The sequence below is a fragment of the Phyllobates terribilis genome, unplaced genomic scaffold, assembly GCF_046119375.1.
Source record: "Phyllobates terribilis strain yellow unplaced genomic scaffold, ASM4611937v1 Scaffold_1__5_contigs__length_1240528914, whole genome shotgun sequence".
Taxonomy (NCBI): Eukaryota; Metazoa; Chordata; class Amphibia; order Anura; family Dendrobatidae; genus Phyllobates; species Phyllobates terribilis.
The window spans coordinates 946,719,928-946,776,453 of record NW_027362761.1 but is presented as its reverse complement, the minus strand read 5'-3'; the positions used below and the strand labels follow the sequence as shown (position 1 = coordinate 946,776,453).

Below are 56,526 nucleotides of genomic sequence, written 5' to 3'. Positions count from 1 at the left end.
CAGTCATCAAAGCAAAAGGTGGCTACTTTGAAGAACCTAGAATTTAAGATATATTTTCAGTTGTTTCACACTTTTTTGTTAAGTATATAATGCAACATGTGTTAATTCATAGTTTTGATGCCTTCAGTGTGAATGTACAATTTTCATAGTCATGAAAATACAGAAAAATCTTTAAATGAGGTGTGTCCAAACTTTTGGTCTGTACTAATTATATATATATATATATAATCTCTGCAGCTGTTTTATACATATCAAATCCTGGTAAGATAAAGTTGCTACTATTGTCTACGTGTGCATGTGAATATGTATATGAAAGCTGTGAATTTTTGATAACATTAAGAAAATTTTGCTACAAATAAAATAAATGGTAATCTATGGTAGATGGTTATAAGGGAACTGTACTTTCAACAAACTTTGCATAAATCCATAGTGCAGGTGAATGATCTAAGAAACTTTGTAATATATCCAGAGACTTCTGCTTCTTTCCCAACTTCTTTCTTCCATAACTTCTGAACTTGTCAGCAATTCAGAGATTTCAGACAAGAGGAACTACCAGCACAGTGATGTGTCAGGCTACACAGCCTGTTAAATTCTATGGACACGGGAGGGGTTGGGATGAGTGAGGAGCAGGTAGAGGAAACAGGCAGACAGAGACACAGTAAGATCGTGCTAACAGGTTTTATACCTCACACCAGAAAAGGATTCACATCTACATTGCTCAGAATGGAGGTATAATTTTCTGCATGCTGTTGCTTCTCTTTGTGTGATAAGTAAGGAATGACGTGTATAGGAGACATCTTAACACCTAATCTCCTCCTGCCAGTTTAGAGTAAACAGCAAATTAAGAGATAGAGCCTTTTGATATAAATGAGTAATGCAAAATATTTTGATCTTGACCGTACTTTAATAAACATAGATAGGAATTATTCATATCAGATCAATACTACAGTTAAAGGTACTGTGGTATAAGCATTTAGCCTGCATGCACTAACTCGACGGCTAGGCTGCAATGATATGATGCAGCTAATTCCAAATATTAAGTACCAAAGGCCATAGGTTTCCATCAGCATAGCTGTATAAAGGCTTGTTTTTTAGGGGAGGAGTTGTATATTAAACGGTGGCTTTAAAAATTACAATACATTACATTAAGGAAAGGAAAAAAAACTAACATTCTGTGTACTAGTACGATTACAGATGTACTTTTTTTTTTATAATGAACTACTTAAAATCAAAAACTTTTAGAGAAAAAGTTTTGTTTTAGGTTGCCGTATTCTGAAACCCAAAAATGTTTTTTTTTTTTTTCAAATGGAGCTTTTAAGGGCTTTTTTGTATGAGATGAGCTGTATTTCTTGTTGGTACCATTTAGCCAGGCATATAACTTCTTTATCGATTTTTAATAATTTATTTTTTTTTAGGGGAAATGCCAGGTGACTAAATATTTCTGAAAATTTTGTTTTTTATGACATTTGCTATGTGGGGCAGTTTAATACTATGGAATTTTACAGCCATACCATATTTAGCATACGGGTACATGGAGCAAAGTACTCTCTTAAATAACACTAAGGGGACATGAAGATGGTTTTCCTTGGTCGCTGGTACAATTCACTGCAATACTTCAGGTATTGCAGTGCATTGTTCTGTAAATATTTACCTGTTATGGCCTAGGTGGAATACTAAGGAGTTTTAGTATGGCAGACACATGGGACTTAACTGCCAGAATCGGAGGTCAGACTGCGACAGGCGGTAATCAGTTGAAGATCACAGCTGGCACCAGCCATTTATGGGAAGGCCACAGCTCACACAGCTGGCACCAGCCGCTTATGCGAAGGGCACAGCTCACACAGCTGGCACCAGCCGCTTATGCGAAGGGCACAGCTCACACAGCTGGCACCAGCCGCTTATGGGAAGGCCACAACTCACAGAGCTGGCACCAGCCGCTTATGGGAAGGGCACAGCTCACACAGCTGGCACCGGCCGCTTATGCGAAGGGCACAGCTCACACAGCTGGCACCAGCCGCTTATGCGAAGGGCACAGCTCACACAGCTGGCACCAGCCGCTTATGGGAAGGGCACAGCTCACACAGCTGGCACCAGCCGCTTATGGGAAGGGCACAGCTCACACAGCTGGCACCAGTCGCTTATGAGAAAGGCACAGCTCACACAGCTGGCACCAGCCGCTTATGAGAAGGGCACAGCTCACACAGCTGGCACCAGCCCCTAATGCTAAGGGCACAGCTCACACAGCTGGCACCAGCCCCTTATGCGAAGGGCACAGCTCACACAGCTGGCACCAGCCGTTTATGCGAAGGGCACAGCTCACACAGCTGGCACCAGCCGTTTATGCGAAGGGCACAGCTCACACAGCTGGCACCAGCCGTTTATGGGAAGGGCACAGCTCACACAGCTGGCACCAGCCGTTTATGGGAAGGGCACAGCTTACACAGCTGGCACCAGCCGTTTATGGGAAGGGCACAGCTCACACAGCTGGCACCAGCCGTTTATGGGAAGGGCACAGCTCTTGAGGCTGCTCCATGAAACTTCTGAACAAGAGCATAACATTAAAATGGCACCACACATTTGTTGACAGTATTTTCTTTGCATAAAAGAACATGACCATGCTGCTACTGAATATTAAATAGAATTTGTATATTTTTTTACTGCTATTACACCTGGTTGTTTCAATCACGGTCATGTGATTATTCAAATATACTTATGTAACCTGTAAATTTACTCCTGAGATTCTTCATAGTGGGCATAGCCACTGGCATATGTCCGGCCTATATTCAAGTGACTAAATGGTTCAGAAGCCTCATTGTCAGAGTCCCCTTCTTCATCACATTCCTCATCATCATCATCATCATCATCCTCTTCATCATCATAGTTTATGTCTGAACCACCAGAAGCGAGATTCTTCCAGTAGTTCTCATAGCCGGAAGCACCGTCGTCATCGTCATCAGCTCCGCTCTGCCTGCCAAACTTCAGTGTGCGTGCTAAAGAATATAAAAGAAACTCAATATTTTAAGAAGATTGAACATCAATTCAGTCTACAGGTACATACTGATATTTTCTGGTGGCATGTAAAAATGTGGAAAGTTTCAACCTCAGATAAGAAAAGGGGAAAAGAGGTTTATTCAGATTATTTGCAGCTACAGGGCAGCTCTTCAGCTGTGTCTGGTATGGCATGTGACATTTGTTTGATCCATAGATTTTCACTGAGCCACCCGCATTAGTTTTAAAAATGGGTCTGTGTCCACGGTCCGTGAGCATTTTCTATTCTCATCAGATTTGAGGATGAGACTCGGTCATTAAAGTCTATGAAGATCCATGAGACACGGATGAACCATTGAAGACAGACTTTGTACTTCTGAGTTGCATCACAGTGTTTAAAGATGTTTTCCCTCAAACAAACGTTCATTTAAATCAATAGATCTTGGAATAATAATCATCTCCACAACTGGATGTGTTTAAATAAAATGTTCCTGTGCGGAGATAATCTTATAAATGTGCCCCTGCTGTGTACTGTGTAATGTCTGTGTCTGACCGTATAGGAACATGGTCTGATCATACCACATCTCCTGGGCAGGGGAGGAAGCAAAAGAGTATACAGACAGGACAGCACGGGATCGCAAATGATTCTTTCTTTGAAGTAAAACATTGTTTAAAAAAAAAGGCAGGGAAATATTTTACCTCACAAAAAGAATTAGCTGCGATCACCTGTTGTAATGTCTGTATACTCTCTTTTGCTTCCTCCCCTGCCCAGGAGATGTGGTATATTGGAACTTATTATTATTCCAAAATCTATTGATTAAAATTAACTTTTATTCGTGGAAAAAAAAACCTTTAAGTAACTTCGTAACATACTAATACTTCCATAGTATCATCTGTTTTTAACTGATATATTGTTAATCATCAATAGAAAAGAAATTCAATCTACCTGCTTCAGTGAAAAAAGGAATGCGAAAAAAAACTAATGCAACAAGCATGACACCTGAGGGAAAAAAAATTGGTCCGTTTCTCTTGTATGGTAACATTCACATGGAACTGGAATCTAGCTCCTCTGTCTATGTTACCACACACTAATGGTATATCAGTTAGACTATGTGCCCATGATGCAGAAATGCTCCGGATTTTTCCTGAGCGTTTCTGCATCTCCCTGGCAGAAAAAACACATGCGGATTGTACATGCGGATTGTACATGCGGATTGTACATGCGGATTGTACATGCGGATTGTACATGCGGATTGTACATGCGTTTTTCCTGCCAGGGACATGCGGAAGTGAAACTTTCTTCACTTGCATTTCCGCATGCGGGTTGACAAGCGCTTTCCAAGTGATTTTAGCATCACTTGGAAAGTGCTTGACAACTTGGTCACACTATATAAATCCATGCAAACGGCATGGATTTTATATAGTGCGACCAAGTTAGTTAAAAATAAAAAAGATAAAAATGGTAAGAAAAAAAACAAAAAAAAACATTATACTCACCTTCCGATGGCCCCCGGTCTCCCGCGATTGTGTAAAAGGACCTTCCAGAACGTCATTTAGTCATGTGACAGGTCACGCGACCGCCGGCATCAGCGGTCACATGACTAAATGACGTCATGGCAGGTCTTTTTAGACCATAACAAGCTGCCGGAGAGCCAGCACGCATCTCTATGGAGACCGGGGGACATCAGAAGGTAAGTATAATGTATTTTTTTATTTTAAATTCTTTTTTTTTTTTTTTACAGGTTCTTTGGTACCCGGGTCTGGATGAGTCTCCTCTTCTCCAGACCCGGGTACCATCCGCACATTGAATCGCTTAATATTCACATGTGCACATGTAGTCATGCGGATATTAAGCGGTTCAATGCAAGTCAATGGCGGCACATGCGGATTATCATTGGGGAACATTGCAGACCTTCTACCAAGCGTTTTTTAAGTGTTTCTGTGGCGGAATTGCCTGTGTGGAAACGCTTAAAAAACGCATAGTGGGCACACAGCCTTATAGCCATATTTACAGTTAGGTCCAGAAATATTTGGACAATGATCAAATCTTTTTGAAGGACTCAGCAGCCCACTGTTTTTGATTTAAAATGAAACATCGAGATGCAATTGAAGTGTAGACTTTCAGGTTTAATTAAAGGGGTTGAAGAAAAATATCCTGTGTTCTTCAATTGGGTAGATGTTGTTAAGAAGTTTTTCTTCACCATGGAAAGTATTCTGCGATTATCCACCACTGTTGTCTTCCATGGACATCCAGGATTTTTTGAGTTCTTAGGCTGCGTTCACACATTGCGTATTTTTGCGCACTTTTTTGCGCGCGCTTTTTGAAAATACGCAATGTGCTTTGTGTCTGCCAGCAAAGTGAATGGGAAATTCACTTTGCCGTTCAGACACTGTGTAATTTTACGCAGCGGGAAAGCGCAGCTGCGTAAAGAATTGGCATGTCAATTCTTTACGCAGCTGCGTCCTGCGCTTTCTCTCTATTGTGCCCATTATAAGCAATGGAATTACGCAGCGGTGTTCACACACTGCGTAATTCCATCGCTTTTTTAAGGGGGGGCACGATGGATACTCACCTACCCGATGTCAGGGGAGAGGAGTCCGGTCCGGTCCGCTCCAATCCCGCGCTAGCCGATCAGCTGTTAGCTAACCGGCTTCCGGTCAGCTGATTACAAGTCGGTCAGCTGACAGTCTGCTGATCGCTTCACGGCAGATGCTGCAAGCGCAGGACGGAGCAGACGCGTCTCTCATCCATCGGGTAGGTGAGTATCCATAGTCTGTACATACACTGCTAGGGACACACACACGACACATAGACACAGACAGTACACACACGACACACAGACACAGACAGTACACATGTCACACTGAAACGAAGTGTGACATTACACATGTCACCCTTCATTTTCACACTGCGTTTTTTGCTGCGCTTTTTTACGCAGTGTGTGAATGGAGGTGCTTTTTTTACCTGCTTAAAAAAAACGCAGGTAAAAAAAAGCAGGAAAATACGCAGTATAAAAAAAAAGCAGGGAAATACGCAATGTGTGAACGCAGCCTTAAGCTCAGAACGCTTTTTTTTTTGCAGAATGTACCAAACTGTTTATTTGGCAACTCTTAACATGTCTGTCATCTCCCTGATGGATTTCTTCTATTTTCAGCTTAATAATGTTTCTCTTCCATTGAGAGTTCCTTTGACTGCATGTTGTGGGTTCACAGCAACAGCTTCCAAATGCAAATGCAACACCTGGAATCAGATTCTGACCTTTTACCTGTTTAATTCATGATGGATTATAGCAGCCCATTAAAGAGCTTGTGTGATAATTGTCCAATTACTTTTGCTCCCTTTAAAAAGAGCCACCTATATATTAAAAAGCTGTAATTTTTAGACCCTTACTGAAATTAGGATGTGAATACCCTCAAATTAAAGCCGAGAGTCTGCACTTTAAGTCCATGTTGATTATATAACTGTATATTGAATATGTTCTGGTAAACAGCTATAATGCTAAATCTTGTGTCATTATTCAAATATTTCTGGATCTAACTGTAATGCTAAGCTGGTCGATGGCAAAGTACAAAACATAAAAAAAAAAAAAAAAGATTTCCTCATTCTTAATTCTTTACAGACTCCACAAACGTTTTCCTATCTGTTACGTTTAATCAGAAAACTATTATATTCAATATCATATTCTTGTGCTCACTGTATGTTTTAGAGAATTGTAATAATGATTCCCAGAAAGGGACAGCACAACAGCAGTCTCAAAATGAAAATGGCATGGGACCATCAACATTGTTTTGGACCTTGGAGAGTTCTTGGCGGAAGGAGGGGAGCAAGCTTGCTGGAAAGCAGAAAGAAGTAGGGGAAAATCTGACCTTGTGATGAACCCACTGCAAAATAGTTTTCTAACTGAAGAAGATGGTGCAGCTCAACAGCGGCACAGTTGTGTGCAGCAGAGGTCAGGAATGCTGGATTAGGTTAGATATGGCATACCCGGTGACCCACTCCAGCCCTCCATATACTGACATAGGGCGGGGTGCTGGACCTATTAACAGTTAACCTATTACAGAAACGCTGTAGTCATTATTTTTATAGTTCCTGGATCAGTGAGGCCCAACATCTGATTTTTCAGATACCGGAAATGATCCCATAGAAAACTATTAGAGTCGTTTCTGGCATCAGAACAATTTCTGTACTACGCTGGAGGAAAAAAAAAAAACATCAGATGGCCATAAATACATGAATGAACTTACAATTTACATTTAAATGCATATGACTTTCTTACTGATGCGTATGGATTAAACGGGTTGTCCAGAACTTATATACTGATGGCTCGTCCTTATAACAGGTCATCAATAACGGATTGGTGGAAGTCCAATACCTGGCACCCTCATCAATCAGCTATTTGCAGCTCTCACTGAGGTTAGATATAAACTGTGTACAGAGCTGAAATCGCAGGACTTGGTACACTATGTAATAGCAGTTCTCGTGTACTGCGGCTCAGCTACTGTTCACTTCAATGGGAGCTGAGTTACAAAACCAGACAACAGCCGTAACAATCTATGGAGTGCTATTCCTGTTTTGAACGCCGGCCGCCACAGGAGGTGATAACAGCTGTTCGATATGGGTTTGAGGTTTTGGACCCTTAATCTGATATTGATTATTTATCCAAACAATAAGTTATCAATATATATTTCATAGACAACGCCCCTAACTTTCATGTAAAAAAATGTTCAGATCTGAAATCCAGGTCCTAAACTGATCTTTTTAATCAATCAACCAATAATGTACAAACTAATAAACAATACTAAAAGAGATATAGCTACTATGACACAGAAATGCATCAGTGTGAAGGTTGCAGTTAGGCTACTTAAAGAGGTTGTCCAGGTTTGGGATGAAGGTCTGCATTCACTGTATGTGACTGCAGACTTTTGAATCCTCAGAGTGTGAGCACTGCCGGCGGTGAGAGTGGGCAGTTACATAACCGCAGGTATGCGATGTGCATACTGCTGGCCACATTTCGACTAGACGTGGCCTCTCTTTCTTGGTGTGAATTGAGCAAGGATGAGCACTAGTGATGAGCGAGTATGTTCGGTTAACCCTTTCGCCAAGTATACTCGGCCGAGCACCGAGTATTTATAGAATGCTCGGGCTTTAAGTTTTCATTGCTCCGTGAACATGATTTGCGGCTGTTTGACAGATTTAATACATGTGAGGAATGCTGGAAAAACAGGCATTCCTCACATGTATTAAATCTGTCAAACAGCCGCAAATCATGTTCACGGAGCGACGAAAACTTAAAGCCCGAGCATTCTATAAATACTCGGTGCTCGGACGAGTATACTCGGCCAAACGGTTAATCGAACATACGCGCTCATCACTAATGAGCACGTCTAGTCGGCACGTGACTGCATGTATGCAATTCGCATACTTACAGTCACATGACCACCTGCTCTCGCCACTGGCACCAAAGAATCCGGTGAGGACTCAAAAGTCTGCAGTCACAGAGAGAGACTGCAGACTTTCATCCCAAACCAGGACAACCCCTTTAATGTTTAGACTTTATTAAGAAAAACTTACTGGACATGCTGAGATTCTTTGTTTCCTGTGTTTCATGGCCACATTTAGGGCAGGGAGGCGCCTTTCCCTTCTCAGTCTTGAACACTTTGCTCCGGGCATGATCATCACAGAAACACGCCTGTCCACATTACAATGAGACATATTAATCATCAGGAGACAGTTTTAGACTAGAAGTAATTAATATTTCATCCACATTTAAATATTGTTCTGATATTCTGAGAATTTAAAGGGGTTACCTCGCAATGCCTGCCAATATGCCCAATTCATGGCATATGAACTCCCCTAGAGGTGGGGAGAGGTCTCCCCTCCTATGAGTCAGTGTGGAGAATTGGTAATAAAAAATGTATAACCACAGAAAAAGCCAATCACTTCCGAAACGTAATTTTATACAAGACAATAGATTTAACTGATGGAGTGTGCCCCTTTTTTTTCTTTATAAGTAAACTGGATCTGTGAATGTTAATTTTAATCTAATGTTCTTAATAGCATTATTTCCTGGTTACTAAAGTAAAAACAAAAACAGATGAGAAGCAAATGGATACCAAATGAGGCTCAAAACCGGTTTGTACTATGTATTCCAGCTTTCCTGTAATAAAACACGATGGGAAACATCTGACTGACAAGCAGGAAGCCGGTGCTTACCCACTGATTACATCCACATAGAAGGCAGCTGATCCGGTTTCCCACCCTTGGTTTTGCGGCTATTTTTACACTTTTGACATACACACATTAAACCTGAATTCTAAAATACAAAAAAAATCAGATTATACCTCTAGACCTATAAATATTTTTTGGAAAAGCAGAAACCAAGCACATTGTGAAAATGTCATTTTCCAATCATGCACTTTGGTGTAAAACAATAAGGTTTGGTAAAAATGCACAAAAAGTAATGTTTTTAGCTAAAAGTGCGTCCCATGTAGAGTTTCAAAGGCCCTGATTTTTGTGCATTAAGGATAGATGATCAATACTGTAATCCTGGAAAACACCGGGTTGGTGCCACATGAGCAGTAAACATACATGGAATTAAGAGCTCAGTGTCTACATGGTCACGTGTAGGTGCAGAGAGGTTTTTGCACCATCAGCTGAATCAGAAGAACTATTTGGCAATAACATATAAACAGCAACAGTAACAGTAACAACATTTACATAAATTATTCCAGGAACAGGCACCACGATCTGCTTAATGTACAAGAGGTCTTACTACGCCCTAAGGGGAAGGTGTTAAGCAGAATGATTAAGGTATGTTTCACTCAACGTTTGTAATTTCTTTTGTTTAACAATCTCATGTTTTTATATTGGAAACCAAGAAAAAACTAATGCTCTTTTGTAAAACTGATCCAAACGGATGCATATTACCCCTTTCCTGCAAATGGATGTAACTGTACATACAGATTGCAGGTAATATCCCAGAATTATGCACACAGTTACAGCTGATGGATGGCACTGGATCAGTTGTGCCTGTGCCATCTGCTGCAGGATATATGTAATACACAGCCAGCCTCCCAGGTGCTGAGACCAGACATCATGCCGATCCCAGCACTGTACCCCTCAGATGCCGATCTCAGTATCGATGGCAGCAAGTGAGAAGTTAGACAAATAATGATCGCTCGTCAGCCCAATAGCACCCCACAGCACAATCGCGCAGAGCCGATGGCTCGCTATGGCAACCGAAGGTCTAACAATGGCCTGGTGTCTGCCATATCCCTTAGCCAATCAGATCCCACCAAGGAAAGGCCTGATAGGCTGTCATTCATTTACACACTGAAAAGTTGGATAATGCACTATCCACCTTCAGCTTTGTCTATATAGTTTTCCACAGGCAGGTGCAAAACAGTCAGTTCTGGGTCCTGTTCTGCCCCCATTTATTTTGAGGACTGAGGACACACAGTGAGGTGAAATATTAGTTAGAGGCCATCCCGATTGGGTACAACTTGTCGCCGTGGGATGGCTTTCACGCTCATTTGATCAAAATTGCGTCAACTAAGTACCCTATGTTATTTACATGTACTATTACCATTTAGTTACTACAGGGTATTTTCCTTTTTGGTCTTTATGCTGGGTTCTATCCATAGGCGGATTATACTGAGGACGATCTGGGCTACCGCCTGGGGCCCCGAACCTCCAGGGGGCCCGGGGTGTCTATGGCCAGATTGTCCTCATTATATGTGTGGCGCCGCAGCACATACCGGCAGACAGTGGCGGGGGGGGGGGGGGACCCCTGTGCGCGGCCGTGTCTCCGAGCTGTGACGTCACGCAGTGCGCACCCGGCCTGCAGTGCTGCACCGGAAAAGAGCAGAAGGACTGGAGCCGAGCCGGTGGATGGTGAGAGTGTGTGTGAGTGTGTGCGTGTGTGAGTGTGAGTGTGAGTGTGAGTGTGAGTGTGTGTGTGTGTGTGTGTGTGTGTGTGTGTGTGTGTGTGTGTGCAGCTATCATTGTGTGATGTCTGTTTATATGTATTTTTGTGTTTCAAATGTGTTTATGCGTGTATGTATATGTCTGTATATGTTTGTGCGCGTGCGTGACTGCGTGCGGCCTCCTGCTGAGTATAGATGGCGCCGTGCGACTTCCTGCTGTCTCTGGGGGGGGCGCCGTGCGGCCTCCCGCTGTGTATAGATGGCGCCGTGCGGCCTCCCGCTGTGTATAGATGGCGCCGTGCGGCCTCCCGCTGTGTATAGATGGCGCCGTGTGCTCAATATTGAGTCATACAATTAATGTAAGGCTATGTGCCCACGATGCAGAAATGCTCCAGATTTTTTTTTGAGCGTTTCTGCATCTCCCTGGCAGAAAAAACGCATGTGGATTGTACATGCGTTTTTCCTGCCAGGGACTTGCTGATGTGAAGCGTTCTTCACATGCATTTCCGCATGCGGGTTGACAAGCGCTTTCCAAGCGATTTTAGCATCACTTGGAAAGTCCTTGACAACTTGGTCACACTATATAAATCCATGCAACCGGCATGGATTTATATAGTGTGACCGTAAAAGAATGGTAAAAAATAAATATATAATTACCTTCTGATGGCCTGCCGAAGTCAGCGGTCACGTGACCCGTCACATGACTAAATGACGTCACGGCAGGTCCTTTTCAGACCATCGCGAGCTGCCGGCAAGCCAGGACGCATCGGATAAAGACCATCAGAAGGTAAGTATAATATTTCTTTTTTATTTTATTCTTTTTTTTACAGATTCTATGGTACCAGGGTCCGGAGGAGAGTCTCCTCTTCTCCAAACCCGGGTACCATCTGCACATTGAAACGCATGGATTCTGCATGTACAGATGCAGTGATGCGGATTCCATGTGTTCCAATGCAAGTCAATGGCGGCAAAAGCGCCGCGCTTCTGCAAAATAATTGGTAGTGCTGCGGATTTTTCCGCAATGATATTTCCGCAGCATGTGCACAGCACATGCGGATTATCATTGGGGAACATGGCAGACCTTCTACCAAGCGTTTCTGCAGCGGAATTGCCGCTGCGGAAACGCTTAAAAAAGGCATAGTGGGCACACAGCCTAAAAAAAATTATTATAATTAATATTGTGCCAAATTAATTTCACGTGAACTATCACATGATCTATCACAGGGGATCATGTGACATGTCACGTGATACATCAGGTGTGTGTGTCAGGTGTGTGTCTTAATCCACCCCTGGTTCTATCGAACAAATGTTGTCAATGGGATCAAACGGTTGCATGTTAAAGTTCCATTGTGGTACTAGAAAACATTGTAAAAAGAAAAAAAATGTTAAGCTGTGTGCCCACGATGGGTTTTTCAAGCGTTTTCGCTGTGGAATTTTCCGCAGCGTAAACGCTTGGGAAACGCATGGTAAGCCTCCTGCCATGGTCCCCTATGCAATTCCGCACTTTCAATGCCCATGCTGCTCAAAAATCTGCAGCATGTCCATTAATTTTGCGGAAGCGCTGCGTTTTCGCCGCCATTGACTTGCATTAGAACGCGCCAATTCCGCAAGACTGCATCTGTACTTGCGTAATTGGCGCTTTCTAATGTGCGGATGGTACCCGAGTGTGGAGAAGAGAAGACTCTCCTCCACACCCAGGTACCATAGAAACTGTAAAAAAAAAAAAAAAGAATAAAATAAAAAATAAAGATTATATTCACCTTCCGACGGCCGCATGTATCCTTCAGCTGTGCTTGCCAGCAGACTGAAGGACCTGCGCTGACGTCACAGTCATGTGATGGCAGGTCTTTCAGTGCAGTGTCCCACGATCAGCTGGCAGCCAGGAAGGAGCGCAGCAACACACGCCGGGCCATCGGAAGGTAAGTATCAAGGTTTATTTTTTTATTTTTAACCATTCTAAAGGTCACACTATATAAATCCATGCTGTTTGCATGGATTTATATAGTGTGACCTAGTTGTCAAGCACTTTCCAAGTGATGCTAAAATCGCTTTGAAAGCGCTTGTCAATCTGCATGCGGAAACGCATGTGAATCCGCATGTATTACGCAGGAAAAACGCATGTACAATCCGCATGCGTTTTTTCTGCCAGGGAGATGCAGAAATGCTGCAGAAATTTTCTGCTTCATTTCTGCATCGTGGGGACATAGCCTAATAAAAAAAACAAAAACATAAATTCAGTTTTATTAATAAAAAAATGGTTTATCTGTTACAAAAAACAATCCCTCGCAAAAACATCACATATGTGAACACGCATTCCTAACAGCCTGTACTACCAAACTATATACTTTTTCATCCTACAAGGTGAATGCGGTTAAAAATAAATAAAAATTATGCCATAATTGCCATTTTTGTTAATTTTGGCTGAAAAAAAAAGAAAGAAAGAAAAAGTGATCATAAAGTAAAAAATAGTGAAAATGCAAAAAAAGCCACAGCTTGTCTCACAAAGAACAAGCTCTCACACAGCACCATCAGCTGAAAAATAAAGTTATGGTGCAGAGGTAACAAAAACATAAAATAACTATATATTTCATACTATAATGATCAATTTAACCCACAAAATAAAGATATGATGATAATTATACCAAAAGGCAATAAAACAAAACTATACAAATTTGCTATTACCATATTCATACTGACATAAATAATAAAGTTAACACTACAGTTGTGCAGAATGACGAATAGCATACAATTTTCTTAAAAAAAAAAAAAAAAAAAAAAAAAGGTCTGTCAGGAAGGCCAAGACTGGCTGTGACACCAATTGGTTAAAGTATATTCGTTTTTCGTTTAAACATATACGTTGGATCTCTTTGTAATTAAAAAAAAAAAAGGATCCTTTTTATTTTAAATGACATGGAGGGGAGTATAAGGAGATTATGTGACTTGAAAGCATGAAAAAAAAATCTGTCTTCCATAGACAGCAATGCTATAGGCAACATGGATCCGGTTTTTATGTTTTCGTAAAGAGTGGAAAAAGCACAGCAGACATTTCTTTTTTAGACAATGCAAAAAACGTAAAGAGATTGAAAAGCATACCTGGATATGCAAACCCCAATTTGACATTTTTCACACTGTATTCTATGCAAATACAAATGCGCATGCACCCATTTAAATGTTTTTTTTGTTTTTTTTTTACAGTAAAAATGGACACATCAAGGACCCTACAAAAATGTGGTGTGAAACAGGCCTAGTTCAAAGTTTCTCCCATAGACAGAATAAGGGGCCATTCAGCAGGGCCAATTGCAGGTGCTAAATGACCACTGATCGGGTATATGCAAGTCAATTGGTGGACGTTTAATAGTCTATTTGGACAGGCCATCCGCACTTCTATTCACAGAGAACAATGTGCTGCCAAGGACAATACTTCCTTTAAAAAAAAAATAAAAAATCATCTTTTCAGCCTTTTGCTTGTTCATCGCGTGATTGCTGGCCTATTTAGATGGGCCAATAATCAAGAAATAAACCTTCCTATGTTCGATCACATCACAACTATCGGCCTGTCCAAGTGGGCCTTAAAGAAGTTGTCTACTACTTTTACATTGATGCCCCATCCGTAGGATAGGGCATCAATGTCTGATCGTCCGGGGTCCGGCACCGATCAGCTGTTCTCGGTGCCGGCAACGGCTGGAAATGCTTACATGCGGAGCTTGGCTGTCCAGCTGTAGGGGCCGCCGCGGGGTACTGCACATCCGTCTCCTATTGAATTGAATAGGAGGCGGATGTATAGTACCCCACGGCAGCCACTACAGCTAGATGGAAAACTCCACAAGTAAACACTTCATCCGGCGGCCGCCGCCGAGAACAGCTGATTGCCGAGGGTGCCGGGTGTGGGACCCTGGCCCATCAGACACTGATGCCCTATTCTAAGGATGGGGCATCAATATAAAAGTAATGGACAACTTCTTTAACTGTCAATTACTGATAAGAGGAACTTTAATCTTGTGTGTTCAACTCCCAACACCTTCACTAATCAGCTAAAGAACGGGACTGAGCAATAGTAAGTTGCAATATCAGGAACCGCCATGGTACGGAGTTGTGCCAGTTAAACATTTATTGTGCGGATCCCACCTTCAATTCGCTGACTAGTGGGGTGGCAGAATTCAGACCCCTACTAATCTGATACCATTGTTTCAGAAATTCCCTTTAAGGCAATTGGGGGAGTAGTTGAGAACTAGAATCTAGTTTTCTAAACAAAATAATGCATGCATGAAGAGGAGGAATACCTTGCAGCGGAGGCATGAGTGTTGCCCTAAACGATTACAAGAAGCACCTGTCAATAAAAGAAAAAAATGTCAAACACACACATATCTACATATAGTCATCCAAGAAACAGCCGTATGATCAATTCAGGAAAATCCCATAGAAAATAAAACTTACACTTAAAGGTTTCAGCCTCCAATACTTGGCAACTAGCCTGATGTTCAAACTGGTCGTCCTCACATAGGAAGTTGTAACAGAAGGAGCAGCTGAATATCCGGCCACCTGCACAGCACAAAGTGATGAAACGTTACAGTCCTGACATAATGGACCTCTTCATATCTCATATGCAATTAGGGAGACATAACTCCAAGTCCCTGCACTTTCATCATTCCTAGTGTTATTTATGAGCAAAACCTCTACACCCTATAATACATGGTCACAACATGTTTTTCAATTTTTACTATCAATCGTGATCGCATAATGCATCTTTGTTTGCATTGATCTTCTGCAAACTGAGAGGAGAGCTCATAGCTGATCGCTGAAACTACATTTCCCAGCATGCCGAGCACAATGTGTCATAAACTTCCCCATTCCAGCTGCTCCCTCCCAAACAGTTTTCTGATGTGGATTTTTCAGCAAGAAAAAGAAATTACATTTTCTGTTTCAATTGATTCAGTAGTCAGATTTGGAGCATTTCTTCAAGCAGATACGCCTCTAGAATTGACATGTTGCTTCTGTCTCCACATGGGTAAAAACGGCTCCATGTGCACTCTAGGTACGCTTTCCCAATGAATAAATAGGAAACTGTGAAGCTGTTTGGATTTTGTAGAATCTGCTCCAAAATCCACATCAGACAACTTGTGTGAACATGCCGATTACTCTCGGCTCACGTGCGTTCTCACACATCATCGTAGGTCATATTAGGTGGCGATTGTCAGCAAGGAGCGCCATCACAAGAGCAGCCGCAAAATCTCAATAGGTGGCACTTTTTCAGTAAATTGAAAATTGTCAACCTAAAACATTTTACGATCACTGGCATACAGTAAAAACTTCTTTAATGCTAAAATACGAACAAAATTCAACGTAGACTTTATCCATGAAGCCACATTCACACAACTAGAATTTGGCCTAAAAAGGAGCTGTGTATTCTGTGCTACAGGACTGGACAGGATCCCATCAAGACAGAGCACGGAAACCCTACCCAATTAACAACTGACATATTAAATTATTAATAATCTTACCTATTCACTTAAAATGTAAAGAGCTCCTGAACAACTGCACTGAAAAGAACAGCACATACATATTTTCTTTGGCTTTTGTTTTCAGGCATTGAAATTAGATGTCATTTTTCTAAGTATCCATAGCAAGCATCAGAGACACACTACATAATATTTTTAATAATCAGGCCAACATGCACATTTATGGGCTGTACGTGACTTTTAGAAAAGGAAGCTGACTATTGTTTTTCTGGATCCGGATGTGACCCTACCCACTTACACAAGCACACAGATCAGCACACAACATTCATCTGATCCTTTTAAGTAAACACTATGGTATTATGAAGAAGGCAGCAGCTACTTGTGTGGTCTCACAGTGACAGGATATGGAGAGGTAACACACCATGGTCCCAGACTGTTCGTTCACATTCAATGCACTCGGCAGAAGCTAGTGGACAGGTGCAAGCATGGGTGCTGAGACATTTCCTGCCATGGCATACCCACGCCTCACAGAAATCACAGATTGCACCCTGCAAGGAAACATGGACAATGGAATTACCTACAAATCGCTGTTTGTTAGCTCAGTTTTACAAAGGATTGTTTTATGCATAACACATCAATAATAAATGCATCTAAAAGAATTGGATGAGGAGCCAGTTAACCTGCTCTTGGTAGGATAGCATACATTTGTAGGAGCACCGACAACCTGGCTGCTGGAAAGTAGTTCATGTCCTGTTCGCCTCTGGGATACATAGGCCATCAAATTGGTGGGGGAATCCAACTCCCAGCAACCCCAGGATAAGCTCTATACACTTTGTAGTAGCTGTACCTTAAAAAAAGGACTTGTCACGAGTTCATAAGTGACCAGTTATTGCTTTTATTTAAATTTCCGCTGATCTTGTGAGTGTTCAGCTTTTTTTCTTAAATCCACCATATGATCCAAGAGTCGTGGGTCTTATATTTAGTGCTAATTTTTATGGTCTTTTCCAAGGTGGCGAAGCATGTGATTCTCTGAGGGTATCTGTCACGATCTTCATATTACCAACATGACTGTGAAGATATTCAAGGTAATCCCCTGTCGATCACTGTGCACTGACAGGTGGGTTTTACAGAGCTCTACATATGCAAATAAGACACCACTGCAACTCAAGCAGACAGGAGGGGGCTGAGCAACACAGTGAGTGACAAAAGCCCCCACCAGCAGCAGTTGTGAAGCAGCTGCAGGCAGGTCCTTCCCCTAAGCCATGTGCTCTGTGTGTAAAATACAATAATTCAACACCGAGTTATGGGGATACGGTTCATCTCAGGGATAAACCAGCCAGATTTTCGGGAACCTGAGGGGGATGGGGAATGTAACCCTAGCTTTAAACATAGTCCAGCGCGTAAGGAAAGGGAGATACCCGGCACAGCCTTGCGGGGGCCCCCAGGGTTTGGTATCCACGCATAGCAAGGGCCCAGCTGGATACAATGATACCAGAACCAGCTCCCTAGGGCTGTCCAGTAAGGACGTATGGCCCATTTTAGTTTTGGGAGTTTGTTAGCTAAGAGAGGCCAGGGGTGGAGATCTAGGTCCAGCCCGGGGGCCGTAAGGGAAGTGACCCAGAGAGGTTAAAAGATACTACCGCCCCAGGTCCATTGTCTTTTCCTGGTGAGGTCGTGATGTCAAGTCGTGTGGGAAAAGTCCTGCAACAACAAAGAGAAGGCCAGCACACCTCCCATGTGGCAACCCTTCCCCTCAACAGCCAGATCTTCCATACAACCAGTAACTGACTCTTAATAACTGCTTTATACCTTTTGTACTCCGGCTACTGTATTTGTAACTCTGACTACTGTGTATGTATAACCCTTATGTACATAGTGTACTGTTTAGTGTGCCCCTAAGGCGATTAAATATATAATTTAACCTTGGGCTGTTCTTTTATCCCGATCCATGAACCTCACGTCTGTTGTTCAGTCCAACGAACATGCTACTGGGTGGGTTTCTAGCCCGATATAAGTCTGTTATATCTAATAGAAACTGGCGGCAGCTCTCCCAGGCCGACTAGGCTCTGCTTCACTGGAGCTAGTGAAAGAGCCTCTCAGCATGTCAGGGGGTGTGAGAGAGTGTGGTGCCACATCAGTGACTAGTGGGCCTCCTCATCTCACTCCCTGGTGCCTTCCTGTACCCGTGTGGCCAGGGGATGTATGTGCAGAACTGTATCAATCTGACCTTACGCGTCCTCGGAGGGGTTGCGGAACGTCGCAGAGGGCAGGTCCGTATCACGTGCTCCGTCTGACGTAACTGTGATGTCAGGCGGGTGGCGGGGTGTGGATCCATCATAAGTGGTGGCAACAGCGAGATTCTCGGGGTCTCCCTGCTGCCATTTCATCACAATGACCATAAACATATAGAGATAGACCTGCCAATCAAGCAGAGAGCCGCTTCTCTCTGTTTCTGGCTAATTTTTAAAGTATATTTTCTTTCAGCTGCAGCTTAAAAAATGCCCATATCTCTGGAACGATATGGCGGATTTAAACAAAAAAAAACATAACCCTCAGGGTAGCAGCGGAAATAAAATAAAAGAATTGGCCATTTTTGAGCCAGTGACAGATCCTCATTAAATGTTGCTTTGACCCATTCAATTGAACAGGATGTAGTGGCTGTGCAGAATATACAGTTGTCCTGGCATTGCAGACCCCTTTTATTAGCTGATCGGTGGCGGTTTGATTCCAGATTCCTAATAATCCATATCAATAGGGTTCAGCTATCTCTCCCGGCATCCATGTGGTTTCAAAGAGTAGAAGTCAAGTAGAGAAAGCCGCTGCCAAACGGTTCCTGTTATGGCCTATCTCCTGAAAAATGGAAGGGTCAGGAATTAAAATTCAAACTGCCCGACTCTTCTCTCCTACGAAATCATTGTCGGGGGAGACTCTGTAAGCGTCCACAGATGTGAGGCTGTTAGCTGATGCCCCCCAATTTCATCGCACTTTAGTCTAATGTGTATGAGAGCATTAAAAGTAGACACAATTTAAACAAAGCACAATAAAAGGGTAAGATGCATATCTTTAGAGGCCACAAAAACTGTTTAAGCAATTTGCAAATGAAGGAGCTCGGGGCAGCCTCAGCGGGGCCCAGAGCTCGGGGCAGCCTCAGCGGGGCCCAGAGCTCAGTGCACTGTTCTGCCCCCTGACATATCATATGGTGCCTCCCCGTTTCTTGATAGTCAGCAGTGCTCACTTGCCTAGAGTGAGCACTACCTGAACAAAATCCTCAGGCGCACAGACCTCTCTGCTGCAGCTGCTTGCTAATCTATCATGTCATTCAGTGTAGTGAGCGGAGAAGTCTATATGCGCATGGGAATTCTGCTCAGGCAGTGCTCGCGGTAGGCAAGTGAACACTGCTGTCAATCAAGAAAAAGAGGAAGTGTAATGCTAATTTGGTTCACTGAGCTCTGGGCCATGCCAATGGTGCATATTGCATATCTGATTAAACAGCGTTTTCTGGAAACTAAAGGAAAGGGTTAATACAATAAAGGAATGATTTTATAGCGGCTAAGAGGTGCACATGACTAACTTGTGTTTAGGAGGTGACAGTCTCCCTTTAAGGACAGGTCAACAATATCCTGGAAAACTCCTTTAGGACCAATAGAAGTTTTTATCATCACCAACTAAGCACTGAAGTGGTCTAATGACTCCACAGTAGAGTCTACAATTATGTGTCCACCCTCAGCTATGAATTTAGTTGAACACAAAGTCCATAATATGGATGTGTCATGAGTCACTGTGATCACTGAGTAGATTGCTGACACATTCGCTCAAATATACTTAGAATTCACATGATCTGTTTTCTGCATGAAAAAAAATATTAGTTGATTTCTGTATGTCTAGCGCCATCTTGTGGCGAATGATAATTATAACCATGGACATATAACGGACGATGCTTCCTGCAAATAAAGGTTATTCACTATTTAATTAAAATGTGTAAAATTCCCAATACGCCTTCTGTGTCAAATACTCAAGGCTTTCAAGATCCTTTGCTGGCACTTAAGAACCTTTATTGTTTTGCTCCAGTAAATAAGTGTCTGTTAAAATTATTGCTGATTGAATAGGCAGCAGCCAAATACCATTGAGGCAAATTCACATGGTGCAGTATACAGAGAGTTTCCAACCTCCAGGCACATTGTCGATATGGATCACATACAAACTGCATCATTAACTAATACCTCCAGGTGTAAATACATCAGAATAGTGGAGGCTCCTGGTTCATCATCCTAGTACATACAGTTCAGGAAAGTGCTGTGAGAAAAGTTGAAGAGGAGGGGGCTTGAATGGCATCTTGTTAAGGGGCAATGATAATATATTACCATTTTTTTTTTACTTCAACAACACATCGGCAATTGAGACCACCTTAAAATCAGACATATCCCAATTCTCCTTCCTCAAAAGAAGTGCTTTCCTAAATCCAAAACGTTTTGTTGTGTTGCATTTGTGGTTCTCAATAAAGCAGAGTATTTTCTGGACAGGAGGCACTTATTTATAAGTCCACCCCTAGCCTCAACAGAAAGTCTTTTGGCCAGTGAGTGGATTTTTCTACATCCTTGGTAACAAAAAAAAAATAGATTTTCAAAATCCATGTTCTTCAAGCACTCCTTGGATAAAGGGAAAGCTCACTGAGAATGGATTTCCGCAGTGTAGTAAACTTGTATTACATAGTTTAGCTTGGAAATCCATTTCCCAAAATCAAGAACATGTTAATATGGCTAAAAGCAGCTAGTTCAACAGCAAGAAAGAAAGAAAAAGAGTGTAAAGACCTTCATTTTCTGATGAATTTTGGTACATACCACCATTGTCATACCAGTACTATAAACACCAGGGTGCTTGATCACACAATCTGAGGATTTCATCATACATTTAGTTTTTCCTGTAAAATAAATAAAAAAGATAAAAATGTGGCTAAACTTATAAATTTGCATATCTGTGGATGTAATAACAATACGATGTGACAAGCTACAACACATATTGTGATGGAAGTCTGATACAATATTTAGGAGTTTCTGCAATGCATTGAAAAGATTGGAGCTACTTCCGGCCCTGTAGGACAATCAGCAACTTACTCTTCACATTAAGGAAAGAGAATATATCACTGCCTTAAGAGAGGTAACGTGTATAGTTCCCCCAAGAGCACCATTACTAAAGTATTCCCCCCAAAAAATTGTGGAACATTAAAAAAATTTATATCACATGGCAGACACTGAAAATGGCTCAACTTTCTTTAGGAGCACGTGATCTTGGTTTGTCTAAGAATGTGGTCAGGTTTCATTATTTCTTTACCTTGGGAGCATTGGCATGGAAAGCTTTTGCCGAATGTATCCATATGCCACTATTGTAGTGAGAAAAACTAAAAGTGACCTCATGGTTTGAGTTTGGCTAGTATGTAGCAAAAACAGCACTGTGATATATTAAAGGGAAGCTGAACGCTGATACGTACTAGGAATGTTTGACTTTGAAACGTTGCAGTGGCGTTTCAGAGAACTGATGGTTTAAAAGCTGCCAGGAACCAAGCGCATCAAAAAATAGTTGGACATGCAGGTCCCCAGCAGCCTCCCCCTCCCACCCCCATAGAGCGACAGGTCTCTGCCAGCATGCATGTATAGGGAGAGACCCTTTCCCTCCAGGGAGAGGGTGGGGAGAAGCTTTGGGGGACTCGCCTGTCAGACTAGTCTCCCATGAGGCTTGGTTCCCCGGCAGTTTTTAAACTATGTTTATCTATGAAACATTGCAACGTTTTTTAGTCACACACACATACCAGGCTGAAATCATGCAGCCAGTGTCTGACACATGGATCGGCAGCTTGTGTCTGCTGTCAGGTTCTAGGTGCTGTACTGCTATTTTTTATAACCGCTTGGAAACATCATTAATAGAAATGAGAGAACCCAAACTTTAAATGTCGCGATTTGTACCGGATACTTAGGGCATGTGCCCACGATCAGGAAATGCTGCGGGTTTGACGCTGCGTGCTTATGCAACATCAAACCCGCAGTGTCCAGATGTTACAGCATAGTGGATGGGATTTCTAGAAATCCCATGTCCACTATGCACGCATCTGAGGCTGCGGATCACCTGCAGACACTGACATGCGGAGAGTCTTTCAGGACCGCAGCATGTCAATTTCTCTTGCAGAGTTGCTAGTCTCGGCAACAGAAATTTGACCACTACAACGTATTGAATGCAGTAAATCCGCATGGTTCAGTGCACACATGTAGATTTACCAGCGTTCAATACAACACAGAGTTTTGGACGCATGAAAAAAAATATGCTGCGTCCACAGTGCTGCTACATCCAGATCGTGGGCACATAGCCTAAGTGTCCCATGCAGAACACCAAACATGGACTTCTCCATGAAGTCAGTTTTAATGTTCATAGTGAGAGAGAGAATTTTCCAGCTACAGGTTCAGATTCAAGTTAGGGTAAAGTTCTGGTACCCGAACCGAACTTTGGACTAAAGTCCGGTCAGGTACCAAAAACAGAACTTCCACGGGTCCGCTCATCCCTAGTCAATAATATTATAATTTAACTCTCCGAGCTCCTGATACTCTGTGTACAACTTACCGCACTGGGCACACATAGGTAGCTTCTGTACAGAACTGCAAAAATAGCAAAATGCTCTGTTTTTCTGCCGTCTTCACACATAAGAGAGAAAGAAAAAAAATCAGGGCTTTAAAATATTACGGACTACCTTTCTATAAAGAACAATAGGAAGAGTAGTAAAAGATTTACAGTACCTTTGGCATTTGTCACATTCCTATAAACATAAAGAGAGAAGGACGTCAGACAGGAATGAGCATTTACATGACAAACTCCCAATGCTCCTTACTTAAGTGATAGTTTATGTCCCAGGAAAATAATGGCTCCCATAGTGGAGATTAGTCCTGGATATGGTATATGCTTACTAGGCATCTATATGCACCTGTCAGAGGAGGAGATGGAAATGTGGAGCTCCCTATGCTGAATGATTCTGTGCGACAGGGTTTTATCTTCCTACACCTGCCTATGACAAGTACTCAAAGGACACATCAGCCTTTAGAGCAGGCAGGGGAGCAATAAATATGACGACTGCAAAGTATCAATTATGCTTCCAGGATGCTTCATAAAAAGCACAAAGTGACGAAACCGAACTGCGATTAAATACGTCTAGAAAAGAAGAGTTGTTCCCCCCTCAGGACAGTTTTATTACTGCGAGTGGATTTTTACAGATATAGAACAGTTTTGGTGTTGGGCCATGTTAGCCATTAAATAAGGAGAAATGCACCTAATACAGGAATACAAAGACTGTGTACAACGAGAGAAGGGAGCAGAGTCATCAGAAGATCTGACAGGCTCAGCACTTTTGCCCGCATTCGTTGGTCCCTTTGGGGATTGCGTCCGTACCCCTTCCGCAAAATGGGATTCGGGTGCATGTGTTGACGGGGTCATAGACTATAATGCTGCCAACAGAGCGAACGTGTGCTCTGACGGGCATCATTTTCGGGCGTATATGCCTACTGGAGGCGGACACCCAGACGCAGTTCACTGAGAGCGAGTGACAGAATAAATGCTGCGTTTTACAATAGTCCACAGCATGTCAACTGAGTGTTTTTGCAGCATTTTTCACCCATTCAAGTTACTAGAAACAAATACAAGTAAAAACGCAGAAAAAACAAATGTAAAAATGTGACAAAGACTCATGTGTTATACGCAACGTTTTTCCTGCCACCACTCTGGTTTTTGGTGCAGAAAAAAATTCTGTAAAAATGCAATGTGTCCTTAGTATAAAGCTAAAACATTTAGATTGTTATTCATGAGACATAAATGTAGTAGTTACAAGTTAGAAGATTAAACAGGAGAAAAAGTTGCCCCCATTGGATTGTAGAAGTCCTACAGACAACAGTTGTTAATCGCCTGCTAACCTGTCCCACCAGTCTGTTCTCTTATCCACTCAGTTAAGCCCCCGTCACACTAAGCGAGATCGCTGCTGAGTCACAAGTTTTGTGACGCAACAGCGACCTCAGCAGCGATCTCGCTACGTTTGACACTTAGCAGTGACCAGGCCCCTGCTGTGAGATCGCTGGTTGTGTCGGAATGGTCTGGACATTTCTTTGATTGTTGAGGTCCCGCTGGGTAGCATGTATCGGTGTGTTTGACACCTTACCAACGACCTTGTTGACGACTCGACACAGAAACACATAGGCGTGCATCGTTATACAGATCGTTACGGGTCGCTGCTGCGTCGTTGGGAAGATCTGACTGTTTGACATCTCACCAGCGATCACATAGCGACGCAGCAACGATCCCTGACAGGTCGTATAGTTGTCGGGATCGCTGTAGCGTCGCTTAGTGTGACGGGGCCTTTATAGGCCACAATATACCCTAATAAATAGATATATTAATATACCCTAGAATAATAAATATGCCCCAATAAGCCAAAAAACCTATTAAACGAAAAGATTAAAACATAACTCCAGAGTGTCAGACACAAATCTTTTTTCTCGCCACCAAGCAAACAATTGCTCCGGCCTGTAAGAAATATACTTCAACACATTTAGGAGTCAAAAGTGATAGTCACTGTTATACGGTAAGGGGGTCTACACTTTGCTTTACAGTAGCAAAAATGGTATGTCTACACATGCTAAAAGCATACTCGTTTTTTTATTTTTTCGTCCACATAACACCATTCATTATCATGTGACGCACTGGAAAGTGGGAAAAAAATTCCAAGTACGTTGAAAATGCAAAAAAAAGTGCAATTCCACAATTTTTTTTCTTGTTATGCCATTTACGGATTAGATTAACTTATTTTATTAATTTATTCTATATTTTGATAGACTCGACTTTTAAGAATGCAGCAATACCAAATATGTGCATTTTTTATTTTTATTTTTCTAATGGTTTTATTTTTAATAGGGTAAAAGGGGGTGATTTGAAAATGTGTTTTTTTTTTTCATACTTTTAAAATATTTTTTTTTACTGTATTTAATAGTGCCCTTAGTGGAGCGGAGATCGTCTGATCACTTCTACTATATAAATAGTTGAAATGAACTCACCACTCTGCATATATATCAGACTCCGGTTATCGGGTGGGACCAGCTTCCTCCGCTGGCCAGCAAAAACATGAGAAAAAAAAGTGGTGTAGGAAAAAGCAGGTACGAGCATTTATAAAAATTAAAAGTATTTCTTATTCGGTATCCATTAAGAAGTTTCTACATCTCTATTTTTCAGAAATCTAGACAACAAAAATTTCAACAAAGTCCAAAATCAAATCATAACAAAATCCTTATCAGACATCAAGTAACCATTCAATCATAGATGGGCCGTCATATGGTAGTGCAATTGAAAACCACAAAATACCCATTTGGCTCACAGAGACATTTTTATGGACATGGAATATCCTATATATAGACACTAATCTAATTTGATGTCTGATAAGGATATTGCTATGATATTTTCTTGGGCTTTGTTAGGGGGATTTTTTGTCGAGATTTCTGGAAAATACTGATGATACACCCCTTAGTCCATTAGCTTCTATACCAGGGATGTCAAACTCAAACACACAGAGGGCCAAAATGAAAAACTTGGACAAAGTCTCAGGCCAACCAGTAGCCCTCCAGACAGAATAGCAGGCCCCGCATAGCCCTCCAGACAGAATAAGGGGGCCCCGCATAGCCCTCCAGACAGAATAACGGGGCCCCGCATAGCCCTCCATACAGAATAACGGGGCCCCGCATAGCCCTCCATACAGAATAACGGGCCCACATAGTAGTGGTGGTTCTGGTTTCACGGGCCAATTATAACCACCCTGAGAGCCAGATTTGACATGTATGTTCTATACTGTATTTTTGTATATGTTCTTTATATACTTTCTGATTACCTATTGAGGATGTTTGGTCATTCAGATTAGTGGTAGGGCTATACAGGGGCAGTTGACGTTGAGCGGGGGCGCCATGTCGATTTAATTTAGGATGCCAATCTCCACTGCCCAGAAGGGAATTGTGAAGGGCAAAATTAGACCCCATCTCCCCTCATTTCTTTTTTTAAATCACAATTTTTGTGCAAACGTGTGTGCAATTATGTTTGTCAATTGGGTTTTTAAACTACCGTATTTAAATAAAAGATTTTTTAGTTTTTTTTTTTTATTTACATGTATAAGGGCCCCATAGGTTGATCGCTTTGGTTTTGATTAACCTGCTGCAGAAGTGCGCAGATGATTGGAAGGATTGGTGCGTGGCAGTATATCCAGGGGTATAATTAGTACTGTATAGCGGCATGCCCCTGAATTAGTTATCTAAATCAGAGGTCCCCAACCGCCGGTCCGCGGACCAGGACCGGGCCGTTGGGGTTTTTCAGCCGGTCCGCGGGGAGAGGGGGCCCCTCCAGCCTCCAGCAGGGCCGCCATCAGGGCATGACTGCCCTGACTCCAGTATGGGGCCCGGCCGGTAGGAGCCCCCTCGGAGCCCCCCTCTTGTGCGTCTCTCTCCTCATGGGGCCCCCGGCCGCATGCTAAGCGCCGGGTCCGGGACATCTTAGCGCTGCACTGCTGCGGCAGCACCTTCATGATTCCCCTGACTTCCGGTCATGTGACGGCGCCGTCACATGGCCGGAAGTCAGGAGAACCTGGTGTCAGCGATTTGGACGAGCGCCAGGATTCTGCAGGGATCGCATGGGGGTAAGTATAACCAGTTTTATTTTTTTTTAAATACAATTAACTAGGAGTGGGGGGAATGAGAGATGCACACGGGGGGGGAGGGGAGAGATGAGAGATGCACACGGGGGGGGAGGGGAGAGATGAGAGATGCACACGGGGGGGGAGGGGAGAGATGAGAGATGCACACGGGGGGGGAGGGGAGAGATGAGAGATGCACACGGGGGGGGAGGGGAGAGATGAGAGATGCACACGGGGGGGGAGGGGAGAGATGAGAGATGCACACGGGGGGGGAGGGGAGAGATGAGAGATGCACACGGGGGGGGAGGGGAGAGATGAGAGATGCACACGGGGGGGGAGGGGAGAGATGAGAGATGCACACGGGGGGGGAGGGGAGAGATGAGAGATGCACACGGGGGGGGAGGGGAGAGATGCACACGGGGGGTGGATGGGAGAGATGCACACGGGGGGTGGATGGGAGAGATGCACACGGGGGGTGGATGGGAGAGATGCACACGGGGGGTGGATGGGAGAGATGCACACGGGGGGTGGATGAGAGATGCACACGGGGGGTGGATGGGAGAGATGCACACGGGGGGTGGATGAGAGATGCACACGGGGGGTGGATGAGAGATGCACACGGGGGGTGGATGAGAGATGCACACGGGGGGTGGATGAGAGATGCACACGGGGGGTGGATGAGAGATGCACACGGGGGGTGGATGAGAGATGCACACGGGGGGTGGATGAGAGATGCACACGGGGGGTGGATGAGAGATGCACACGGGGGGTGGATGAGAGATGCACACGGGGGGTGGATGAGAGATGCACACGGGGGGTGGATGAGAGATGCACACGGGGGGTGGATGAGAGATGCACACGGGGGGTGGATGAGAGATGCACACGGGGGGTGGATGAGAGATGCACACGGGGGGTGGATGAGAGATGCACACGGGGGGTGGATGAGAGATGCACACGGGGGGTGGATGAGAGATGCACACGGGGGGTGGATGAGAGATGCACACGGGGGGTGGATGAGAGATGCACACGGGGGGTGGATGAGAGATGCACACGGGGGGTGGATGAGAGATGCACACGGGGGGTGGATGAGAGATGCACACGGGGGGTGGATGAGAGATGCACACGGGGGGTGGATGAGAGATGCACACGGGGGGTGGATGAGAGATGCACACGGGGGGTGGATGAGAGATGCACACGGGGGGTGGATGAGAGATGCACACGGGGGGTGGATGAGAGATGCACACGGGGGGTGGATGAGAGATGCACACGGGGGGTGGATGAGAGATGCACACGGGGGGTGGATGAGAGATGCACACGGGGGGTGGATGAGAGATGCACACGGGGGGTGGATGAGAGATGCACACGGGGGGTGGATGAGAGATGCACACGGGGGGTGGATGAGAGATGCACACGGGGGGTGGATGAGAGATGCACACGGGGGGTGGATGAGAGATGCACACGGGGGGTGGATGAGAGATGCACACGGGGGGTGGATGAGAGATGCACACGGGGGGTGGATGAGAGATGCACACGGGGGGTGGATGAGAGATGCACACGGGGGGTGGATGAGAGATGCACACGGGGGGTGGATGAGAGATGCACACGGGGGGTGGATGAGAGATGCACACGGGGGGTGGATGAGAGATGCACACGGGGGGTGGATGAGAGATGCACACGGGGGGTGGATGAGAGATGCACACGGGGGGTGGATGAGAGATGCACACGGGGGGTGGATGAGAGATGCACACGGGGGGTGGATGAGAGATGCACACGGGGGGTGGATGAGAGATGCACACGGGGGGTGGATGAGAGATGCACACGGGGGGTGGATGAGAGATGCACACGGGGGGTGGATGAGAGATGCACACGGGGGGTGGATGAGAGATGCACACGGGGGGTGGATGAGAGATGCACACGGGGGGTGGATGAGAGATGCACACGGGGGGTGGATGAGAGATGCACACGGGGGGTGGATGAGAGATGCACACGGGGGGTGGATGAGAGATGCACACGGGGGGTGGATGAGAGATGCACACGGGGGGTGGATGAGAGATGCACACGGGGGGTGGATGAGAGATGCACACGGGGGGTGGATGAGAGATGCACACGGGGGGTGGATGAGAGATGCACACGGGGGGTGGATGAGAGATGCACACGGGGGGTGGATGAGAGATGCACACGGGGGGTGGATGAGAGATGCACACGGGGGGTGGATGAGAGATGCACACGGGGGGTGGATGAGAGATGCACACGGGGGGTGGATGAGAGATGCACACGGGGGGTGGATGAGAGATGCACACGGGGGGTGGATGAGAGATGCACACGGGGGGTGGATGAGAGATGCACACGGGGGGTGGATGAGAGATGCACACGGGGGGTGGATGAGAGATGCACACGGGGGGTGGATGAGAGATGCACACGGGGGGTGGATGAGAGATGCACACGGGGGGTGGATGAGAGATGCACACGGGGGGTGGATGAGAGATGCACACGGGGGGTGGATGAGAGATGCACACGGGGGGTGGATGAGAGATGCACACGGGGGGTGGATGAGAGATGCACACGGGGGGTGGATGAGAGATGCACACGGGGGGTGGATGAGAGATGCACACGGGGGGTGGATGAGAGATGCACACGGGGGGTGGATGAGAGATGCACACGGGGGGTGGATGAGAGATGCACACGGGGGGTGGATGAGAGATGCACACGGGGGGTGGATGAGAGATGCACACGGGGGGTGGATGAGAGATGCACACGGGGGGTGGATGAGAGATGCACACGGGGGGTGGATGAGAGATGCACACGGGGGGTGGATGAGAGATGCACACGGGGGGTGGATGAGAGATGCACACGGGGGGTGGATGAGAGATGCACACGGGGGGTGGATGAGAGATGCACACGGGGGGTGGATGAGAGATGCACACGGGGGGTGGATGAGAGATGCACACGGGGGGTGGATGAGAGATGCACACGGGGGGTGGATGAGAGATGCACACGGGGGGTGGATGAGAGATGCACACGGGGGGTGGATGAGAGATGCACACGGGGGGTGGATGAGAGATGCACACGGGGGGTGGATGAGAGATGCACACGGGGGGTGGATGAGAGATGCACACGGGGGGTGGATGAGAGATGCACACGGGGGGTGGATGAGAGATGCACACGGGGGGTGGATGAGAGATGCACACGGGGGGTGGATGAGAGATGCACACGGGGGGTGGATGAGAGATGCACACGGGGGGTGGATGAGAGATGCACACGGGGGGTGGATGAGAGATGCACACGGGGGGTGGATGAGAGATGCACACGGGGGGTGGATGAGAGATGCACACGGGGGGTGGATGAGAGATGCACACGGGGGGTGGATGAGAGATGCACACGGGGGGTGGATGAGAGATGCACACGGGGGGTGGATGAGAGATGCACACGGGGGGTGGATGAGAGATGCACACGGGGGGTGGATGAGAGATGCACACGGGGGGTGGATGAGAGATGCACACGGGGGGTGGATGAGAGATGCACACGGGGGGTGGATGAGAGATGCACACGGGGGGTGGATGAGAGATGCACACGGGGGGTGGATGAGAGATGCACACGGGGGGTGGATGAGAGATGCACACGGGGGGTGGATGAGAGATGCACACGGGGGGTGGATGAGAGATGCACACGGGGGGTGGATGAGAGATGCACACGGGGGGTGGATGAGAGATGCACACGGGGGGTGGATGAGAGATGCACACGGGGGGTGGATGAGAGATGCACACGGGGGGTGGATGAGAGATGCACACGGGGGGTGGATGAGAGATGCACACGGGGGGTGGATGAGAGATGCACACGGGGGGTGGATGAGAGATGCACACGGGGGGTGGATGAGAGATGCACACGGGGGGTGGATGAGAGATGCACACGGGGGGTGGATGAGAGATGCACACGGGGGGTGGATGAGAGATGCACACGGGGGGTGGATGAGAGATGCACACGGGGGGTGGATGAGAGATGCACACGGGGGGTGGATGAGAGATGCACACGGGGGGTGGATGAGAGATGCACACGGGGGGTGGATGAGAGATGCACACGGGGGGTGGATGAGAGATGCACACGGGGGGTGGATGAGAGATGCACACGGGGGGTGGATGAGAGATGCACACGGGGGGTGGATGAGAGATGCACACGGGGGGTGGATGAGAGATGCACACGGGGGGTGGATGAGAGATGCACACGGGGGGTGGATGAGAGATGCACACGGGGGGTGGATGAGAGATGCACACGGGGGGTGGATGAGAGATGCACACGGGGGGTGGATGAGAGATGCACACGGGGGGTGGATGAGAGATGCACACGGGGGGTGGATGAGAGATGCACACGGGGGGTGGATGAGAGATGCACACGGGGGGTGGATGAGAGATGCACACGGGGGGTGGATGAGAGATGCACACGGGGGGTGGATGAGAGATGCACACGGGGGGTGGATGAGAGATGCACACGGGGGGTGGATGAGAGATGCACACGGGGGGTGGATGAGAGATGCACACGGGGGGTGGATGAGAGATGCACACGGGGGGTGGATGAGAGATGCACACGGGGGGTGGATGAGAGATGCACACGGGGGGTGGATGAGAGATGCACACGGGGGGTGGATGAGAGATGCACACGGGGGGTGGATGAGAGATGCACACGGGGGGTGGATGAGAGATGCACACGGGGGGTGGATGAGAGATGCACACGGGGGGTGGATGAGAGATGCACACGGGGGGTGGATGAGAGATGCACACGGGGGGTGGATGAGAGATGCACACGGGGGGTGGATGAGAGATGCACACGGGGGGTGGATGAGAGATGCACACGGGGGGTGGATGAGAGATGCACACGGGGGGTGGATGAGAGATGCACACGGGGGGTGGATGAGAGATGCACACGGGGGGTGGATGAGAGATGCACACGGGGGGTGGATGAGAGATGCACACGGGGGGTGGATGAGAGATGCACACGGGGGGTGGATGAGAGATGCACACGGGGGGTGGATGAGAGATGCACACGGGGGGTGGATGAGAGATGCACACGGGGGGTGGATGAGAGATGCACACGGGGGGTGGATGAGAGATGCACACGGGGGGTGGATGAGAGATGCACACGGGGGGTGGATGAGAGATGCACACGGGGGGTGGATGAGAGATGCACACGGGGGGTGGATGAGAGATGCACACGGGGGGTGGATGAGAGATGCACACGGGGGGTGGATGAGAGATGCACACGGGGGGTGGATGAGAGATGCACACGGGGGGTGGATGAGAGATGCACACGGGGGGTGGATGAGAGATGCACACGGGGGGTGGATGAGAGATGCACACGGGGGGTGGATGAGAGATGCACACGGGGGGTGGATGAGAGATGCACACGGGGGGTGGATGAGAGATGCACACGGGGGGTGGATGAGAGATGCACACGGGGGGTGGATGAGAGATGCACACGGGGGGTGGATGAGAGATGCACACGGGGGGTGGATGAGAGATGCACACGGGGGGTGGATGAGAGATGCACACGGGGGGTGGATGAGAGATGCACACGGGGGGTGGATGAGAGATGCACGGGGGGTGGATGAGAGATGCACGGGGGGTGGATGAGAGATGCACGGGGGGTGGATGAGAGATGCACGGGGGGTGGATGAGAGATGCACACGGGGGGTGGATGAGAGATGCACACGGGGGGTGGATGAGAGATGCACACGGGGGGTGGATGAGAGATGCACACGGGGGGTGGATGAGAGATGCACGGGGGGTGGATGAGAGATGCACGGGGGGTGGATGAGAGATGCACGGGGGGTGGATGAGAGATGCACGGGGGGTGGATGAGAGATGCACGGGGGGTGGATGAGAGATGCACGGGGGGTGGATGAGAGATGCACGGGGGGTGGATGAGAGATGCACGGGGGGTGGATGAGAGATGCACGGGGGGTGGATGAGAGATGCACGGGGGGTGGATGAGAGATGCACGGGGGGTGGATGAGAGATGCACGGGGGGTGGATGAGAGATGCACGGGGGGTGGATGAGAGATGCACGGGGGGTGGATGAGAGATGCACGGGGGGTGGATGAGAGATGCACGGGGGGTGGATGAGAGATGCACGGGGGGTGGATGAGAGATGCACGGGGGGTGGATGAGAGATGCACGGGGGTGAGCTGCACATGGGGGGGTGAGAGATGCACATGGGGGGGTTATGTTTACATAACTTTGTTGCCTTATGAAGGGCGGGGGGGGGGCCCCCAAAAATTTCTTGCACAGGGGCCCACTACAGTCTGTGTCCGCCCCTGGGATGAAGTAAATGCAGCTGAACAGCAGCTGTCAGGACAGCTGCCCTGTCCTGCTGCAGGGCGTGATGGGGCCTCAGTGATGCGGCTCCTGGCACAGCACATTATGTGGGGCTCCTGGCGGGGAGCTGGTCTACACTATATGATAAGTATGCACTAAACTCCAAATCCCTCCATTACCCCGCCCCCATATGACCAAAGCCCCGCCCACCCCACATGACCAAAGCCCCGCCCACCCCACCCCCTCCTTGCTGGGCCATGGAAAAATGATCTTGCTTCAAGCCGGTCCCTGGTGCAAAAAAGGTTGGGAACCACTGATCTAAATAACACTGGTAGGTTTCCATTGATAAGACATACTGTTCTAAGCAGTAGGAAGAAAAATCTCACATAATTTGGGACAAGTGACATTACCATTGAAGAATTACAAGGATGTTTGGCCAAGTCCACAGTTCCTCTAGCAGCTTTTTGCTGTTTCTCCCTTTCTCTACGACTCTCCGCCTTCTTACGGGCACCGGTCTTTTTTTTGGGCATTTTTCTGCGGCTGTAAGCAAAGACAGACAGATACATGATGGTTGTAAAACAGCATAATTAGGATCAGAATATATTACAGCAACATATCAGCTACAGAAATGAGTATTGCAGTAGGAACAACCTAGAACCTATGTGAATGGAGACGCAGTAAAGTATGTGCACAGTCGCTCCATCCACTCTGTATGAGACTGCTGGAGATATTTGTGTACAGCACTCTATCCAAGGCAATCACAGAAAAAATGGCCCAATGCTTAATTGAAAATTGTGAAACAATATCCCCATGCAAGCGTTCTGTGGAGGTCTCAGCAGTCAGACCCCAAATGAGCTAGTAGTTGTCACCTATTCTATGGACAAGTGGTAACTTGTTACTAAAGGAAACCCCTTTAATATAACAAAATATATCAATGAAAGCTGAGAAAATAGTTTTACAGGGGAGTCTTGTAGATGCTGTAACCACAGTACCCTGGTGGGTGGGATTAAGAAGAATATGACCCCTTAATTCCTGAAAGATAATCCAATTATCTAAATCCTGACTCAGTAAATGGAGAGTGATGCACTGTGTAATATACAGCATGTGCTCCCTCATTGCACAGAGCAGTTTTGGGGGATAGCATCCATTAGATCTTGTCAAAAGGGCATTTAATATAAGTTATTTTGTGTGTTTTTTTATCCCTAATCAGCAATAAAGGTTATAAACAACCACTTAAACTTGAGACACATACTGTTCTGCTGAGGGCATGATGGCTATTCATAATTTGGGGGCTAAAACGTTTTCCTCTAAATTAGTGTTAATGACATAATAATGATCATTAGGATATTTATGCCTTCTTTAAAGGGAATCTGGTGCCAGGTTTTTGCTACCCCATCTGAGAGCAGCATGATGTTGGGGCAGAGATCCTGATTCCAGCGATGTGTCACTGGTTTGCATGCTCTCATTTTGATAAAATCCCTGTTTTATCATCTGCAGATCTAGCAGTTCTCTAAATGCTGAGGTCTGTGTGACCGTGCCCCATCACTGATTGACAGCTTTCTGGGTGCACTGTGCACGGACCGCAAAGCACGAGATATCTGCAAATCTCACAACCCGAACTCGACAGCCTCGTATGTGCTTACGAGACTGTCAAGTGTGGGTCAAGAGACAAGTGGAAGTCCGTGATGTGTTCGGACCTCGTTTCACGGACATCTGAATAAGCCTTTATGATCTTCTCTATGGTCACAACATGCCTTAAACAGACAGGCTGACAGCACAGTAGTAGTTGTGGCAGCATTCCACTTCATTAAAACCATCACAACCCTGGGGTGACAACTATAAACCAGAGTAAGAATCCAGTACCACAACATTCCCTAAAGTGGACCTTTCAGCAGTTTCAGCATGTTAAACTGGCCAAAAAATTAAATAGGGGCTGAAGAGCCAAGTAAAACAGATTTTATTTTTTAAGTTCTCCTCCCCGTTGCGAAAATATTAGCTTTTAAAGTTTAGGTTATTATTTAAGATACGCCCAACTAGGTGTTACCAGAGTCTTGTCTCAAGGGGTAAGTACTTTTCCTCTGCATGACGCCTTCTGCTTATGATTGGCCAACAGCATACACATGAAAAAGTACATGCCCCTAGAGAAAGGAAAGAAGGATACACTCCAAGGTCAGAAGAACATGGCTTCTGCTCTGAGATGTAACGATAGATGTGTATCATTACATGTGTTACAGGAGAAAGCATGTTCTTCTGACCTTAAGAGGGGGCAGTATTATTTGGGTACTGGGAGAAGCATTACATAAACATTGTATGGCAGTATAACTTGGGTGCTGGAGGCAGCACTACATAGATATTGTATGGCAGTATTACTTGGATACTGGGGGCAGAATTACATAGACATTGTATGGCAGTAATACTTGGGTACAGGAGGCAGTGGTACAGACACTGTATGGTAGTATTGATTGGGTACTGGGGGCAGTGGTACAGAGACACTGTATGGCAGTATTGCTTGGGTACTGGGGGGCAGCACTACATAGATATTGTATGGCGTATTACTTGGATACTGGAGGCAGCACTACATAGATATTGTATGACAGTATTACTTGGATACTGGGAGCAGGATTACATAGACATTATATGGCAGTATTACTTGGATACTGGGGGCAGAATTACATAGACATTGTGTTGCAGTATTATTGAATACTGAGGGCAGTGGTACATAGACACTGTATGGCAGTATTACTTGGGTACTGGGGCCAGTGGTACATAGATACTGTATGGCAGTATAACTTGGGTACTGGAGGCAGCACTACATAGAAATTGTATGGCAGTATTACTGGAGGCAGCACTACATAGACATTGTATGGCAGTATTATTGGATACTGGGGCAGAATTACAGACATTGTGTGGCAGTATTATTGGATACAGAGGGCAGCGGTACATAGACACTGTATGGCAGTATTACTTGGGCACTGGCGGCAGCATTACATAGACACTGTATGGCAGTATTACTTGGGTACTGGGGGCAGTGGTACATAGACACTATGTCAGTATTACTTGGGTTGGGGCAGTGGTACACAGACATTGTATGACAATATTACATGGGTACTGGGGGCAGCATTACATAGATATCATATGGTGGTATTATTGGGTACAGGGGCAGTGGTACATATCCACTGTATGGCAGTATTACTTGGGTACTGGGGGCAGCATTACATAGGCACTGTATGGCAGTATTATTAGATACAGGAGGCAGTGTTACATGGACATTGTATGGCAGTATTATTGGATACAGGAGGCAGTGTTACATAGGCACTGTATGGCAGTATTACTTGGATACTGAGGGTAGCAGTACATAGACATTGTATGGCAGTGTTACACAGGCGCTTTATGGCAGTATTATGTGGCACTGGGGGCAGCAGTACACATTGTATTAAGAGGGTATAGTGCTGCAGTGTTTGTGAGGGCAGGATAATACAATGCCATGTATACTATGTCCACAGCCTGGCAGGACTCTCATACAGGAATAAACTGAAGCCCTTGAGCCTCCAGTCCTCACTTTGCTGTCAGCACATTTCTGTAAAGTTTAGGAAAACTTGCAGCAGCCCCAGTATGTGCACGGTGAGGGCGTCCTCCACAGGGAGAGTCACCACACCAGAATAAACCAATGTGACATAAGTGGCTATAATGGCAAAGTGAGCAGACGACGTGTGGCCTTCATCACGTACCTTGTGGCCCTAACACACACCGGAAGCTACGGGAGAGACGAGACTGTGCGGTGCTCAGTTCCAGCTGTGCGGCGGGTAGGTCACCTCCCACCATAACCTGTATGTTTACACTCAACCAATAGGTGAGCGTCTTTCTTATCATTCTATTACTACACACATAAAACAGGGATTGTGATTGGCTAGAATACTGGCGTGTCCATACAAGCGTGAGCTGACGTGTAAACACTAGAGCAGTAGCTCCGTGCTATTAGTGTCACAAGCGGCAGCCATGTTTCTGGAGTCTCCGTGTCATTTTACCTGGTAGTGATAAGTAAAGCCTTGGGGTTAGCCCGATACATAACTGACGGCCGTCTGATCACTTGTCTTGTCAGGCACTGGGTTACAACTATCACCAGGGGATTCATAATGGTTAGGGTTTTTTATAAGTACTATGTGGATCTACACCATTTTACCCAGTTTCTTAGTTTGGCCTTTTTTTTAATTCTTTTAACAAAAAAAAATGATTTTCCCATTTTTTATTTCTAATGATGATTAGTTTTGCACTGTGGCGGCACGGCTGATGACTGCACATTTAATGTCAGTGACTGATTTATTATTAGACATTACATTTTATGGGGGGGGGGTCTTTTTACAGGGGACATTTCTGTCTGCCATCATTACAGAGCTCTGATAAAGCCCTGCAGCATTAGCCCCTATCACTCACCCGATGGCCATGTCGTTTGCGACATGATAGTTGGGACTGATATAGCCCGTTCCATTTTCCAAACTAATTATTAAATATTGAAGTGGACCTGTCAGTGCTTTTTACATAATAATAATAATTTTTATTTCTATAGCACCAACATATTCCGCAGCACTTTACATTTTAGAGGGGACTTGTACAGACAATAAAGACATTACAGAACAACAATAATCACATAAATTAACATACCAGGAGGAGAGAGGGCCCTGCTCGCAAGCTTACAATCTATGAGGAAATAGGGAGACACAAAAGTTAAGTGGTAAAAAGTGCTTGCATTGTATGGTCCAGCCATTAGTATACTAAGTACGGTATGCACATAATGCTACATGAACCGGTCACCAGCCAGTATGTGTACACTACAGACACAGAGGGCTATTAAGTGCATGGAGGGTGTGTGAACAGATGATAAGAGCGTCTTGATTCTGAAGAAATTTTTGTATGGGCAAAACGGGGGTAGTTAGATAAGTGAGGTGGGGCGATAGGCCAGTCTAAGGCTGTGTGCCCACAAAGCATTTTCTAAGCATTTATGCTGCACTCAAAAATCCGCAGCATGTCCATTCATTTTGCGGACACGCAGCGTAATCGCCACCATTGACTTGCATTGGACCGCGTGACATCCACATCACTGCATCTGCACAAGCGGATATAACGCGGTTCAATGTGCGGATGGTACCCAGATCTGGAGGAGAGGAGACTCTCTTCCAGACCTGGGTACCATAGAAACTGTAAAAAAAATAATTTAAAATAAAAAATAAAGATTATACTTACCTTCTGATGTCCTCCCGGTGTTTTGTCCGCTCCGTCCGGTCTCTTGCATTGCTCGCACTGTTGTGAAGGACCTGCCATGACATCATTGAGTCATGTGACCTGACACATGACTGAATGACGTCACCGCAGGTCCTTCACACCACCGCGAGCCGCCCAAGACACCGGACGGAGCGGAGAAAACACCGGGAGGACATCGGAAGGTAAGTATAATCTTTATTTTTTATTTTTTTACCATTATTATTCTTTTTTTTTTTAACTAACTTGGTCACACTACTATAAATCCATGCCAGTTGCATGGATTTATATAGTGTGAACAAGTTGTCAAGCACTTTTCCAAGTGATGCTAAAATCGCTTGGAAAAGCGCTTGATAACCCGCATGCAGAAATGCATGCAAAGACGCTTGACAAACGCTTCTACCTGGCGGGAAAAACGCATGTAAAAACCGCATGCCAGGGAGAAGCGTAAAAAATATGCAGCATTTCTGTATCGTGGGCACATAGCCTAAAGAAATGCGTTTTTAGGCCACACGTAAAACTGTGGGTATTGGGAATTAATCGAATTGTCCTGGGTAGTGCATTACAAAGAAATGGCGCAGCACGAGAGAAGTCTTGGAGATGGGAATGCGAGGTTTGGATTATTGAGGATTTTAGTCTTAGGTTATTAGCAGAAAGGATTGAATGGATAGGGTGGTAAACTGAGACAAGAGAGGAGATGTAGGGCGGTGCTGAATCTTGAAGTGCTTTGTGGGTGAGAGTGATACATTTATATTGGACTCTGTAGTTGATGGGCAACCAGTACAATGACCGGCACAGGGAAGAGGCATCAGTGTAGCGTTTGGAAAGGAATATGATCCTGGCTTCTTCATCTTCTGCATTCAGCACAGATTGGAGAGGGGAGAGTTTTGTAAGAGGGAGACCAGTTAGTAGAGAGTTGCAGTAGTCCAGACGAGAATCATTAAGAGCTACAGTAAGAGTTTTTGCAGAGTCAAAGGTAAGAAAAGGTCAGATTCTAGAGATGTTTTGAGGTGTAGGTGACATGAGCGAGTGATCGGATGTGAGGAGGTGGCCTAGAATTGAATTCTGAGGAACCTCGACAGTAAGGGGAAGGGTAGAGGAAGAGGAGTCAGCAAAAGATACAGTGAAAGAGCGGTCAGAGAGATAGGAGGAGAACCAGGAGAGAACAGTGTCCTTGAGCCCGATAGAGTGGAGCATAGTGAGGAGGAGCAGGTGATCCACAGTGTCGAATGCTGCAGAGAGATCCAGGAGAATCAGCAGGGAGCAGTGACCATTAGGCTTAAGGCCCTGTCACACTTAGCGACGCTACAGCGATCCCGACAACGATACGACCTATCAGGGATCGTTGCTGCGTCGCTATGTGGTCGCTGGTGAGCTGTCAAACAGGCAGGCTCACCAACGATCAGGGGAGCTGCGACATCGTGGAAAGAATCTTTCCACGATGTCCTGCTCCTGGTTACCAGCCTGCTGAAGCAGGAGCAGGCTGGTAACCATGATAAACAGCGAGTTACTAGGGGCACACGCGCACCTAGTAACCCACTGTTTATCATGGTTACCACTCTGCTATGGTGAGCGGGAGGTTACCGCTCACCGTAGCAGAGTGGTAACCATGATAAACAGCGGGTCACTAAGTGCGCGTGCGCCCCTAGTAACCCGCTGTTTATCATGGTTATCAGCCTGATCGCTGGTCCCGCTGGTCACACACAGCGATGTGTGCTGACCAGCGGGAGGGCAAAGACCAAAAAAAGGTCCAGGACATTCTGCAGCGATCAGCGACCTCACAGCAGGGGCCTGATTGCTGCAAAGTGTCACACATAGCGACATCGCTGGTGAGGTCGCTGTTGCGTCACCAAAACCATGATACAGCAGCAATCTCGCTAGTGATCTCGCTATGTTAGCCGGGGGCTTTAGCTGTTAGTAGATGATTAGAGACAGAAAGTGAGCTAGATACAGTGCGAGAGGAAAGAAAATGCATGATGTTAGGGGATTGAGTGAAAATTTCCTGTTAGATATGGTCAATTTTTTCTTTGATTGAGGAGAGAATGAAAAGTGTTAGAGTCATTTAGGATTATTGGATAGTGAAGTGATGAGGGTGTTGAAGTAGGTTTGTTTAGAGAGGTGAAGGGCGGAGTTGTATGTTTTAAGCATAAATTTAGAATGGATGAAGTCCTCGGCCAGATTGGATTTTCTTCACAGACGTATGGCGCACCTGGAGCACGGCTGGAGAAAATGGGGTGTATAGAGATATGTGTGTTGGTGATGACTGTGAGTGGAGGCCAGACCTGTAACGATGACATCTGACCACTAGATGTCAGTGACACTCACTGTTGATCTAAATGTTATTAAGTGTTAACAAAACAATACTTGAATAATTTTATGAATGCTGCGATGCAAATAATAGACGAACTGTGCAGTGAAAATGCAATTTTGCTGCTTGAGTTATAAAATACTTTCATTGCATCATTGCTCTGCCACTCAAGCTGAGGATGGATAAAGTTTGTTTGGTGGAGAGGGGTTGGGTTGCCAGGGAGATGGAGCTGAGACGTGACGCATGTGATCTGGGAGCTCCTGGTGGATGAGAAAAGAAGGAAGGTCCGGAGTAAGTGAACCTGGTTCCCCCTTGGAGTGCAGCGGTTTCATGTTCCTGTGATTGGTGATGTCTGGGACAATAATCCTCTATTTCTGTTCGGTGAAGAGCGCGGGGAAGTGCAACAGTGGGATAACATTGAAAACAGCCTGCTATCTTGTGAAGTGTGACATGGTGCCCGCAGAGGATAAAGCACCCTATGTTTTAAACAAGGATGAGGTACCTCATGTTCTTCTTATTTTAAATTCTCCCTGACCGGTCCAATGAGTTAGTTAGGGTCAGCTAGGTGTTGAGACCAATCTAAATGACTAGTCTCTATGGGACGGTGTCAGTGAGGCACGAACTGTGTTCATCTTGTCAACGACGTTTGATAGCGCAGTGCGAAGTTCAGAAAGGCCACAGTCCGTGGTGAAGCTCCCAAGGCACCCACCTGTCTGGATTGAATTTCCCGCAGAGCATGCTAATCAAATTAATTTTCTATCATCTGTGTTCTTGTAAATGGGAATTGAATATGGTTGCTTATTTTAAATGTTTGGGATCCCAGAAAATTTATTGATTGAGAATAGTATTAAGATTGTGAGCCAGGATAAAAGACACATATTACGGCTTCCCCTTGGGAACTAGCCCTGTTTAAGTCCGGATACATTTAGGGGAGAGGGGTGGCATTATTGGCCCAAGGAAAGACATCCCCTTACTGGGACCAGGGATATGTGGCTGTTCTCCTGGTAAGAAAAATAAAACACAATTCTTTTGTATGAGTTGTTGGACTAAAAATTTGACTGTTTATTTTATTCACTTTTCTTCCCCATACAAACAGGGGCGAGTTTTATTACAATAAATCTTGTTATTGTTTTACCACGGTTTTTCTTTTGAAGCTCATCTGTCCTGTTAGTGGCATCACTGTATCAAAACGGAATCTTACCCCCGCCGTTAGTAGTCAGGGCCTTTTACATTTTTGGCGTAGTCGGCAGGATACAGTGTTCGTCATGGCACTTTGTTGAACCATCTTATGAAGTTCTATGGTTACAATATGCTGCTGCCAGATTGGATAGGGAGGTTGAAAAGCGCTATTGCCCTGTACAGAATCGCTGCTGATGTACAGGTAGAGGTGGCACTTAATGCTCTGGAGGGGGATTCCAGGAAGGCGATATTATTGAAGCCAGAGCAGAAACGTAAGACGGTGGATGACATCATAGAGGTCCTGGAAGCCTCTTTTGACCATTTAGCCGCCGCTGGACATTTAAGTGTTAAGCTGTTCGCTCGCATTCAGAGGGCTGGGGAAAGTTTGGTGCAATATGCTGTTGCACTAGAGGAGTTATATCGAGACGTCCAAAAGAAATCTTCATTGGTAGTAGAGACTATTGTAGCCTGAGATCATGCTTTGCAAGATAATTTTATGGAGGGATTACAGAATGACATGCTGCGGGGTGAACTGTCCGCACTAGTGCGGAAGAAACCTGATATACAGTAACTTATGAGGAAATACAGAAAGAGGCAATGGCTCGCAATATGGAAATGAGAGGGGATACTTCTCATAACCGTGTTCAAGTGGTAGGAAGAGGACAGGATACCCAGAACATGATGCAGGAACAAAAATTATAAAGTTGGTAGAGCTGCTGGTAGGTAAGCCTTTTTGTACCTGCTGCAAGGAAGGACGACCGACCACAAGTTGTCCGGTTTGGATAAATCCAATATATAGGGAGTGAATATAAAATACTACTTGCGCTGGTAACGTTAGGCTTTGGAAATAAAAATTTGGAGATTTGTAAAAGAATTTTTTTCCTTCTTTTAAAAAAGAATTTTTTTGGGATACACAAACTGTTTAAAACATACAGTATATTTAAAACTAATATTGCAATAAAATAAGAAAAGGCGGGGAATAAAGGATATATAAAATTCACTAGGAACGTAAGGATCTTAAGGGTAGGACCAAATGATCTTCGGCGGCCCTAGAGAGTGGATGTAGTTGGTAAATGCAGTTGATCTAGGTTAAAATTAGATGGAAAGAAAGAGGAGTTAGTAAATTTGCATGTTCTCAACCTTGACGGTAAAGGATAGGATTTACCTGAGTTAAAGTTGACTAAGGAGTGGGTTCATAAATGGTGACACTAAACTTGATAGTGGTTATGGTAAGGGATCCACGGACTATAGAGAAAAGGGATCAGTATTAATGTAACCTAGTAGGTTGCATACCTTATTATACCTGAAGAGAAAAGGTTAGCTGAGGCACATTTAGTTCAATGAGTAGGTTTGGGTATACAAGTGAGATTTTACCTGTTAGGGAAAATCGTTAGTGCCTGGAATGGGCGTGAGATGTGTACTAAGGAGGGCGTGGCCTATAGAACACTAAAAACAATGGTTATTAGATACAGATCTATTATTAAGAATAGTGGAGACAAGCTGGAGATAATAAAGTTGAGTTACCTGTGGTTCACGTAAATGTAGTTTATGTACTGGTGGAAACTTGCCGTTCCCACCGAGGAGCTTATAGTGCCGGATCGTAGCAGTCTCCTATGGTTTCTATGCTGGCACAAGCTTCTATTGTGGTGGATGTTACACCTGGTAACAGTGCACCTTCGGTGCCAGTGTTTGTGCTCTCAAATTGTAGGAGCTGTGGAGCTTTAAAACAGAGGTGTCACAATCTTTAAAAATGAATGTCTAAATTCCTGAGTTGTTCACGCGGATGGGGCTAAGCGTAAAAACTTACGGTTGTAGATTCCTTGGAGCAGATCCTGTTCAATAGTGCTGTCCTATATGGTGGTTCGTTGTGCTCTTAAGGTTCGAGCATGTGATGAGCAGGTGATAGATTTGAGGGAGAGAAGCGGGGATTATAAACAGAGTCCCGGCCAGTGACTCACTGTTTCTCCCGCAATACTCTTGGCGTCTGGCGTCGTCAGCGTGGAGGAAGCAGGTAAGGACCTGCGGTTAGCATCCTGTAATGGAGCGGCAGGACCTGTGTGACGTAGGCGCCTAAGCAAACCAAAAAACCAACATGTTTCAGGAACTACGGTTCCCTTCTTCAGGGTTGGTCTATGGATGTGGATGGGTCCCTTTTATACGTACGCCAGTTGATTGATGGTGGTGGGAGGGAACTGCACTTAGAGATTTCATTTACTTGGAATCATAGGTGTGGCTTCATGTTGTTACTGATGGTGGTTACTTGGATAAGGAATTAGTCTTCATTAAAGGCAAATAGCTCTATTTCTGAATTCAGTCCTTTGGGTTTTAATGTATCCAGGGTTAAAATCCACTTGACATTTGTTTTAAATAGTCACCCTTAGGCCATGTGCCCACGTAGCATTTTTGCGGCGTTTTTACGGCTGCGAAAACGGCGGAAAAACGCTTGCAAAACAATCTGCCATGCAAAGCAATGTGAATTCGGATGTGCTGTGCACATGATGCGCTAATTTGCGCTCCGAATTCGCATTGCGTTGCAAAACGCAGCATGACCATTTCTACCGCGATTACGCTGCAAAGTCGCGGCCATTGAGAAACATTGAAACACAGCAAACTCGCAGGCATATGTGGATTTCCTGCTTTTCAATTAAATTCAATGGCCGCAAATTTGCAGCGTAATCGCGGTGCGTGTGGTACCCGGGATGAAGAGGAGACTACAACTCCTCTTCATCCCGGCTACCACGCGGTGAAAAAAAGAAATAAAAAAGTTAAAAATAAAAAAAACCTGTATATTCACCTCTCCGGCGGCCCCCAGTCTGCTCCCGGCCACGTCCTCTCTCCTTGGCGTCCCACGGTGTACTGTCAGGACCTGCGGTGACGTCATTTAGTCACCTGATGGTCACGCGACCGCTGACGTCGGCGGTCAGGTGATGGTCGCGTGACCATCAGCTGACTAAATGACGTCACCGCAGGTCCTGACAGTACACTGCGGGACGCCGAAGAGAGAGGACGCGGCCGGGAGCAGACTGGAGGAGACCGGAGAGCAGACTGTGGGCCGCCGAAGAGGTGAGTATACAGGTTTTTTTTTATTTTTAACGTTTTAATTCTCTTTTTTTTACTATAGATGCTGCATTTAAAGCATCAGTTGTTCACACATTATAAATCCATGGCGGTTGCATGGATTTATATTGTGTGACCAACTTGTCAAGCACTTTTCCAAGTGATGCTCAAAATCGCTTGGAAAACTGCTTGAAAAAACGCATGCGAAAACGCATGTAAAAACACTGAAAAAACGCTTCTCTCTGGCAGAAAAAGCGCATGTAAATCTGCATGTAAATCTGCATGCGTTTTTTCTGCCAGAGAGAGGCAAAAACGCTCTGCATCAAATCTGCTACGTGGGCGCATAGCCTTAGGCTGTGTGCCCACGTAGCGTTTTTCAAGCGTATATGCTGCGGAATTTCCGCAGCGTAAACGCTTGAAAAATGCATGTATATCCACACCCCATGGTCCCCAATGGCATTCCGCAATGTCAATGCCCATGCTGCGGATTTTTCCGCAGCGTATATGCTGCGGTCAAAAATCCGCAGCATGTTCATTAATTTTGCGGAAGCGCAGCGGAATCAATGTGCGGATGGTACCCAAGTCTGGAGGAGAGGAGACTCTCCTCCAGACCTGGGTACCAAAGAACCTGTAAAAAAAAGAATAAAATAAAGTTTATACTTATCTTCTGATGTTTTCCCTCCGTCGCGCTGTTGTCTGAAGGACCTGCCACGTCATTGAGTCATGTGACCCACCACATGACTCAATGACGTCACCGCAGGTCCTGCACACAACAGCGTTAGCCGCTCAAGCCTCCGGACGGGGCAGAGAATGCATCAGAAGGTGAGTATAAAGTTTATTTTTTTATTTTTTACCATTGTGAACAAGTTGTCAAGCACTTTTCCAAGTGATGCTTGGAGAAGTGCTTGATAACCCGCATGCGGAAATGCATGCAAAGACGCCTCACAAACGCTTCTACCTGGCGGGAAAACCGCATGTAATATCCGCATGCGATTTTCCCGCCAGGGAGAAGCGTAAAAAATATGCTTCAGGTCCGCAACGTGGGCACATAGCCTTACGCCACTGTTTTTTTACCTTCTGCAGACCTGTTACCACAATGTCCTTTATGGAGCCTCCGTGTTTTTCTAGAAAATGTTTCAATAGTGGATGTCCATCAAATTTTTTGGAGATATTTCGTAAGTGTTTATTTATACGTACATGTAGGGGACGTTTTGTCCTGCCTACATAGAGTTTAGTGCACGGGCACTTGAGACTGTAAATAACTCCTTCGGCGGTACAAGTGATGAAATCTGTTATGGTATGAGTGACATTGCCTTCTTTAATAAATTTTTGTTTGATCGTGTGAAGTTTTTGACACACAGCACATTTATGGCATGGAAAAAAGCCTAGGAGATCTTTAGCGAAGGGCAGTCGCTCAGTGGTAGGAGTATGTGGATTGCGGATTGTAGGGGCGATTAAATTGCCTAAGTTTTGTGCTTTCTTAAAGATGAACCTGGGTTTAGGTGGGATGTAGTCACCTATGATTTTATCATCTTTTAAAGTGTTCCAGTGTTTATTGATAATTTTCTTTAAGAGGTGTGTGTTGGAATTAAACTGGGTGATAATGGGAACATTGATCTGTATCGTTGGTTTATGATTAATGATTTTTTCTTAGTGTTTGCCAAGAAGCGTTTCCCTAGGTATTGCTTGTACCTTATCTTTAGCCTTATTTAGGAATTCGAAGTTGTATCCCTTCTCTATGAATTTATTAGTGAAGTGCGCAGAGTCTTTATTAAAGTCTTCCTGTTTGGAACAGTTCCTATGTAGGCGCATATATTGGCTACGTGGAATGTTGAGCAGCCAACCACAGGTAACTCAACTTTATTATCTCCAGCTTGTCTCCACTATTCTTAATAATAGATCTGTATCTAATAACCATTGTTTTTAGTGTTCTATAGGCCACGCCCTCCTTAGTACACATCTCACGCCCATTCCAGGCACTAACGATTTTCCCTAACAGGTAAAATCTCACTTGTATACCCAAACCTACTCATTGAACTAAATGTGCCTCAGCTAACCTTTTCTCTTCAGGTATAATAAGGTATGCAACCTACTAGGTTACATTAATACTGATCCCTTTTCTCTATAGTCCGTGGATCCCTTACCATAACCACGATCAAGTTTAGTGTCACCATTTATGAACCCACTCTTTAGTCAACTTTAACTCAGGTAAATCCTATCCTTTACCGTCAAGGTTGAGAACATGCAAATTTACTAACTCCTCTTTTTTTCCATCTAATTTTAACCTAGATCAACTGCATTTACCAACTACATCCACTCCCTAGGGCCGCCGAAGATCATTTGGTCCTACCCTTAAGATCCTTACGTTCCTAGTGAATTTTATATATCCTTTATTCCCCGCCCTTTCTTATTTTATTGCAATATTAGTTTTAAATAACCGGTATGTTTTAAACCGTTTGTGTATCCCCAAAAAATTCTTTTTTAAGGCTGCGTGCACACGATGCGTTTTTCATGCGTTTATGCTGCGGAATTTCCGCAGTGGAAACGCATCAAAAACGCATGGTAATCCGCACCCCATGGTCCCCAATGGCATTCCGCAATGTCAATGCACATGCTGCGGATTTTTCCGCAGCGTTTCTGCAGCGCAAATAAATCCGCAGCATGTGCATTAATTTTGCGGAAGCGCAGCGGAAGCGCCGCCATTGACTTGCATTGAGACGCATAGAATCCGTGTCTGTACATTTGTACAAGCGGATTTTATGCGTCTCTATGTGCGGATGGTACCCAGTTCTGTAGGAGAGAAGACTCTCATCCAGACCTGGGTACCATTGTACCTGTAAAAAAAAGAATAAAATAATAAATAAAGTTTATGTTCACCTGTCCGGCGGCCCCAGCAGCGCTTCTGCTTCCAGGACCTGAGATGACATCGCGGTCATGTGACCGCAGGCTGTCTCGCGAGATGCCGGCAACCCGGAAGAAGCCAGGGCGAGCGCGACAGCACACGCGGCTGGGGATCGGGGGTAAGTATAGCTTTATTTTTTTATTTTTACGGTCACACTATATAAATCCATGCCTTTTGCATGGATTTATATAGTGTGACCTAGTTGTCAAGCACTTTCCAAGTGATGCTATCGCTTGGAAAGTGCTTGTCAGTCCGCATGCGGAAACACATGCGTTAACGCATGTGGATAAGCATGTGAATCCGCATGTATTCTGCAGGAAAAACGCATGCAGAATCTGCATGCGTTTTTTCTGCCAGGGAGATGCAGAAATGCTGCAGAAATTTTCTGCTTCATTTCTGCATCGTGGGCATATAGCCTTAAAGAAGGAAAAAAATTCTTTTACAAATCTCCAAATTTTTATTTCCAAAGCCTAACGTTACCAGCGCATGATGCAGGAACAGATGTTCAGCATGCAGAAGTCAATTGAACGGTTGGAAGAAAAGTTGACTCGAATGACAGCTTGGAAAAACCCCATTGACCGCCCGAGGTTCGGTCCGAGCATGTCGGCACCTTCACCTCCTTTAGAATATTTGCCTTGGGAGAGACGGGGGCAGGAGAGACCCCCTCGGATGGGGAATGAAGGGGCCTGTCTCAGAGGCTCAGAATATCGGAGCCAGGGCGTGAGGCGCTGCTGGAACTGCCAGGAGCCTGGACATTTGAGATGGGATTGTCCAAGGCGGGGCCCAAGAAATCCGGCGGATTCATTAAAAGGGAAGCCCTTGCTGTAGTTGGGCATACAGCGAGGCAAGGGAGAAATCCCCCATCCACTAAGTGCCCAACCGACTTGATTGCGGATAGCCCAGTGTTAGAAATAAGTCTAGAGGGGAAGGCAGTAATATGCCTGGTTGACACGGGATCAGAAGTGACCACTATGCCAGTGGGGTACTTCGAAGAACACTTTGGGCAACTGGTTAAACCAGAGTCTAGGCATCGGATTAACCTTTTGGCAGCTAATAATAAGGAGATCCCGGTGACCAGGGCCGTATTTGGAGTTTCTGCTGTCCTAGGCACTGTCAGTGGTCGTCCCCCCCCGGTCACGCCCACCCTCACCCCCCGTCAGGTCCCCCCCACGTCGTGCCCCCCTCGCATCCAATATCTTCCCCCCCGTCACGGCCGTTTCCCCAAGTTTCATGTAGCTCCCCCCCCCCATTCCATGTAGCACATATAAAAGGTTGGGGTGGGGGGGATGTGAGCGGCCCACACAGACCACAGGGCTGCAGCATTGCATATGGGGGTGGGGGGGTGGGAGCGGCCCACGCAGACCACAGGGCTGCAGCATTGCATATGGGGGTGGGGGGATGGGAGCGGCCCACACATACCACAGGGCTGCAGCATTGCATATGGGGGGGATGGGAGCGGCCCACACAGACCACAGGGCTGCAGCATTGTATATGGGGGTGGGGGGGGGTGGGAGCGGCCCACACAGACCACAGGGCTGCAGCATTGTATATGCTGCAGTGCCTGAAGCCGCCCATGTCTGGGATTCAGACCCCACTGTGTCCCTCCCTGCTGCTGCCTGCCATCATGTCTGACCAGTGACAACAGTCACAGACTAGTCAGACTCCTCAGAGTCTGAGACTAGTCAGAGACTCAGGCAGTCTGGGCTCTGTCAGGCTGGCACTGCTGCCCGCTTGCTGTACTGTCTGTGCACAGCACAGAACACAGTACCAGCGGCAGCTGCTGACTGCGCGTCTGCGCCTAAACTATGATCCCGCCGCCCGCCTCACCGCCTGCCGCCCGCCATCATCAATTATGCTGCAGAGCAGACTGTCTGCAGAAGCGGCAGCTCCTCAGCCAGCGTCATGCACCGGCACCATGGCCCTGGTGGCAGTGTCGGCGCAATGGCACATCACAACAGGACACAATTACCGGCGCTGCCTGCTGAGATGAGCCGCCGCCAGCAATGTGCTGCCCAGGCCTCCGCGGGAACTTCAAGTGCCCGGGCTCCTCTTCTTTACAGATCGCAGCAGCAGAGCAGACTAGAGAGGTGAGGTGGGTGGGCGTGACCGGAGGGCGAGAGGGTACGATCAGGGGTGGATTAAGAGTAGCAAGGGCCCCGGGCAGTCTAGAAGGCGCGCCCCCCCACACACACACACACACACACACCTGATGTATCACATGTCACATGATCCCCTGTGATAGATCATGTGATAGTTCACGTGAAATTAATTTGGCACAATATTAATTATAATAACTTTTTTTAGGCTGTGTGCCCACTATGCGTTTTTTAAGCAATTCCGCTGCAGAAACGCTTAAAAAACGCTTGGTAGAAGGTCTGCCATGTTCCCCAATGATTATCCGCATGTGCTGTGCACATGCTGCGGAAATTTCCGCTGCGGATTATCATTGTGGAAAAATCCACAGCACTACCAATTATTTTGCGGAAGCTCGGCGTTTTCGCCGCCATTGACTTGCATTGGAATGCATGTAATCCGCATCACTGCATCTGTACATGCAGAATCCATGCGTTTCAATGTGCGGATGGTACCCGGGTTTGGAGAAGAGGAGACTCCTCCAGACCCGGGTACCATAGTACCTGTTAAAAAAAAGAACTAAAATAAAAAATAAATATCATACTTACCTTCTGATGGTCCCCGGTGTCTTTATCCGATGCGTCCTGGCTTGTCGGCAGCTCACGATGGTCTGAAAAGGATCTGCCGTGACGTCATTTAGTCATATGACGGGTCACGCGACCGCGGACGTTGGCAGGCCATCAGAAGGTAATTATATTTTTATTTTTTATTTTTTACCATTCTTTTACGGTCACACTATATAAATCCATGCCGGTTGCATGGATTTATATAGTGTGACCAAGTTGTCAAGCACTTTCCAAGTGATGCCAAAATCGCTTGGAAAGCGCTTATCAACCCACATGCGGAATTGCAAGTGAAGAACGCTTCACATCCGCATGTCCCTGGCGGGAAAAACGCATGTAAAATCCGCATGCATTTTTTCTGCCAGGGAGATGCAGAAACGCTCAAAAAAAATCCGAAGCATTTCTGCATCGTGGGCACATAGCCTTACATTAATTGTATGACTCAATATTGAGCACACGTAGCCATCTATACACAGCAGGAGGCCGCACGTAGCCATCTATACACAGCAGGAGGCCGCACAGCGCCATCTATACACAGCAGGAGGCCGCACAGCGCCATCTATATACAGCAGGAGGCCGTACAGCGCCATCTATACACAGCAGGAGGCCGCACAGCGCCATCTATTCACAGCAGGAGGCCGCACAGCGCCATCTGTTCACAGCAGGAGGCCGCACAGCGCGATCTATACACAGCAGGAGGCCGCACAGCGCCATCTATACACAGCAGGAGGCCGCACAGCGCCATCTATACACAGCATGAGGCCGCACAGCGCCATCTATTAACAGCAGGAGGCCGCACAGCACCATCTATACACAGCAGGAGGTTGCACAGTGCCATCTATACACAGCAGGAGGCCGCACAGCACCATCTATACACAGCGGGAGGCCGCACAGCGCCATCTATGCACAGCGGGAGGCCGCACGGCGCCCCCCCAGAGACAGCGGGAGGCCGCACGCAGTCACGCACACACAAACATTTACAGACATATACATACACGCATAAACACATTTGAAACACAAAAATACATATAAACAGACATCACACAATGATATCTGCCTGCACACACACACACACTCAATCACACATACACTCACTCTCACACATACACACTCTCTCTCACACACACACACTCTCACAGACACACACACTCTCACAGACACTGACACACACAGACTCACCATCCACCGGCTCGGCTCCAGTCCTCTCCGGTGCAGCACTGCGTGACGTCACAGCTAGGAGACACGGCCGTGCACAGGGCCGTGTCTCCTAGCAGTGACGCGGCCGGGCCAGCACACAGGGAAATTAACTGCTGCAGTGCTGGCCCGGCCGGAGAAGAAGCAGCGGCCGTGCGCCGCTGCTGGGGGAGCAGTCCGGGGGCCCCCCCGCCACTGTCTGCCAGTATGTGCCGCAGCGCCGCACATATAATGAGGGCAATCCGGCCATAGACACCCCGGATTGCCCTCATTATAATCCGCCCATGGGCGCGATGACCGGGCGGGGGGGCGGGGCGGAGCCGCACGAACCAAAAAAAACCACAAACACGCTCAGGCGCCGCAATCCCCAAATTACGGCGCCCTAGGCACGTGCCTAAGGGCAAATACGGCCCTGCCGGTGACAGGGGTTGCCTGGATGAGTGTGAAAGTGTGTGGACAGGAACTGGGCACCAAGGGGGTGGTGCTGGTGAAAGCCCAGGCCAGACCGGACCTTCCGGTGGTCTTCGGAATGAATGTTCTGAGAGAACTTGATTCCCGGTTGTTTGAATGGGAAGGGCCTGGTTATTGGAGGAGGGCTACATCTCACAGAAAAACCAAACAGGTGTTACGGCAGATGGTGCGTACCTGTGGCATAAAAAAAGTGCTCCCAAGGGGAGAGCTGTGGGGGTAGTGTAAGTGCCTCCTGATGCGAACGCTAAGATAGCGGCGGGCCAGGAAAAGGTACTGATGATGCCTGTGGGAACAGACAGGAACTTAAATGGCATAGAGGTTGTCCTAGAGCCTGTATGTAGGGCAGAGAACCTTAGTGGGTCGCTTGTTGCTCGCACAGTGGCAATAGTGAAAGATGGGAATGTGCCTGTGAGATGTCTGAATCTTCGGGAACATGAGATAACCATATTGGCTGGGACAAGTTGGCCGAGGTTTATATTTGTAATTAAGAAATTGTTCCCCGAAATTTGTTCACTCTGGACACGAGCGGGCATACGACTTGGATGGTGGCACGCCAGCTTGCGGCAAAGGAGAAGCCTACTCCCGAATGGAATGGTAGGAAAATCCTGGAGCTGATGGAGATGGAGTATTCCTCGATCGCCCCCATGCAGATAAAACAGCTGGAGGCGACCTTGTGGGAATTCTAATCAGCGTTCTCTCGGGGAGATGAGGATTTTGAGTGTACTAACTGGATTGAGCATGAGATCAATACTAGAGACACCCCGCCGGTTCGGGAAAGGTACCGTCAAATTCCTCCAACAATGTACCAAGAGGTGAAAAACATGTTATCTCAAATGTCGAATAATGGGGTTGTCTGTCCGAGTCAGAGCCCTTGGGCAGCTCCGGTGGCACTGGTCCGAAAAAAAAGACGGTATTCTCCGATTCTGTGTAGATTATAGAAAGTTGAATGCACACACAGTAAGAGATTCCTATCCTCTGCCTCGCATTAAGGAGTCTTTATCGGCGTTAGGAAAGGCTACATACTTCTCTACCCTGGATCTTGTCAGTGGATACTGTCAGGTCCCAGTAGCCTCCAAAGATAGGGAAAAGACGGCATTCATCTTGCCTATGTGCCTATATGAGTTCAATCGGATGCCTTTTGGCTTGACTAATGCCCCTGGTACTTTCCAGCGACTGATGGAGTATTGTCTGGGTGAATATCATTTTGAGTCAGTACTGATTTTACCTTGATGATGTGATTATATTTGGAGACACTTTCGAAGATCATCTTCTGAAGCTTCGGCAAGTACTCCAAAAGTTGCTGGATGCAGGGCTAAAAATTAAGCCCAAGAAGTGTCGTCTGTTCCGCAGACAGATTGAATATCTTAGTCATATTGTGTCAGCTGAGGGAGTGAGACCAGCCGAGAGTAAAATTTAAGCCATTCAAAAGTGGCCTATCCCCGGGACTGTTAGGGAGGTGCGGGCCTTCTTGGGATTGGCTGGTTATTATCGCCGGTTCGTGAAGAATTTCACCAAACTGGCTGAACCTTTGAATGAGTTATTGAGGGGTACTAGTCGGGGCCCTAAAACTAGGCCTGTTCGATGGACTGAGAGACAACAAGAGGCGTTTGATCAGATCCGGAACGCCCTTACTCAGGTACCCCTGTTGGCATATGCGCATTTCGATTGTCCTTTCAGGTTGTATACCGATGGCAGCCTACACGGATTGGGGGCGGTGCTAGCCCAAGAGCAAGATGGGCGTGAGCGAGTTATTGCATATGCGAGTCGGTCTCTAAGAGACACAGAAAGAAATTATGAAAATTATAGCTCTTTCGAATTGGAGATGCTGGCATTAGTGTGGGCCATGACAGAAAAATTTGGTGGTTACCTGGCAGGCGCAGAATTTCTGGTCATGGCTGACAATAATCCACTTGCCCACCTAGGTAATGCCAAACTAGGAGCGTTAGAACAGAGGTGGATGGCCAGACTGTCGAAATTCAATTACCAAATCTGGTTTCGCTCTGGGAGGGAAAACGCGAATCCTGATGCATTGTCAAAGGTACCCCGTAAAACCCCGGAGATGGCAACGGATGAGGATTTGGAAGATACAGAAATAACAGATCGTAAACAGTTGCCGGTATTCGTATATGTAGCCCGCTCAAGTGGGGTGGATGCTCTGATGGGCACTTTACTAGGTAGGACCCGACAAGATTGGGTCCAGGTGCAAGATACAGATTTAGAATTGGCCTTGATCAAGCAGTGGCTTGAATGATCACTCTTGGCCTAAGGGTGATGAGTGAAACAAATTAAAGCCCGAGGGGCAGAAATTACTGCGACAATGGGATCGGCTTGCTGTAGCCGACGGAGTTCTGTATCGCTGGATGTATGCTAATGCTGAATTAGGGCATCGCTGGCAAGTGGTGATTCCAGGGTCCCTGGCCCCTGAGGTGGCTCGGGAGGCCCACGTACAGGGTGCTAATTTTGGGCCGGATAAAACTTACAAGTGGCTACATAGGTTTGTTTATACTCCTGGTTTAGAGGAGGTGGTTCCCGTGTCTGTATGGTTGCCCGAAGAGAGTACACTCTGATCAGGGAGCCTGTTTCCAAGGTAAACTTATAGCGGAGTTACTCCAGTTGTATGGTGTGCGGCAGTCCCGGACTACCCCTTATCATCCACAAGGCAATGGAGCTTGCGAAAGGTTCAATTGAACTCTGTTGCAGATGTTGAGAACCCTAGAACAAGACCAAAAGAGTTGTTGGCCTGAGTTGATACCAGAGTTAATGTGGGCATACAATAATCATGTGCACGGTGCAACTGGGTTCTCTCCATATATGATGATGTTTGGTAGACCTGGAAGGGAAGTCGCGGAACTGAACCTTTCAGCGCCGGAAGAGTTCGAGTATCAAACTCCACACGAGTGGATGCCGGACCATAAGTGTAAACTGGAGGCGGTACATAAGCTGGCAAAGGAGCAATTACAGAGTCATCCCCATCACGACCAGGGGATGGTGTCCAAGGAGACATTTCAGCAAGGGGACCGAGTTCTGGTACGAGTTACTCGACCAGAATGGAAACTGGCTGTCCGGTGGGAAAATATTCCGTATATTGTGAATAAAGTCTTCTCGGAGGGCAGTGTGTATACGATTATCCCTGAGGGAAGTGATGGTCCTTGTTGCACGGTGCATAGGAATTGGTTGAAACAATGTGTGTCAGTTGCTCCCGAACCGCAGGGTGAGATGCCAAGGCCGCCCAGCCCTTGGGTATTGCTGAAACAACCAGGCGACATCTGGTGTGATTGTTTTGATGAGCCTGAGATAGAAATGAGAAGATAGAAATGAGATTAAGAATCCCCGAAAGTCCGGAAATCCTTCCAGAGGTAGTGGTGTCACCTGACATACCCGCTTGTTCCTCAGAGGTCGATCTCCGGAGATCAAAGAGGGACACTGCTGGTATCCCCCCCCCCCAAAGAGATATAATCCTGATCAGTATGTGTTGACTGTAATTTGTGCAAATAATGATGGTCGGGACGACTAATTATAAGTGGAGTGGAGTGTAAGAGGGTGTATAGAGATATGTGTGTTGGTGATGACTGTGAGTGGAGGCTACACCTGTAACAATGACATCTGACCACTAGATGTCAGTGACACTCACTGTTGATCTAAATTTTATTAAGTGTTAACAAAACAATACTTGAATAATTTTATGAATGCTGCGATGCAAATAATAGACGAACTGTGCAGTGAAAATGCAATTTTGCTGCTTTAGTTATAAAATACTTTCATTGCATCATTGCTCTGCCACTCAAGCTGAGGATGGATAAAGTTTGTTTGGTGGAGAGGGGTTGGGTTGCCAGGGAGATGGAGCTGAGACGTGACGCATGTGATCTGGGAGCTCCTGGTGGATGAGAAAAGAAGGAAGGTCCGGAGTAGGCAAACCTGGTTCCCCCTTGGAGTGCAGAGGTTTCATGTTCCTGTGATTGGTGATGTCTGGGACAATAATCCTCTATTTCTGTTCGGTGAAGAGCGCGGGGAAGTGCAACAGTGGGATAACATTGAAAACAGCCTGCTATCTTGTGAAGTGTGACACGGCGCCTGCGGAGGATAAAGCACCCTATGTTT

At 46.4% G+C, this 56,526-nt stretch overlaps 1 protein-coding gene across 1 annotated transcript; it reads right to left on the bottom strand.

Moving 5' to 3' along the window:
• Nucleotides 1-884: 884 nt before the first annotated feature.
• Nucleotides 885-37,233, bottom strand: ZNF330 (zinc finger protein 330). Its single transcript, XM_073642127.1, has 10 exons — nucleotides 37,097-37,233; nucleotides 33,779-33,908; nucleotides 23,150-23,169; nucleotides 22,977-23,047; nucleotides 21,209-21,288; nucleotides 16,792-16,918; nucleotides 15,349-15,453; nucleotides 15,195-15,241; nucleotides 8,561-8,678; nucleotides 885-2,990 (listed from the first exon to the last, which is right to left on the bottom strand). The coding sequence occupies exons 2-10, from the start codon at nucleotides 33,896-33,898 to the stop codon at nucleotides 2,728-2,730; spliced, it is 951 nt and encodes a 316-aa protein (XP_073498228.1). The 5' UTR covers nucleotides 33,899-33,908; nucleotides 37,097-37,233; the 3' UTR covers nucleotides 885-2,727.
• Nucleotides 37,234-56,526: the final 19,293 nt, after the last annotated feature.

Excerpts from the sequence above, each read along its gene's own strand:
- ZNF330 (XM_073642127.1), bottom strand. The coding sequence starts at position 33,898 with ATGCCCAAAAAAAAGACCGGTGCCCGTAAGAAGGCGGAGAGTCGTAGA. Across the intron at positions 23,170-33,778 it reads ATCCTTGTAATTCTTCAATG|GAATGTGACAAATGCCAAAG; the intron begins GTAATGTCACTT and ends TTATGTTTATAG. Across the intron at positions 23,048-23,149 it reads GAATGTGACAAATGCCAAAG|ACGGCAGAAAAACAGAGCAT; the intron begins GTACTGTAAATC and ends TTATGTGTGAAG.